At 46.3% G+C, this 72,089-nt stretch overlaps 1 protein-coding gene and 1 pseudogene across 1 annotated transcript; both read left to right on the top strand.

The window, feature by feature from the left end:
• Positions 1-55: 55 nt before the first annotated feature.
• Positions 56-24,155, top strand: LOC101943633 (cytochrome P450 2H2-like; annotated as a pseudogene).
• An 8,325-nt stretch (positions 24,156-32,480) lies between these two features.
• Positions 32,481-61,738, top strand: LOC101943356 (cytochrome P450 2H2-like). The gene is made up of 9 exons (XM_065553344.1): positions 32,481-32,839; positions 34,451-34,613; positions 44,128-44,277; positions 50,105-50,265; positions 55,471-55,647; positions 56,066-56,207; positions 58,013-58,200; positions 60,214-60,355; positions 60,971-61,738. The coding sequence occupies exons 1-9, from the start codon at positions 32,660-32,662 to the stop codon at positions 61,147-61,149; spliced, it is 1,482 nt and encodes a 493-aa protein (XP_065409416.1). The 5' UTR covers positions 32,481-32,659; the 3' UTR covers positions 61,150-61,738.
• The last annotated feature ends 10,351 nt before the right edge of the window (positions 61,739-72,089 follow it).

The following is a 72,089-nucleotide window of genomic DNA, read 5'->3' as shown; positions in this document are numbered from 1 at the left end:
TAAACAATCTTTGGCTTTTGTACGAGTTAAAGTTTTTGTACCAAGGTGCAAAGCTCTCCTTTCTTCTGCAAAATAAAGCAACCTTTTCCTTATCCCTGTCTGGCTGTTGTTGGCTCTCAGCTAGGCGGACCCAACATTTCGGTAACAGTTTCTGGCACCCCAGATGGGACCCTCCTAGCTCGAACATTGAACTCCGGACAGCTGTGGCGAACTAGGAACGGAGCCAACGGGGTGCTTTAGCCCCTTTTCCTCACTTCACCACAGCCCCTGGGGTTCGTGCTCCAATAAGGTAAGCCCTAATAGAATAAGAAAACACTATCTAACTCTGGTTCTGGTTCTGTTCTGGTTAACCGGTTAATAAATTTCTGTCTTGTACGCTTGGGTGTTAGGTGTGTGGGCGGAACAAAGCTTCTCATTCATAATTCCTCGGCGTGAAAGCCACAGCGTGCAAGAAAGCCCTAAGGTCGAATTAAAATTCTTCTGTCCTGTCCCCTGTAACAGTCGGGGTAAGCAAAAATTTCTGGATTAGACCGTAATTCCTTCCACCTTTCTGTCTAATTCTCAGTTTAAGTGTCAGAAGGGGAATGGGTGGGTCTCAAAAAAAAAAAAAAAACCCTCTAAGAATAGCCCTTTGAATTATATGTTAAGTAAATGGCCGTTACCCGGTGTTCAGAAAAGAATGTCAAAGAGACGCCTGTTGCAGCTTTGCACCCAGGATTGGCCAGCCCTGGGCACTAATTGGCCCAAATCCGAATCTTTTGACATTCCAACTTACTTAACTCCCTTGCGCCTGGTACTGAAAAACCAGGCACCGGGACAAATGGATTATTGGTTTTTGTGGGATCTGTGTTTTATAAGTCTAAAATGAATTGGTATTGTTTAAAGTTGCAAAAACCAAAAATACTTTTGCCATACACAGGAAACTAGTGTTGTTTAATATGGTATTTAGCCTTTAATCCTTAAGGTGACTTAATGCTTTAAAAAATTTAAAATGTTTTAAATAAAAACCAAAGGTTGTGGCTGCAGCAGGGTAGTCAAAGCCAAAAGAATAAAAAATTTAAATTTGTTTTTGGGTAACAAAATAGCAAATAAAAGATCTGGTAAAAAAAAAGAACAGTGCCTCTGGCTCTGTGGTCAAACTGTCTTACTAGGGGTGCATGAAAATTTTGTAAGCACAAAAGAAACAGTTACACCTTGTGTAAAAATTAATGTGGCTAGTGTTGTGAAAATTAAATTGTAAAAAGAATGTGCATTTTCCCCAGAACACATGCAATGTATATTGTAGTAGAGGTAAAAGAAATGCAAACCTACCAATATAGGTTGTGTTGTCTTTTTCAGATCACTGTGTGTTTGAAAGCAAAAGTTAGAAGTAAAAGGCAATCAAAAGTCTGGGAAAGTTAATTGTGTCCCTTCTTAAGTAAAAATCTTTAAGCTGTGAATAGCTTTGGATCTGGAAGCAAGCCAGAAAGCATCTGTATTAATGCAATTTTCTAACTAATAAGGTAGAAGCCACTAAAACCTGGGCTGCCTATGAAACAAATACAAGAAAATATGGGGTAATTCTTCTGTTTTGCCTAAAATCAACAAAAGTATGTCTATATAAAGGAAATATTTTAAGCAATGACTAACTGCCCAGAAAGGGTAGACCTCTGTTCTTTTGTCCTTCAGATCATCAGAGAAAACGGATGCCAGCTAAATAGCATTCAACGTACCATGCATTTACTGGCACAATAGGAATTATTTTTGTGTTCTATGTCCTGTCTTGTGGTGTTTGTCTTGTGGCCAGAATTGTTGTTAAAATTTGCATACCAACAGTCTTTGAAAGCAAGGACATGGAAGGTTAACCCACTCCCCATATTGCCCATGGGATCCTTCTGGCTACCTCAAATTTCTAGCCAAAGGGCTGGAAAGGGAGAAAAGCTATTCAACACCAAAGGTTGTACCAAGTGAACTCCTCAAAAGTGGATGTGCTTGTCCTGGTTTGTTGCTCCAAAGCTCTGTAATAAAGTTATTTTACTAAAAGAGTGTATATGGCATACATTAAATAATAAGACTAATGTACCGTATAATGGCAATGTGTATGTGCCTTAAATTATGTTTTAGCCTCCCAGGGCGGGTTGTGTGCCCTTATTGGGAATGAATGTTGTACTTATGTCCCGGAAAACTCACAGGACATTAACAAGCACGTCCTGTCGGCCAAACAGGCTTTCAAGCAGTGGAAGGCCCACAGTTTTCGATTCCCTTTGAAGTTGGTTGCCTGACCTAGGAGGACTGGGGGGTGGCCTTGTGCGTCTCCTCCTCACAGGTGTGGTACTGTGCCTGGTCATGCTCCTCCGTAAGCTTTGTGCCCCCCCACTCCTCAAAAATCCTGGCATACCCTCTCATTGAAAACCCCAGCTTCATAGCACTTAATCATATCTTGTCCACAGAATATGAGAAAACTCAGCCAAAGGCTTGTTGAGTATTCTCAAAGGAGGGAGTTGTTGACATCACTAGGCCTCACCCTAGGTAACTTGGGAGGGTGGAAGGCCACTAAGTGTCAATGAAGCCTTCCTGCACTAGGCCTAAGTGAACCAAACTCTATCCTTCCATGTTTAAACTCTAATCAACCTCAAAAGCCAGGTGCAATTGGAATATGTAAGCAACCAGTTATCTGTGTGCAACCCCCTGCTCAAGTGGTAATAACGAGGCCTGCATGTTTCTGGCTGAAGGGAAAAAGGACAAGATAACGGTTTAAAGAAGTTACTAACAAGCTAGGCTTATAGCTGCCAAGAATGATTTAACTGCTTAAATGTAATCGTTATTTGCTTATGTAAGCGGGGGAATGGTCCCGCTATTGTGGGGAACTTTCCTGGCTTCTGCACTACCCCGGTGAAGTGGCCTAGCGAAAGGATCTGAGTCCTCGCTCCCACTTCCTTTACCCAGAGGCCTCCCTGCCCTTGAGGACTCCCCTTCCACTCTCCTGTCTGGCAGAGTCCTCGTAAACCCCGACAAGGCTGGGCCCAGGATTCCTGGGGGGCTCGACCCCCAACCCTGCGGTGGTCACCCAGGACAGGGGCTAGGGTGTCCCCACTCCGGGGTACTCTCTCTGCACTGGGCACCTCCCTGACCCACTGATCATTTCATACAATTTAAAGCAAATACAAGTTGTTTAATTAACAATTAATTTTAAAAAAGAATAAGGAAAAATGGGAAAGGTTAAAGGAAAACACATCACCCCGCTCTGTGGCAGGGAACATCACAAACAGTGTCTCTGGAATGTCAGGGCAGGTCACAGTCTGTTCCTTGTAGGTTCCAGGCTCCTTCTCAGGCCCTGGCTGTGCTGCAGAGACGCTGCGGGTTGGACACTTGCTCTGGTGGTGGCCACACGCTCTCAGGCTCTAGGTGGCAGGACCCTTTTTCCCAGCGTCGCCCCCGCCCGGTTGGGGTTATGATCCCCCCTCCAAGTCTGGCCTGCAGAGCCTCTTGGCTGAGGTGTCTCCCTGTGCTGGGCCCACTGCCCAGGATCCCCCTCACTCTCCCCAGCTGCTCACCGCACCCAGCTCTGGACTGCTCCAGCCCCGACTCCAGCTCCAGTTTCAGCTCCAGTCCCAGCTCCACTCGGCCTCAGGGCGGCTGCTGCTGCTGCTGCTCTGCCTTCAGCTCCCTGGGCTGCTTCTCTGGCCTCTCTGGCTCTGGTTACTACAACTCTGCCCCCAGCACAGGTCTGCTCTGCAGGCTGCTTCTGTGACTCTGCTCCCAGCTCTGACCTGCTTCCTGGCTGCTTGTCTGGCCTCTCTGGCTCCGGTTGCCGCAGCTCTGCTCCCAGGGCAGCTCTGCTCTCTCTGGGCTGTGCTCTGGCTTTGGGGCTGCAGCTCTGCTTCCAGCCACTTAGCGCAGGCCCTTGCTCTCTCCTTAGCTCGGCCCCACTCTGTCTGACCCAGGCAATTCCAGCTCACACGGAGGACGGGTCCCCCTCTGGCCTCCTGACTCCCTGATTAGCCTGCCCGCCCTGTCAATCAGGCTGATCTGGAGCATTGGCCTCTCCCCATTGTTCCTGGGGACTGTCAGTCTCAGGCTCCTGATTTGCCATCGACCCTTCCCCTTTTAGTGCTGGGAGCTAGCCAACCAAAACACCCCCACTGAATGTTAGTAAGGGGGCAACAGTCCCCTTACATTCCCCCTTGCTAAAATACTGCCACATCCACAATATTCACACCGGTACATCCGGGCCCCATGGTAACAACATATACCCATATCATTGTATATCAACAACCCATTAGCAATTATCAAAAGAACATTTAACATATTTAAGATTCCACATCTACTTCTTAATACCATACATAACAATATTCATTAAAACACTACATAGAACCAATAACATAATTATCTTTAAGTCTAACAGGAAGTATGCCCTTATTAGCCCTCTGGGACCTTCTTAAGACTGGCGGTTCGTTACCCATATTTTCTATTTTCCTATCCTCGGGTAATACTGGGTCAGTTTGAAAGATCTGGCCATTCTTGTTAGGGTTTGGGTTTGCCCCACTCTGTCCCCCTCGGTATTCGGTTTGTGGGACTAGAACCATTTCCCAATTGGTTTCAGCCTCCTCAGGGCGTGCTAATCTACGCCTCGTATGGTCCCTGTCTGGACTAAGAGTACAATGTTTCAACTGGTCCCTATGTACTACTATCCCAGGACCTCCTCGTTCAGGCTGGTTAGCGTACACTGGCAGTTCGGGATTGTTGTGGGTGACCACAGTGGAGGGATTTGGTTTCCATTTGTCCTGTATTTTATTACATCTCCGGCGTCTACGGCTACGAACTGGTACACAGTCACCAGATCTGATGAGAGCCCCACTGGACTAAGTCCTTTTCCTACTTTGGGCTCTGTCTTTAGTTGTACTGAGAGCAACTTTCCAGGCTGTCTTCAGCCTGTCATGGTGACCTTTGACCTGGTCATCATAATTGGTCATCTCATTCTTAGAAAAGACTTCTTGATGCTTCTCTAGCAACGCCCTTATGTTAGCCACATGTGCAGGAATCAGCCCTTGACATGCCGCTTGAACTGGAACTGGCAGTCTCCCATCACATCTTTCTTGAAGAAAGGTAACTCATCCTCCCTTCTCCCTTGTCACCTGCAGCTCATTTCCTGGTACACAGCTGTGTTCGTCAAGGATGTTCCCTCTCCAAGGAGGAATAATGGTCTTCCGTTCTCTGCCCACTTTACCATTTCCCATATGCCTTGTGGGGCCCAGGGAAAGACTCTGCCTCTCCTCTCGAGCCAGTACTTTACTCAGCACAGCATTCTTCATAGAGTGCTCGTGACAGTTCATCCTCCTGGTCCCTTTTCCTGGTAAGAGTAGCTCCTTCAGCTCACTAATGATGCTCATCCCTAGAATCCCTGGGACTCCTTCTCCTATATGGCTCCCTTTTGAGGCTTTGTCTTTCAGGATGAAGATGCATTTTCCTGGCAATGTCTGGCCCATATACTCTATGTCTGCTTCAAGGCACCCCACCACTGGGATTGCCAATCCATTAACAGCTGTTAGACGTACAAACCGTGTGCTGTGCATGGTCAGGTCCTTGTCCTTCAGATATTTTTGAAAATGAGACTCAGTAATGGTGGTGACTTCTGAGCCAGTATTTAACAAACATCTGGTCTTCACCCCTGCTATACATACTTCAGCAGTTAGACAGTCTCCAAATGCTCGCTTACAGAAGTCGCTAGATATGCTGGCACTGCCCATGTTCCTCTCAACACTGTATGCAGAGGGATTTTCCACGAAGGACAGGCCTAGGAATCCTTCTGCCACTGCTTGGCCTTCTACTGTAGAGGGACCACTTGCTCCTGGTGCCCCATTGGTTTCGAGTGCCTGGGACTCTGTTCTCCTTCTCAGTGGACATTCTCGGCTAGTATGTCCTGGCCTTTCACAAGTGTAACAAATGTATCTTCCCAGCTCGTCCTTCAGTGGGGCTCTTCGGGATCCCGGTGCCCTTGGATACTTTGGCATACTAATGGGATTTTTTTCTTTCATCAACTCAGTCATCACTTTCAGCATCTCCCCCTGTTGGACCGCCAGTTTTTGGACAGCTTCACTTAAGCTTTCCAATGTTAGCGCTGTTTGGGGCAGGACCTTTTCCCCAGCAGCCGCATTCACTAGGCCCCCACTTCGTGTATGGGGATTAGGCTTGGCCGCCTCTGCCACAAGAACTTCCTCTTCTTCTGACCACATAATGGCAGCCTGCATGAGTTCATGGAACTTCTTACTGGGCTCTTCTTTAAACCTCCTTTTCATTTCACGTCGGAGGGAGTCATCACGGAGCCCCAGCACCAACTGTTCTTTCAGAACCATATCTGGGTCTGGAACTTGCTGAGGGTCTCGCTGCTCCACTTTGCTCATTCTCTCCTGGAGGTCATATGCGTATGCCCGGACAGTTTCACCAGGCTCCTGCTTTCTCTCAAAAAACTCCTTTAGTCGGGTTCCAATAGGTACCTTGTCGCCATACACTTTTAGGAGGAGTTCAAATATCTTTTCCACATCTTTCTTGTCTGCCACTGCCATGAACTTTACTGTGGCCTTGGCTTGGCGCTTGAGGTGCTCCTCTATGAAGTCCACATGATCTTCTTCAGGTACTCTTAGCACACGCAGAGCCGCCTTCACAGACTTGACCCACTCCTCTACTGTAATGTCTCCTGGTCTAGTCGGGAAGCCACCAAACTCCGTGACCTTCCGCTCCCGTGGGACATAAATAGTAGGGGATTTCTTAGCTTCTGCTGTTTGTTGGTCTATTACTGCCTTGGCCAGCGATAAGACTTCTCTCTGTTCAGTTCTAGCTTGCTGTAATGCCTCCGCTTGGTCTGATAATCTGCGCTGAAGTTCAGCAAACTGGGTTCGTAGTTCTTCAATTCCAGCCATGGTAGGGTGCTCAACTAGGCCCGGGCCATGCTACTAGAACTTAACCAGAAAACCAATGGGATGGACCCTGTGGATAGGATCCTGTTCGTGACACCAATTATGTAAGTGGGGGAATGGTCCCGCTATTGTGGGGAACTTTCCTGGCTTCTGCACTACCCCGGTGAAGTGGGCTAGCGAAAGGATCCGAGTCCTCGCTTCCACTTCCTTTACCCAGAGGCCTCCCTGCCCTTGAGGACTCCCCTTCCACTCTCCTGTCTGGCAGAGTCCTCGTAAACCCCGACAAGGCTGGGCCCAGGATTCCTGGGGGGCTCGACCCCCAACCCTGCGGTGGTCACCCAGGACAGGGGCTAGGGTGTCCCCACTCCGGGGTACTCTCTCTGCACTGGGCACCTCCCTGACCCACTGATCATTTCATACAATTTAAAGCAAATACAAGTTGTTTAATTAACAATTAATTTTAAAAAAGAATAAGGAAAAATGGGAAAGGTTAAAGGAAAACACATCACCCTGCTCTGTGGCAGGGAACATCACAAACAGTGTCTCTGGAATGTCAGGGCAGGTCACAGTCTGTTCCTTGTAGGTTCCAGGCTCCTTCTCAGGCCCTGGCTGTGCTGCAGAGACGCTGCGGGTTGGACACTTGCTCTGGTGGTGGCCACACGCTCTCAGGCTCTAGGTGGCAGGACCCTTTTTCCCAGCGTCACCTCTGCCCAGTCGGGGTTATGATCTCCCCTCCAAGTCTGGCCTGCAGAGCCTCTTGGCTGAGGCGTCTCCCTGTGCTGGGCCCACTGCCCAGGATCCCCCTCACTCTCCCCAGCTGCTCACCGCACCCAGCTCCAGACTGCTCCAGCCCCGGCTCCAGCTCCAGCCCCAGCTCCACTCGGCCTCAGCGCGGCTGCTGCTGCTGCTGCTCTGCCTTCAGCTCCCTGGGCTGCTTCTCTGGCCCCTCTGGCTCTGGTTACTGCAGCTCTGCCCCCAGGACAGGTCTGCTCTGCAGGCTGCTTCTGTGACTCTGCTCCCAGCTCTGACCTGCTTCCTGGCTGCTTGTCTGGCCTCTCTGGCTCCGGTTGCTGCAGCTCTGCTCCTAGGGCAGCTCTGCTCTCTCTGGGCTGTGCTCTGGCTTTGGGGCTGCAGCTCTGCTTCCAGCCACTTAGCGCAGGCCCTTGCTCTCTCCTTAGCTCGGCCCCACTCTGTCTGACCCAGGCAATTCCAGCTCACACGGAGGACGGGACCCCCTCTGGCCTCCTGACTCCCTGATTAGCCTGCCCGCCCTGTCAATCAGGCTGATCTGGAGCATTGGCCTCTCCCCATTGTTCCTGGGGACTGTCAGTCTCAGGCTCCTGATTTGCCATCGACCCTTCCCCTTTTAGTGCTGGGAGCTAGCAACCCAAACACCCCACTGAGTGTTAGTAAGGGGGCAACAGTCCCCTTACACTTAGTAACTATTACCAGGGACGGGAGGGGTAGAGGGAGGAATGGGGGGGAGTTGAGGCTTAACCGCAAAATGTATAAAAGAAGAAAAACTGTTCCTGTTACTGTGCTTGATCTGAGACGTGCCTGTCTCCTAGCACCGCTTTGGGATCCCAAATAAACTTTGTTTGCTTCTCCCCCTGGTGTGTTTATTGGCGCGACGCACACCGGGCAACGAACCCCGCTGTTGCTTTGCCTCGGGCACTCTGTGCTGGCAACAATTTCATGATAGTTTGAGCAGTTTTACAGAGATTCAGTTTACGATTAATTTTCATTCTCTGTCAGTGAGCACACGAGCAAATAGAGATGATATATTCAAAGGAGTCCCTTCCAAGTGTGATGACTCCGGTCACTTTTGTTAGTCCAGAGTTTATCTTGTTAACTCAGAGGAACTGACAGTTCCTATTGGCTAATTGCTTGCACCCACTTTTGCTGTATACAATATAAAAAGCGAGGATCCACTTTTCTTTTCTTTTATCCTGCCAGAATCCAGAATAATTGCTGCACTCTGCAATGGAACCTCTGGGAGCAACAACTGTTTTCCTGGTGATTTGTGTCTCTTCCCTTCTTTTCCTTTCGGCATGGAGAAAGATTTCTGGAAGTGGGAAGCTGTCTCCTGGGCCTGTTGCTTTTCCCATCATAGGGAACATGCTGCAGCTGAATATGAAGAACTTGCCCCAACATATAGATGAGGTAAGGGTGTTTTCTCGGTACCAGTTGTTGGGTTGTAGGTGGACATTAAGCAGAGCCTGGCTCAAGCCTAGCTGGTGGCAATTCCACCTCAGCTCAAATTTCTGACTTATTATTTCACTAAACAATCAATCTTGGAGGCTAGATGTAAACTGTTCAGGATAATATACTGCTCATATTAGAGGGGATCTTAATGGGTACAATGCAATGCAATGGGTACAAGTGATCACAGGGTGGGGACAGCGCTCTAGTGGGTTATGTAAGGAAATGGCAATCATGAGCCTTGGGGTCTGTACCTATCACTGCTACAGACTCCAGGTGTGCTTTTGGGCACCTCACTTAATCTCCCTCTGCCTTAATTTCCCCATCTGTAAAATTGCTCTAATGATATTTGCCTGCATCACAAAATGATGATAAGGCAGAAACTGCAGCTCAGTTTGCAGAAATGACGTTGTAGTGCTGCATGTTCTGGCATTTAGCCAGCTCTGCAAACACAACCTGGAATTGGACAGACAGGTTGGATTCTTTCCTTCTCGCAAATCATCACAAATAATGAGGGTTGTACAGGACAAATGTTGCCCCCAGTCACAGCTGTTCATCTTCATTCTCTTCTTATCATGCCCTGAGATACAGATGTGTTTGTTGATTTGCACAGGTGTAATCAATTGGAAATTGAACAGTAATTCTGCTGGTGATGTAAAAGGGGAAACAGAATCTCACTTTTCTCTGTCTTTGGCTCTGCAGGGTTGACAAGAGTAAAACGAAGGGAAACTCTGTCCTGTCATCATAAAATCAGCTGACATGACTGAATAAATACAGGCAGCATTTCTGTGGAGTTAGAAGTGTCATTTTTACATATCTCTCAAGATCACCATTGAAAGGCCCCATATTAATGTAGTCTGCTCCAATAATGAAATAATTCAATCTGTGTTTTACAGTTATCTTGGGAAGTCATAAACATATCTAGGGGAAAATGTTAAAAATGTATTAAGTTAAAGTGAAGCACTGAAAAGTCAGGAAGTCCCAGATCCTCCAAGATATGTCAGTGCCTAACTCTCATAGAAATCAATGGAGTTAGGCTCCTAAATACTGTACCTTGGAGGATCTGGGCTGAAATAGCCAAGTCTGGACAATGATCAGTACTAAAACTTAACTTACCTAGTATTAGCATGAGAACACTTTCATCAGTTTGTAATCTGATCTACACACATTCTTATTTGTAATCAAGTGGATCTAAGTTAAAACTTACTGGTCTTTTGTGTTAAACTTTTACAGCTCAGTGCAAAGTATGGCCCAATTTTCACAATATACTTAGGCTCAGAACGGGTTGTGGTGCTGTATGGACATGAGATTGTGAAGGAAGCTCTGATCGGTCTCGGGGACAAGTTCAGTGGAAGAGGAAGTATGCCGATATTTGAAAAATCCGCCAAGGGAAGAGGTACCTTTCAAGTAACTTCAGCATATAGAGGAGAACACAATTGCAAAGACAAAAGGGAAACAGCTGGAGTTTCATTCATACAGTAATAAAAATTGGATAAATAGTCTTGGTTTCAGGAAAGAGCCTCTTCCCTATTGTGCCACTCTTGCCCAGAATTTGACATTCATGTGTGTACCCCAGAACTTGACAGTCCAGCAGTCAGCCATTTTGTATGTTCAGCCACTGCCAGTTGAAAACCAAATATCACATAGCTAGGAATAATCTTAGGCCTTTGTGAGACAAGGTCAGACATCTGCATACTTGCAGTTTGTTAATCAGAATGGGAGGATGGGATAGAAAGTTATGGAGGAAAGTGAGTGAATAGCGACCTTGATTTTAGGTGCCCTGGACATATTGTTGTTATGGCTAGAAATACCAGAAATGTTTTGAGCTAATGAGTAGTTTGTTGAAATTAGAAGAACTGAGGACCCAGCAGATGTTTTTATGCTGACCCACTAGGAGTTACTATAGGTTATGTGCTTTGTTAGAGTTAGCTATAAAAGATTTGGTAAAAGTAAATACCTCAGATCAGTTCGTGGGAGCTTTTCTTTGGGAAAGGAGTTGACATCTAAACTCCCTATCAGCTGGATGGAAAGACGGCCCCTGGAAGTCTGGTTGATGATTACTCAAAATCATCTCAGATTGTGGGTAACTATATCTGGGATGTTCCAAACCTATTGCTTATGTCTGTGTGTGCTTAATATCTAATAAATCATAGATTTAGATAAGAGCATTCTTATATCCATAATTTATCAGATGGAATTGCTGTGTTCTCATTGATTTATTCCTGACACTGCCTGCAGTGAAACAGTTAAGTTTTGGGTTCTGAAAACCCTGGGTAACACCACTGGTTCACTGACATGAATGGTTACGAGCACGTTCCTACAGGTTTATGACAGGTAATGGCCAGGCCAATCTACTTTAGTAGTCCCAGAATACAGCCAGGAGAGCAGGGCTGGAGAGGCCAAGAGAGTCAGAACAAACCATGAATTTCTATCCTCTTCCTCTCCTGTCCTCACTAACTAGGTCTATCCCATAAGTAGTGAAGGATTATTTGTATTATTGTTTTACTTAGGTGTCTCAGTTTTTAAGATTCTTTAGTAGTGAGGAAGAAATAAATATGGAAGCGCCAAGAAGTCCTTTTATCTTATTTCTGCATGAAGTGAACCATCAGTATAGTTATTTGATTACACAGGGAAAAAACACTTGAAAGGAACGTTATTGAGGTTGTAAAGTCAAGCACTCAGAAGTTAGGAAATGCTAGAATTAAGATTCCCTATGCAACTGCACAGACATCTGACTTAATGGAGTAACTGAGAGCAGCAGTAGCTTGTCATCTTGCATGTGGACAGGCACCAGGATCAGTGAGGTGCTGGTGCATGCCTAGTGAAGACAGAACCTTTGGAGATTTTAGCTGCTAAATTCTAAAGTCTCTACTGAGCATGTGTGAAATGTGATTTTTTTTCAGAGGCTTGTAACTTGGGCACACTGTAGGAAACCACTGAAAATGAAGTGGCCTATAATGGCCAATTAAAACTTCTGCAGTGGTGGAATAATGGAGGGTTAGTAGTCAGCAGGGTGTGTGAGGGTATGTCTTCACTACCGGCCAGATCGGCGGGCAGCGATCGATCCAGCGGGGATCGATTTATCGTGTCTAGTCTAGCTGAAGTTGCGTAACTTAGATCGATTTCTCCCCCCACCCCCAGTGTAGACCAGGCCTAATAAATATTGTAAAACAGTGTTTCTTTGAGAGTGAACCTCTTTTGCAGTCTGTCCCACCTTGTTTTTAGCTTGCACGCGCTAATTAACTGTTGCAGACCTGAGTAAGAATTTGGTGCAGCTCAAAAGCTTGTCCCTTCCACCAACCTAAGTGGATCCAATAAAACATATTACCTCACCTACCTTGTCTCTGCCATATCCAGAGTCCAACATGGCAACAGCAATGCTGTGAACAGTAATTGCAATGTAGCGGTAATGTCGTCTCCCAAGTAGAAAATAGGCACAATATCGTTTAAGTTGAAGCTGAACCTTTGACTCACAAATGTTTGGGTATTTTTTCAAATAGGCAAACTGAGTCTGGCCCTCCCTCCTTTCATTCCTGTTCTCTTCCCATTTCCAGGTATTATTTTCAGCAATGGGGAGCAGTGGAAGCAGCTCCGTCGATTTGCCCTCACTAATCTGAGAAATTTTGGGATGGGGAAGAAAAGCATTGAGGAACGTATCCAGGAGGAAACTTGTTTTCTGATGGAAAGGCTCAGAAACACACACGGTGGGGATTGTTTCATGTCCGTTGGAAATTGAGGAGTCAAAGACTCTTGTCTTTCTGTTTTTCATTATATTAATTGTTTGGTCTTATAACTCAAGCCATTAACTGCACATATAACAACCTGTGTTAATGTAATGGGAAAGGATGTGCGAAACATTCCAGAGATGACCATTTCTGGCTGTTTCTTTCTCACATTTTCTCCCCTGTGATCTGTGATCCATGAGTAAATGGAAGATATTTGTTTAGAGTGTGTAGACACTAACACAGTGAGCCATATTAGAGTGGGTTAGTTCCAGTGTGCTGGGTTAAAAAGACACCTATGTCTACAGTTTGCTTCTTATTTTTTTTTCTCTGCTAGACGTCCAGGGCCAGCCCCAAGCAAGCAAAAAAAAGGCGTGATCGGGGGCAGTTCAGCGGCAGGTCCTTTGCTCCTAGAGGGAGTGAGGAACCTGCCACCCCCGAATTGCTGCAGGTGCCGCCCCTCTCCCTTGGCCGCCCCAAGCACCTGCTTGTTAAGCTGGTGCCTGGAGCCGGCCCTGTAGACGTCTGATGCATGTTTGGCACCTACCTTCTATAGCAGTGGTTCTCAACCCGTGGCGCGCGAGCCACATTCGGCCCAATTAGCACACAGCTGCAGCCCAGCTCAGCTGTCTGCTAAAGGTCGGCCTGTGTACCAGGTCCCCCGGGTTCCTGGCTGCCCAGCGGAGGGGTCCGGGTTGCCCCGTCAGCCAGCGCATTGGGGTCAGGGCTGCCGGCATGGGTTTTGGTGGTCTGGGGCTCCTGGCCAGCCCAGCAGGGTCAGGGGCAGCTGCCTGGCCCTGCAAGCTCTGGGGTCCGGGGAAGCCACACAGCGAGAGTCCGGGGTCAGGGCAACCGGCCAGTCCCACGGGGTCCGGGGCAGGCAGGCGGCTGGCCCCGCATGGCAGGGATCCGGGGTCGGGGTCAGGTCCGTGCTGCCGCTTCCCTGCCACCTGGCCCCTGCAGCCCAGATAACAAGTTGAGAACCACTGTTCTATAGTGATGGGCTCCATAGGAATGCAGTCTTAGGTTCTTTCAACCTCAATTTGATAACTAACAATTCTGCTTCTATTGTGCATTTCATGTTCCTCATGGTCTACCTTATTGCTTCTTGCCATGGGAGTTCCAGTCCAACTCTGTCTTATTATGTGATTCAAGTCTTTTGTCCATGTATGTTCTAGCCATCTCCATTTTTGTTCCAGAATTTCCTGTCTCATCAGTTTTTGTTTCATCTTCCTTTGTTTTTTTTCCCTACCCATCTGATATTGTGCATTTGTCTAAGGCAGCTGTTTATAAGAACTTGGAGTATAGATATAAAGTCTCAACACATTTCCAAGTTTCAGCACAATGTAGTAAGACTGACTTTACAATGGTGCTAAATATTTGAAGTTGGTTTGGGAAGGTAAGATTTGTATTTCTCCAGATCATATTTAGAGTTGCAAGGGCATGTCTGGCTTTTGCTAGTCTGGCTTTAATGTCTTTGTCTGTTTCACCTGTTGTACGTGGGATGCTGCCAAGATATGTGAAATATCAGAGCTCTTCTGTGTCAGTGCCAGTTACACTCCTAAATTATTATTTATATTCCAGTAACATCTAACAGTCCCAGCTGATGTTGGGGCTCATTTGCATATGGACTGTTGGAACAAATGGTTTGAGACAATTCCTGCCCCGAGCAGCGTACAACTTAAATAGACATGAATGAAAACAGTGGAAGAAATGAATGATTTTCCCTGATATTTTAGAGATGGGGAACTGAACCATAAGATCACCTGCCTCTTGCAATATTTAATGCAACATTAAGGGCCAAACTGATGTTGCCTCTGCCCATCTGGTGAATTGTAAGTGGGAGAGGAGAATGCACTGAGACCCTTCCCCACCCTGGTACCACATTAGTGCTGCTGCTGCTGCTACTTGTGCACCCTGAGCCAAGGGACAGCTATTGCTGTTCGGAATGAGTCAAAGAAAATCGAAGGGTGAGAGACACGAGCAGGAGTCTGGTGCATGAAGAAAATGCTGCTTCTGGATGTTCCCCATGAGCACTGTGGTCTCAGGTCAGAGGGGTGAACTCTTGCCCATAATTCCCAGGAATGTTGTGCTGGTCCCTCTGATGCTGCAGCCCGAGATTAGCTCTCAGTAACCAGCCCCGTGTGTTCCTTGTGCTTATGAGGAAGGAAGAACCTGAAACAGAAGCTAAGATGTCACTCGTGAGCCAGTGGGAAATTCAGCCTCTCTAGCTGCATTAGCTGAGCTGTGGGGCCTGCTTAGTGCACACCGAAGACAGAAAGCAGACCCATCCCCCCTGCTGTTGTGCTGGGAGCCCTTTATTCCTTCCCTAGCACAACAACTGTGTATTTACGCTGCACGGCCAGGGCTGGCAGTGCCAAGGGGAGATTGCTGTGCTCTAGGAGTTAGTGATGATTAGGGACCTACCAAATTCACGGCCATGAAAAACCCGTCATGGACCGTGAAATCTGGTCTCCCTCTGTGAAATCTGGTCTCCCCCCCCTGAAATCTGGCCTTTTATGTGCTTTTACTCTACAGATTTCACAGGGGAGGCCAGCGTTTCTCAAATTGGGGGCCCTGACCCAAAAGGGAGTTGCAGGGGGGTTGCAAGGTTATTTTAGGGGGGTCACCATATTGCCACCCTTACTTCTGCGCTGCCTTCTTAGCTGGGTGGCTGGAGAGCAGCGGTTGTTGGCCAGGAGTTCAGCTTTGAAAGCAGCTTCCCGCCAGCAGCAGCAAAATAGTAAGAGTGGCAGCACCATACCATGCCATCCTTACTTCTGCGCTGCTGCCTTCAGAGCTGGGCAGCTGGAGAGTAGCGGCTGCTGACTGAGGGCCCAGATCTACAGGCAGCAGTGCAGAAGTAAGGGTGGCAATACCATAAAATGATGGCCCCTGGTCAGACCAGAGTGTGCCAAGCAGCAGAGCAGAGTGAAAACTGATTGCCAGCAGAAAAAGTGGTGTTTGTTTAATTTAGCATATGAGAGGTAAAAGTGGGGATTGGGACAGCCCTAACCCACTCTCCCCAGGGAATATTGCTGTCAGCCCCACCTTGCTCTGGGGTGGGAGATCCACAACATCCCCGTGCTGCCAGTGACTCTGATGTTGACAGTGAAGACACTGAATTAAAACTGACTCTTCATAGTTTTGTTTTGCTCCAGGGCGGCCCTTTGACCCCACCATCTTCCTCACCCACGCACTCTCCAATGTCATCTGCTCCATCGTCTTTGGGGACCGGTTTGACTATGAAGATAAGAAGTTTGTTACTTTAATTAGTCTTGTACAGGAAAATGGCAAGCTCCAGCACGCTCCTTGGACAGCGGTATGTTCAGGGGTTTATTCTATTCTCCTCATTTGTACTGGGGGAGGGAACAGAGATTTCTTCCTTTAACTATTAATTTTCCTTAAACAAATGTTATTTCAGATTCCCATAATGGTCTTATTCTCTTCATTAGGCTGCAGCTACTACCAAACCCAGCCTCAAACTTGTTTCTAAGTCTTGTTTAAATTCCCACACAAAACACTTCTTTAGCCCAGAATTAAGTTTGCTTATGGATATTCACTATCAACATTATTGGTAAAAATCAAGGAAGTTGCCAGTTAAAATATTAACATCCACACCAATGACATGTCACATGCCTTATCACATAAGCAACATGATAGTGAATGTGAACATATTTCTCACCTCCAAAGCAAACTTCCTTTCACTTCCAGCTCACAGCCAGCCACCAGACACACCCCCATTCCTGAAAACCTCGCTAGTTGCACAATGAAGGGCCAAACTCTTTATTGGCATAACTCGGTCAAAATAAAGGGAGTTACACCACAAGAGAGAATTTGACCCTTTTACTGCCACCTCAGGAAGTCTAATGTATATTTTCCTTTTAAAGTCTATAATGGTTTATTGTTGCCTAAGAAAATTTGTGGTCAGAGCTAAGATTGGGCACTTGAGTGTGGTTCCCCTCCCCACCCCCCCAAGAAAAGGATGTGTGTACTGGGGGTGGTTTTATGTGGGGGAAAAATGGAGCATACCGTAGCTGATATAACTGAATGTCACTACTGTTTTTGTGAGGAATTTATGTATGTTCGATAGTCTTACTTAGTGGAGTTTGCAATGATCCGTTGAATCCATTTTCATAAGAAGGTGCCAAAGCAATATTGTATTGTTCTGCTGTACTTGACTCATTTGAGTGAACACTATGATTGTTGTGTCCAGATATATCAAGCTATGTTTTTCTTTCATCCTTTATAGCTGTACTCTTTTTTCCCAACTCTCATGGCTTACATCCCTGGGCCTCACCAGAGGATATTTGAAAATGCTCAGGAGTTCAGAAGATTTGTTCTGGAGAGAGTGAAGATGCACAAAGAGTCTCTGGATCCCAACTACCCTCAAGACTTTATCAATGCTTTCCTCGTCAAACTGGAACAGGTATGTGAGGGCAGCAGCCCTTCCGCTTTCCTGTGGAGTAGGTTATATGTATCATCGGGATTAATTTGTTAAGCAATAACATAGGACATGGCTCTGGAGAAGGCCCAAAGGGAAGACATGGTCTCTGACCAAGGAACATACATTATAATGGTCAAACTCTGCTCTCCTCCTTCATGTAAAAAATAAAATCAGCTTATTGCACAGAACAGGCCCATTGCACCACAGTAATACAGTTGTAATGTCAGGTGCTATGGGCCATTTTTGTGGGATTTTTATAATGATCAGAGGTGGGTCACCTGTTGGGTAGAAGAATATATAGCTGAATATATCCTACAGTTTTACTGTCAAGAATCAAAGATAATCACCAAATCTTTTTTCAGGAGCAAAAGAATGTCCAGTCAGAATTTAATGTGGAAAGTTTGGCACGAAGCACAATAGAGTTATTTGTGGGTGGAACAGGGACAACCAGCATCACTCTGAAATATGGACTCCTGATTCTTCTGAAATACCCAGAAATAGAAGGTAGAAGTCTCCCCTCCCTGAACACACAAAATGTTACGTCCTGGGGGGAAGTGAGGAATGCTAAATGGATATAGACATCTCCCCTTCAGTCACCAGAACGTGCCACACCTAGCCTGGCCTGGCCTGGCCTGGCAGTGACCTATGTTATTGTAACATGGTGGTGGTTCATTAGTTTATGTGAAGTGAGTTGAAGATGTATTGGGAGGGTTGGGGGGGTTTCCTACTCCAGTTCCCTGCAGGCAGGAGTTCTCATCCAAAAAGCACCATTACAATGGGCATTACTTGTCCCCATATTGACTGTCTGAGCAAAGGGTCCAAAGGCTAAATAGGCCGTTGTGATTGAATTCCTCTCTCAATCCAGATCAGTGAAGTTTTTGTAACACCAAATTGACCAGGTTTGTTATAATCCCAAATTGCAGACAGTGTGACACAATCGTGGGCAAATTTATGGGAATCCTCTTCTTTACCATTATAATTAAGCCTCATTAATCTGATGACAGAGAAAGTTCACGAAGAGATTGACCGTGTGATTGGCCAAAGTTGAAGCCCCTGCATGGCGGATCGAAGCCAGATGCCCTACACGGATGCTGTGGTCCATGAAATCCAGAGATTCATCGCTCTTGTCCCATTAGGTGTCCCACGTGCTGTGACTAGAGAAGTTCATCTCAAACAGTATGTTATTCCCAAGGTCAGTTCTCAATGTGTCTGTGAAGGGTCAAGTTCTTTTACCTTTTTCTCTTCTTAATTTTGAATTATTCGCAATAGAAATGCTTCAACTAGATTTTGTGTGGTGTTTTTTTGTTGCTGATTTATCAATAATATACCAATTGTTACTGAATCCCTCTAAGGCCTTGGCTACACTTACCCGCTAGTTCGACGGCTGGAAATCGAACTTCTGGGTTCGACTTATCGCGTCTAGTCTGGACGCGATAAGTCGAACCCGGAAGTGCTCGCCGTTGACTGCGGTACTCCAGCTCGGCGAGAGGAGTACCGCAGAGTCGACGGGGGAGCCTGCCTGCCGAGTGTGGACCAAGGTAAGTTCGAACTAAGGTACTTCGACTTCAGCTACGTTATTCACGTAGCTGAAGTTGCGTACCTTAGTTCAAATTAGGGGGGTAGTGTAGACCAAGCCTAAGCCTCTGCATGAAGCAGAACAGCAGTTTGCAGTCTGCAGACTGGGCTTTTATTCCAGGAAAGGGTTTCAGATTCTAGCTGTGGCATTTAGATATGGAATAGAAAATGCATTTAGCAATGGTAATCACTAAGATTTTGGTATCAAACTAGTATGCAGAAACATTCTCTTCTTTTGAGGCCGAAGGGCTTTTTTTCCTGGGGAAATTTCTTGGCACAGTTAGTTCACAAGCAGAACATCATAGCAAATTAAAATGACTGAATATGTTTAAAAAGTATTAGAGCCCTCCCAACCTTTGCTTATTTCTGGAACTGAATGCAAGCCAATCAATACAAATACAAAAGAAAACAAAAACTACACTTCGAGGTTACGGTATTTTTAATAGTGAGCCAAGCTTGCACAGTTAATTCTTGGTTTTTGTTTACTAAATAATGAAAAATAGACTTAGATTTATATTAAATAGACTAATAGATTCTTATGCTAGACAGGACCATTGTGATCATATTAAAATGCCTATTGTTTGCTTGAGTCCTTTTTACCAAGCAAGCTAGATTGCTCTGAATCAGTGACCTGTCCTCTTCAGTATTTGCCACTCCCCCAAGTTTTGTGTCATCTGCAAACTTTATCAGTGATGATTTTCTGTTTTCTTCTACGTCCTTGTTAAAAATGTTAAATAGCATAGGGCCAAGAACCAGTCACTGCAGGATCCCACTGAAAACAGACCCGCTCAATAACAATTTCCTATTTACAATTAAATTTTGAGATCTATCAGTTAGCCAATTTTTTAATCCACTTAATATGTGCCATATTAATTTTATATTCTGTTTTTTAATCAAAATATCATGTGATACCAAGTCATGCCTTACAGAAGCCTAAGTATGTCATCACTACGCCCCTTATCAACCACCCTTGTAATCGCATCAAAAAAGGATATCAAGTTAGTTTGACAGAATCTATTTTCCATAACCCCATGTTGATTTGCATTAATTACATTTTCCTCTTTTAGTTATTTATTAATCTAGTCCCATAATATCTACTTCATTATCTTGTCTGGGATCGATGTCAGGCTGATAAGCCAGTGATTAACCAGCTCATCCCATTGACCCTTTTTAAAAATTGGCACTGCATTAGCTTTCTTCCAGTCTTCTGGAACTTCCCCACTGCTCCAAGACTTATTGAAAATCAACATTAATGGTCCACCAAGTGCCTTGGCCATCTCTTTTAGAACTCTTGAATGTAAGTTACCTGGACCTGCTGATTTCAAAATATCTAACTTTAGTAGCTTCTGCTTAACATCCTCCAGAGATACTAGTGGACAGAGATACAAGGCCAGAAAGGATGATTGTGATCATCTAGTCTGACCTGTATAACATGGGCCATAGGATTTCCCAAAAATAATGTCTTTGATGTAGCTTCTCTCTCACTGGCAGGGGTATTTTGCTGGGTCTGATATGCTGAATAATAATACTTACCTCCTGTATCTCAAAGCACTTTACCAAGAGGAGGTAGTATCGCTATCCCCATCTTACAGAGGGGGGCAACAAGGGCTCTGACACCAAAAGTGACTTGCCCAAAGTCACTCAGTGTATCCTAGTAGTACAAAGGGTGAACTGCTGTTCAGTGGGTATAACTGTGCTCATGAAATTTTAATATTTCTGCTTCTGGTTGAAAGCATGAGGTTCAGGGGATGCAAGGAAATAAAGAAAAACAAAGATGGATCCCACAGTGCAGCTCAGTGAATTTTGGAGGCTTCTCTCTTTTGGATAGTATCCACTTTAACTCTTTTCTTCTGCATTTGCTAATTCAGGGGACAACAATATTCCCTGCACTGAAGTCAGTTCTATATGACAGCAGGGAATTTCCAAACCCAGAGCAATTTAACCCGGGACATTTCTTGGATGAAAATGGTGCCTTTAAGAAGAGTGACTACTTCGTGCCTTTTTCTGCAGGTAAAATAAGCCGTTTTTATTTCAGATCCTAGACTGTCTTCTGGCTTTGCCTTGAACTTCTTAGTGGCTCTCAGACTATTTAGTGCAGAGGGTTTTCAGGTGGCCTATGAAGCAGAGTCTCTCATGCTAGCAAAGCATCTATCAGTCTTTAAAGACTTTCTGTTCCTTGGTCTGAAATGAGTTTTTTTTCACTAACTACACACTCCTTTCTCTTCGCTCTGCCTGGCAACTTTGTGTCTTGCTTTGTGTGGTGTCTGTTGGGTATAAATTAATCCATGACCAAATGTGCAGATAACACTAAAATTGAAGGGAGTACCAAACATACAGTAAGACACAGCCAACTGCATAGTCATCTGGAGAGAGATCCTAGAAATGCAGAGTTGGAAGGGACCTTGACAGGTCATCAAGTCCAGCCCCCCTGTGCTGATGCAGGGACACGTAAATCTAGACCATCTGTGACAGATGTTTGTCCAGCCTGTTCTTAAAACCCTCCATTGATGGGGAGTCCACAACCTCCCTTGGACGCCTGTTCCATAGTTTGACTATCCATATCGTTAAAAAAGTTTTCCTAATGTCTAACCTAAATGTCCCTTGCTGCAGATTAAGCCCCTTACTTCTTGTCCTACCTTCAGTGGACATGGAGAACAGTTGATCCCTGTTCTTTTTCTAACAGCCCTTCACATATTTGAAAACTATTATCAGGTTCCCCCCTCAATCTGCTTTTATCAAGACTAAACATGCTCAGTTTTGTTAACCTTTCCTCGGAGGTCAGGTTTTCTAAATCTTTGATCATTTTTGTTGCTCTCTTCAGGACACTCTCTAATTTATCCACATCTTTCCTAAAGTGTGGTGCTCAGAACTGGACAGGGTACTCCAGCTGAGACCTCACCAGTGCTGATCAGAGTGGGATAATTGCCTCCGTTTCTTATATATGATACTCCTGTTAATAGACCCCAGAATGTTATTAGCCTTTTTTGCAGCTGCATCACACGGTTGACTTTTATATTCAATTTGTGAACCACCATAACTCCCTGGATGCTTTTCAGCAGTACTATTGCTTAGCCAGCTATTCCCCATTTTATAGTTGTGTATTATAAATGTCCATATATTATAAGCATACTCTCCAGTCCATTATCCAAGTTATTAATGAAAATATTGACTAGTACTGGACACAAGAAAAGCCCTTCCTGGACCCCATTATATACACCCTCGCAGTCTGAAAGCAAACCATTGATACCTACTCTCTGAGTACGTTTTTTTCAACCAGTTCTGAACCCACCTTATAGTAAGGTGACCTCATATTGACCACATTTCTCTAGTTCGCTAATGAGAATGTCATGTGGGTCTGTGTCAAAAGCCATATTAAAACCAAGATATATCACATGTACTGCTTCCTCTCTGTTCTCTAGGTCAGTAACCCTGTTAAAGAAGGAAATCTGGTTGGTTTGGCATGATTTGCTCTTGACAAATCCATGCTGGCTATTCCTCATAACCCTATTATCTTCTAGGTACTTACCAATTGATTGTTTAATAATTTGTTCCAGTATCTTTCCAGGCTGACTGGTTGACAATTCCCCAGGTCCTCTTTGTTCCCCTTGTTAAAGATAGATACTATGTTTTTCCATTCCAGTCTTCTGGGACCTCACCCATCCTCCATGAGTTCTTGAAGATAATTGCTAACAGTTCTGAGATTGTTTCAGCTAGTTCCTTAAGTTCATTGGCCTCTGCTGACTTGAATATGTCTAACTTATCTAAATATTCTTTAACCTGTTCTCCCCCTATTTTGGAGTGTGTTTCTTTCCCCTTGTTGTTAATATTAATTGTGTTGGGTATCTGATCACCTGTCACCTTTCCAGTGAAGACTGAAGCAGAAGGGGCATTAAATACCTCAGCCTTTTTGATGTCATCCAGGGACTACTTAACTTCTCTACTTGACTCCAAGTAACTGAGTCTCTCTGCCACGCTGTTAACAGTGCCTTTCAGCCTTCTTCCTCCATCCTGCTACTCAGGACACCTACACCTTTCTAATTGTTACTTCTCCCCTTCTACTCAATCACCATCATGTCACTCCCGCAGAAAACTAGGTAGCTCGTTTGGAATGTGGATAACCTATTCCTCAAACCCCACATCTTCGTGCCCCCCACATCTTCCCACCCTTCACTCCAAACTGCCTTTAAAATGGCAATATAAGGAACTCAATTCTTCAAATTATGTGTGAGTGGCTTCTTAAACCCCCCATACACTTTCATACCTTACTGAACTCTGAGAAACAGCCATTATCCTCCATGCACTTGTCCTGAATCACTCTGTGCATCTAACTTTAATCCTCACATTTTGCTTCCATAATAACCGTATTTAAAACGCAACAGAGTCCTGTGGCATACTACTGACGAAGTGAGTATTCACCCATGAAAACTTATGCTCCAATACGTCTGTTAGTCTATAAGATGCCACAGGACTCTTTGTCACTTTTTACAGATCCAGACTAACACGGCTATCCCTCTGATACTTTATACCATATTTAAAATGTGCTGCAAAGAAAGATCTCCAGCATCAACTCAAAATTCCTTTTTCATTGCAGGGAAACGGATTTGCGTGGGAGAGGGTCTGGCTCGGATGGAGTTCTTCTTGGTACTGACCATGATTTTGCAGAACTTTACCTTGAAACCTGTCGTTGACCCCAAAGACATTGATATAACTCCTGAGTCGAGCTTCATGTCAAATGCACCAAAATCATACCAGCTCTATGTTCTTCCTCGATAAAGACAATGAAAAATCACCTCAGTACCTTAGACCTGTGCATTAATCTGATTGTCTTTGATTATGAACTCATTAACACAGTGACAGAAATGAACTCATTGTCTTCAAAGAGAAAGATCAACTACTAGTTTTTTATGTAACTTCAATTTAACAAAATTATGTGTAGTATCAAAAATTAACCATACAATTGACTCAAAAGCCATGTAGAATAACTGTGTACTGTTCTCAGACAGGCTCAGGTGTGAACAGAAGCTGGGTATGTTTTCAGTTCATTTGTGGTGTAGCTGACAATTATGGAAACTTCTTTAGGCAGATGTAAGGCTTCTTTATTGACAAGGTGTTAGTAACTGTGTCCAGCCCTTGAGCTCTGACCAGCCAATGAGAATAAATTGGGATGATGTAATGCTTTTAGCTCAATGTCCTACTTTGATAGTCAGAGTTTCTGTGGCGTTGGACTGAACTAGAGTTCTCCCTCCCCTGCTCATTCATGCAATTTAAAATAAATGCACTGTTAATAAAGTTGCTCTTCATTAATTTTCCAACTCACCTCAACACTTCTATATATTTACATATTTATGTATTTTGTGATACATGTTCCAAGGCTGGGACCAAGCTGGGAGGTCCAGATTCATTAACCAAATAGTCACTGAACCAACAAGACATGATGCCAATTTAGATTTGGTATTGGGGGGATAGTGAGGACCTCATGGAACAATTGTTTGTAGGGGACAACCTTGGTTCTAGTGATCATGAGCTAATTCAGTTTAAACTAAAGGATGGAAAAACAAAAATTGATCTGCAACTAGGGCCCTGGATTTCAAAAGTGCTAACTTAAAAAACTTAAGAGAATTAGTTAGGGAAGTGGATTGGACTGAAGAACTCAAGGATTTGAATGTGGAGAAGGCAACGTTACAGAAACTATCTGAAGCCTGCAACCCAAGCAAGGAGAAAAAATTTGTAGGGAAGGGCTCCAGCACACGCTGGATGAGGAAGCATCTCAAACAGGTGATTCAGAGAAAGCAGAAACCTACAAGGAATGGAAGATAGGATGGATCAGCAAGGAAAGCTACCTATTGGAGGTCAGGAAGTGTAGGGATAAAGTGAGAACTGCCAAAAGCTAAGCAGAGTTGGACCTTGCAAAGGGAATTAAAACCACTAGTAAAAGTTTTTTTCAGCCACAATAATAATTAGAAAACAAGGAAAAAAGAAGTGGGACTGCTAAGCACTGAGGATGAGGTGAAGAATGAAGATAATCTAGCCAGGGCCGGATTAACGCAGGGGCTTTAGGGGCTGCAGCCCAGGGCCCCGGGCTAAGGGGGGCCTCAGCGCAGCAGGGCTCAGACAGGCTGTCTGCATGCCGTGGCCCAGCACTGCTCCTGGAAGCTGCTGGGGCTCTGCACGCTACCCCCGCTCCCAGCACCATCCACATAGCTCCAATTGGCCAGGAGCCAGCCAATGGGAGCTGTGGGGGTGGTGCTTTCGGGTGCAGACAGCACATGGAGACAAACTGTCCCTTTCCCCCAGGGGCGCACAGAGACGTGCCAGCAGCCGGTCGCTTCCGAGCACAACATGGGGCTATGGCAGGCAGGCAGCCTGCCTGAGCCCTGCTGTGCCACTGGCTAGGAGACACCTGTGGGAAGCGCCTCCCGGCCGGAGCCAACACCTCACACCCCCTCCTGCACCCCAACCCCCTTCCCGAGATCAGAATCTCCTCCTACACCAAACTCCCTCCCAGAGCCTGCACCCCTCATCCTCTCCTGCACCCCAACACTGTGCCCCAGCCTGGAGCCCCCTCCTGCATCCAAACTCCCTCCCTGAAAGAAACTAATATAATAGCTGTTCTATGGTAAGAAGTACGCTATTTTGAATTAACTTAACTATATTCTACATGTTTTAAGACTGAAATGTAACCACAGAATGGCTTTATGATAATTAAAAGGCAAGTTTAGTATAGCATTAATAGCCTTGATGCCATATTCTGATCATTTTGTTTTAAATTGGGAAAAAGACCTGTATTTAGGGGCACCACAAAAACTAATAGCCTCAGGCCCCCAGAAGAGTTAATCCAGCCCTGGGTCCAGGCACCTATACAATTATTTTGCCTCCGTTTTTAATAAGGGTAATGAAAAGTTTAGGGGTAGTGGCAGGGTAGCTAATGGGAATGAGGATATGGAACTAGAAATTACCACAATCGAGGTGGAAGTCAAACTCAAACAGCTTAATGGGACTAAATCAGGGGGCCCAGATAATTTCCATCCAAGAATATTAAAGGCACTGGCACATGAAATTGCAAGCCCAATAGCAAGGATTTTTAATGACTCTGTAAACTCGGGGGTCATACCCTAGGACTGGAGAATTGCTAATATAGTACCTATTTTTAAGAAACTGGAAAAAAATGATTTGGGAAACTACAGGCCCGTTACTTTGATCTCAATTGTACACAAGTTCTTGAAACAAATTTTGAAAGAGAAAGTTGTTAAGGACATAGAAGTAAATGGTAAGTGGGATAAAATACAACATGGTTTTACTGAAGGTAGATGCTGCCATGCAAACCTGATCTCTTCTTTTGAGAAGACAATTGATTTTTTAGACAAAGGAAATGCTGTAGATCTATTCTATCTAGATTTCAGTAAGGCGTTTGCTACAGTTCCACATGGGAAATTATTAGTTAAATTGGAGAAGATGGGGATTAATATGAGACGTGAAAGGTGGATAAGGAACTGGTTAAAAGGGAGACTACAAAGGGTCAAACCAAAAGGTGAACTGTCAGGCTGGAGTAGGGCAACCAGAGAGCAAATGTGAAAAATCAGGACTTGGGTGGTGGAGTAACAGATGCCTATATAAGACAAATCCCTGAATATTGGGACTGTCCCTATAAAACCGAGACATCTGGTCACCCTAGGTTGGAGGGAGGGTTACTAGTGGAGTTACTCAGGGATTGGTCCTGGGGCAAATCTTAGTCAAAATTTGTTTTAATGACCTTGTCTCAAAAAGTGGCAGTGCTCTAATAAAATTTGCGGATTACACAAAGTTGGGAGTTATTGCCAGTACAGAGGAGGACTGGAATATCATACAAGAAGATCTGGATGACTTTGAAAACTGAACTAATAGAAATGGGATGCAATTTAACAGTGCAAAATGCTAGGTCATGCATTTAGGGACTAACAACAAGAATTTTTGCTGTAAGTTGGTACTTATCAGTTGGAAGTGACAGAGGAGAAAGACCTGGCTGTATTAGTTGATCACAGGATGACTATGAGCCATCAATGTGATGTGGCTGTGAAAAAGGCTAATGCAGTCCTAGGACGCATCAGGCAAGGTATTGCCAGTAGAGACAGGGAAGTTTTAGTACTATTATACAAGGCACTGGTGAGACCTCACCTGGAATACTGTGTGTAGTTCTGGATTACCATGTTTAAGAAAGTTGAATTCAAACTAGAACAGGTGCAGAGAATGGCTACAAGGACAATCAGAGGAATGGAAAACCTACCTTATGAGAGGAGACTCAAAGAGCTTGGCCTGTTTAGCCTATCCAAACGAAGGCTGAGGGGAGATATAACTGCTGTCAATAAATACATCAGAGGTATAAATACCAGGGAGAGGAGGTATTTAAGTTAAGTACCACTGTGGACACAAGAACAAATAGGTATAAACTGGCCATCAACAAGTTTAGGCTTGAAATTAAACAAAGGTTTCTAACCATCAGAGGAGTAATATTCTGAAACAACTTTCCAAGGGGAGCAGTGGGGGCAAAAAAATCTAACTGGCTTCAAGACTGAGCTTGATAAGTTTATGGAAGGAATGGTGTGATGGGACTGCCTACATTGGCACGTAGCTGATTTGCGACTGCTAGCAGCAAATATCTCCAATGGCCAGTGATGGGACACTAGAAGGGGAGGGCTCTGAGTTACAACAGGGAATTCTTTCCCAGGTGCCAAAGCTGCTGTGCATTGACGTAGTTGTGCATAGGTCTCCCCTTCAAGTTGTCTCCCACTGATGTATATGCACCATTACGCTGACATAGTAATGCCACCTCCCCGACTGGCATTGAGCCATGGTTCATGTACATATGTCAATTCAGCACGAGTTGACCCTAACAGTCCTCCAGCAACTGTCCCACAATGCCCGACGCTGGCCGCTCTTGTCACAATTGTGAACTCCACTGCCCAGTGGTCATATAGACTGGAAGCCACCCTCTCCCCACACTTAAAACGTCCATGAATTTTTTAAAATGCCTTTTCCTGATTGTCCAACTGAGTGAGCACCCCAGCAGCTCTCCAGTGTTGTGTGCAACTTCCCAGCTGACCATGCTGGCTACACACCTGGAGTAGTGAGGAGATACTGGGCCTGTGAGGAGAAGAGGCTGGGCAGGCACAGCTCCGAACCAGCCTGACCCTTCACACCACTGTGGATACCTCAGAGGAGCCCAGGTCACGGGACCCTGCCTTGAACCGAGAGGTGTAGGAGGAGGAGGAGAATGGGGACAGACAACCGGGGAGGGGGGTCCAACTGTGCCACGAGCCAGGATCTGTTTTTGTCTCCACCATAGTCCAGCCAGTCCCAGCAGTCGAGCATGGACAAGCCCAAAGCAGGGGAAGGAACCTTGGGTGTGTAAATAAATTTCCCATGACAGTTATGACTCCCCCAATTTATCAGGACACAGCTATCAAATTTTCATTAATTGATTCATACTAGCAGAGGTAGACAAACAACAAATAGCAGTAGAGTTATCTGTGTTTCATTCCCCTATGCGGAGGTGGGAGGGAGGCAACGTGGAGCAGTTTCTTTACATACACAGGGATGTCCCTTGAATCTTCATGAGACATCTTGATGACACTTCCCTGGAGGTACTTTTCTAGGGATGCCAGCCTTATCTCTTCCTCCTGGTAGTACGCTTTCCCATGCTAGTTGGTGATAACTTCAGCTGGCAACATTGCAGTACACAGGCTAGCAGCACATGGGCCTGGGCAACATTGGGACACCACTAGCACCATTGTTACCCTCAGGAATGAGATATCAGGTAAACCCACCACCTCATGGAGAATGGTGCCAGTATTCAGTGCCATTGCCTATGCTCAATTTCCTACATCCCAGCAATTCCCTCCTCATTTCCCTCCCCACTGGCAGGCCATACTCCCCATGGATGGTGCTGTGAGTGGCACTGCGGTCAAACACTCCAAAGGAAAAGTGCCAACTAGTGTGTCTTGTTTAATGCTTTCAGGGAATAAGGGAAGGGGGGAACTCTGAATCTTAAGTTTTGCTTTCCCTTCCTACTATACTGGCAATTGTACATCTGTGTTTTATCTGCAGCTGGGGCCATTGTGGCCTTGAGGACTTCCCCCTCCACACCCATGGAATGACCAATCCAGATGAGGAGAAAAAAGAGGAAGTGGGAGAAGATGTTCTGTGAGATCCTGCAAGCCAGCGCTGTATCACACCTTGAATAGAGGGCATGGAGGATGAACGTTGCAGGAAGCCTAGAGAAGGAATGCATGGAGAGGAGAAAGGACCACCAGGAAAAGAAGAGGGAGATGCACCAGGACATAATGGGACTTCTCCGGCAGCAAACACAGATGCGTCAGACTCTTGTGGACTGCCAGGTCCAACAATCCCAGAATTGATTCCCATTGCAGTCAGTGGAGAACTGCAGCACAGCACCTCCCTAAATCCACCCCTCAAGCATTCCACATGGCCTCAGGGCCCACATGCCTACCCCTCACCACTCCACCCCAGGGGAAAGCATGGACAGCCACAGCTTCACATACACTGACCGGAGAGAGCTACGGATGATGTTATGTGTAGCTACAATGGACATGGATGTTCCTTTCTCTTGTTTATTTATTAAGGTTCCTAATTTTTTTTTTAATTAAAATGTATTTACTTTTAAGTTCTTCAGATTGTTCATTAGGTGCTTTTTTTTGTAACTGACTAAAACTCTTTAATTTTGAAAGTGATGCATCTTTTTTAGTTTACAACTCATGGCTTATAATGCCTGCTGGCAGTGAAAGTAGTGGTCTTGTACATTCACAACTGATAAGACCAGTGGCAAACGGTGTAGCAAAATGTACAGCAAGTATCCCAACATTGTTAGCTGCACTGGCAGTGATGTAGGCACAGATGTGCAGCAAGCACCACAAACTTCCTAACTGGCCCCCAAACTGCAGTGCCAGGTTGAGCACAGTGCACCACAGCACTTTACTCTGGTTTGCTGCTAAAGTGCCCTTTCAAAGCCTCCCTAAGCTGTGTAACTCTGCATTGAGCTCGTCTGATAGTTCTTGTGTCCGGCTGTTCAAACTCAGCAAACAGCTGCTCCACCTTCACCCCGAGGCAAGTTCTCCCCCTTTGCTTCAGAGATGTTATGCAGGACACAACAGGCAGCTATAACCATTGGGATATTTTTTGTGCTGAGATCCAACCCGATAAGTAAACAACACCAGCGCCCTTTCAATCTACCAAACACACATTCAGCTGTCATTCTGCAGCTGCTGAGCCTGTTGAGGCTCTCATGGAACCAGGGGAGTAAGAGGTAGACTGGATCCCCCAGGATCATTATTGCCATTTCAACATTGTCAATGGTAATCAGCTGGTCAGGACAGAATGTCCCTGCTTGTAGCTTTCTGAATAGTCCTGTGTTCTTAAAGATGTGAGCATCACTCATCTTCCCTGACTAGCCAACACAGATGTCAATGAAGCATCCCCAGTGATCCACCAGCACTTGCATAACCATGGAAAAGTAGCCCTTTCTGTTGATGCACTCTGTGGCAAGGTGCTCTGGGGCCAAAATAGGGATATGTGTGCTGTCTATTGCTCCACTGCAGTTCAATAGCTGCAAAGCCATCCACTATGTCCTGCACATTGGTGAGAATCACAGTCCTGCATAGCAGGACACAATTAATGGTCCTGCACTCTTGCATGACAACTGCCCCCACAGTGTATTTTCCCACTCCAAAATGACTTCCCAGTGACTGGTAGCAATTCAGTGTTGCAAGTTTCGACAGCGTGCTTACCACTCGCTTCTCCACTGTGTAAGGCTCTCAGTTTGGTGTCCCTGTGTTGGATTGCTGGGGCGAGCTCGACATACAGATCCAGGAATGTGGCCTTGCACATCCGAAAGCTCTGCAGCCACTGCTTGTCATCCCAAACCTGCATTGCCATGCAATCCCACCAGCTAGTGTTCGCTGCTTGGGCCCAAAAGTGGTGCACCACCGTCTGCAGCTGCTCCATGAACAGCAACAATCATCGTGAATTAGTTCTCCCTATGTCTCACCGCAAACTGACTCCCTGAAAATCGTCATGTTCCCCATAGTACTTCACGCAGCTCTTCAAATACCGGAGGATTGTGTGTCCTGTGCTTGCAACGCTCATGACAATCGTGCAGAACTGTGTAGGCTCCATGCTTCTGTCAGCGATGGCGGACAGCAACCAGTCCCACATGGGGTTTGTGGGAAATTGAAACTAGGCATGAAAATTATAGGGATAAGGATGATATTACGGGATGGAGATCACTGCATTATGGGACGTTATCGCCTTGCGCCCAGTCATCTGTATATGACTTGTTTATGCCCCACCATGCATTGCCAAAACTACCCAAACAACAGTGCGCTGAACAGTGGCAGGTTGCTTAGTGGGAGACCTCCATATAGCTCATCACCCTGTGCATTGGCACAAGCACTCTTGGCTAGTACTCACGGTGCTGACACAGGAAGCCCAGTATGCACACGCATAATCAACGTACTAACTCCCGCAGCTGTACACCAATGTAACTCACATTGGCAAAACTTTGTAGTGGAGACATGGCCACGGTCTACACAAGCCAGTGCTAACATGAGGCATACTGCCTCTCTCAGGGTACACATGCACTGCTTTGCTTTGATCACACCCATGTGGGGCTTGCACGCCCCCCTCCATTCACTTCATATCACAATCACAGCTCTGGCCAGCTGCTCCAACTAACTCTTCCACCATTCCATACAGTTAGCCCCACCTCAGTGAATGCAGCTGGAGTGAATACAGATGATTCCCAGCCCCAGGGAGGCAGTTACCATTGTGTGGGTGATACCTTAAGTCTAAATTGCCTGGTTTTCACAAATTTGCATTTAAAATACCTTAACCCTTCAGTGCCTGGTTTTTGAGAAGTTTAAGTTTCCCTGAACTCAGTGTTCTAGAAGGACATAATTGTTCTCCAGTTCTTTTCCCCACTATCCAGCCCGCACAGGTTCATAGACCGACTCTTGAGCTGAAGAAAGTATGCCATTTATTTGCTGTTTCAGTGAGTGATCAGTCCAGGAAATAGGGCATAGCAGAGGGTTAAATGCAAGTGCACCCCCATTTTCAGGTGCGTGCCTTACATACATTGTTACAAAGCTATTCATTATATATTTGTAACCACTTTCTTGCCTAACACTATGATTAGTTTGCTAACTCTGTTTTTTTCCTGATCAAACTGCTGATGTGGGTGGTCACCAGATCAGGTTGCTAGCTCAGCTTTTCACCTGGCTGTTCTCTTTACTTGCAAGACAAGTTGGTATCTTTTCACATGTTCCAACTTCTAAAATATACATGCTACATATTACATAGCCTACAACAATATACTTTGGGACACCCTTAACTATGTGTTAACCAAGTTTTTTGTCAGTATAAGTATGTAATATTTCAGCTAACAGCATGCCTCCATGCAATATTTATCAAAACTGGAGAAGTCCACGGAAGTCTGGACCGCTTTAGAGAGATTCCCTTTATGATTAACTTTTATCCTCTCTGGACAAATACATGGGGAACAAAGGCTGGAGGGGCAAACACACATGATATACAAATAAAGGTTCAAGGGAGATCATTCCTAGTTTGATATTAGGTCACTTTTGCTGGACAATGACTAATCTAGTTAATCAAGCGGAACTGAGAGAGGCTATAGGCTTGCATGCTCTGCATGCTCTCTTCCACCGCACAATATTGGCTTGCACACTCTGTTCCACCGCACAATATATAAAGTGTGGATTCTGAAATACCAGTAAACTCCCTGCTAGAACCCAGAATAATTGCTACACTCTGTAATGGAGCCTCTGGGAGCAACAACTATTTTCCTGGCAGTGTGCATCTCTTGCCTTCTTTTCCTTTCAGCATGGAAAAAGATGTCTGGAAGTGGGAATCTGCCACCTGGCCCTGTTGCTTTTCCCATCATAGGAAATGCACTGCAGCTGTATAAGAAGAACTTGCCCCAATCAATGCGTGAGGTAAAAGTATTTGTTTCTCATCTATTGTTTGGTTGTAGGTGGGGTTAAGCAGAGCGTAGCTCAAGCAGAACTCTGTGAAATGTCTGGCATTTACACAGTGACAATCCCATGTCACTCAACTCCTCATAGTTCAGTCTTAATTCCTCCCCCACCCCTGCAAAAAAAAATCAATCTTGAATGCTAGATATAAACTGTTCATGTTAACGTATGCCTTTTAGTATAGGTGTCTCAGTCACAGGTAATCCAGAATATACCTGCCCAGCTTCACTGCAAGCTGTATAGACAATCACACTGTGGGGGGAGTGGTCTAGTGGGTTCTGTCGAGAAATGGCAGTCAGACCTGGTTTTTATTCCTACCTCTGCAACAGACTCTGGCTACATCTACACTTGGAGCTTGGGGTCTGATTCCCAGCTCACATGGGCAGACTTATGCCATCAAGCTAATGTGCTAAAAATAGTAATAGCTGCAGAAGCGTGGGCTAGCCACTCTAAGCATAAACCTACTTGTACCCCTGGGGTATGTACTCGGGGCAGCTAGCCCATGCCACGCTCTCTGCTACTGTGGCTATGCCACTGTTCTTAGTGGGCTAGCCCAATGAGAGCTGGCATGAGTAGGTCTGCTCGAGTTGGGAATCAAACCCGTAGCCCCAAGTGCAGATGTAGCCCATGGGTGCATCCAAGTAAGTCACCTAAGCGCTCAATTTCCCCATCTGTAAAATTGCTGTAATGATATTTGCCTGCTTCAGAAGGGGATGGTAAGGTGTCAACTGCAGGTCAGCTATGAAAAAATGGCTTTGTTCTGCCCATGCTATTGTTTCACTATAATTGTCATCTCAAATACCATCATCTCACATGCGAATGGCAATCCACAGCCTGGGATCTGACTGCCAAGTTGGTTTCTTTCCTTCTTGCTCACCATCGCAAATAATAAAAGTTAAACAGGAGAAACTCTGCCCCCAGTTACATCTGTTCAACCTCATTCTCATTGAATCCTACCGTAAAGAGTTACAGAAATGTAACCCCATTGTGGTTGATTTGCACAGGTGTAATGGATTGGAAATTAGGCAGTAAGTCTATTGGTAATGTAAAAGGGGAAACAGAATTTTACTCCACTCTCTCTCTGGCTCTGCAGGGCTGACAGGAATAAGGAAAAACTGTCTTGTCATTATAAAGTCAGCAGATGTTGCTATGAATAAATGGAGGCAGGAGTTCTGTGGCATTAGAAGTGTCATTTGTACACAGTCATTTTTCAGAGTAGAACTGAATTGTCATTAGTTAAATAATGCAAATTGCTAGAGCTCACAAATGAAAGGACCTGCATTAATTCCAACTGCTAGCAGGATGAGATAATTATATAACACAGATAGAATGATTCTTCTTTCACACTCACTCTATCTCTCTAGGATAAACACAGTGTTAACAGAACATTAAGATTAGAAACTGAAGCAAAAGTCAGGCAATTTCCAAGTCAGAATAGTAAACTCTGACTAGTATTATCTTAGCCGCATATGAGCTTTTTTATTAATTTGTAATTTGATCTGATCACATTCTTATTCTTAATTAAGTGGATTTATGTTAAAACGTGCTGGTTTTGTGTGTTGATTTTGACAGCTCAGTGCAAAGTACGGCCCGATTTTCACAATATATTTGGGCTCAGAGCGGGTTGTGGTGCTGTATGGACATGAAGTTGTGAAGGAAGCGCTGATTGATCAAGGGGACGAGTTCAGTGACAGAGGACGTATGCCAGTATTTGAAAGGTTGCCTGACAAAAGAGGTAAATTTCCAGTAACATCAGCATATAGAGCTGATGTTCTCTGTATGTGGGGAACAGAACTGAGACGACACAAGGGGAATGGTGGTAACATCTCACTACAGGTGAGTGAGAGGCAGTGACTAGGCCATCGCATAATAGAAGGGCCAGAATACAGCCAGGAGACCAGAGCTGGAGAGGTCAAGAAGGTCATGAATTCCTATCCTCTTTTTCCCCTGCTCAGTGGTGTAACAAGGCCCAGAGGGCCCTTGTCCATGAATAGATTAGGTGGCCCCTTTTTCAAATCACAGGCCATAGCCCCCAACCTTCCTCCCTCCCCCACAACATCCCAGCCTACAACTCACCTCATCACCCCCAAAATCCACTATTTCCCCCCACACCTCTCACATCTCACCTCACTTGCCCTCAATCCCTCACCCTGTAGATCACTGATGCTTCCCACTCACCCTATAACACCTCAACAACTGGCCCTCCAGCCCTTCACCTACTGCCCCTGAGACCTTCCTGGCCACTCACTGGTGCCCCCGCAGTTCAGCGCTCCACTGCCATCCCAGGCTAGGGCTGCTCCGCCCAATCCTGGCTGCCCAGTGGTGCCCATCTCCCACCCCACACTCACATGGCCTGAGTCCAACTGGAGTGATGAATGGGATTGTGACTTGGCGCACAGGGTTGCATCACCACTCAGGTTTCGGCTGGCTACTCCTCTGTCATGACAAAGGGCAGCCAGTCCAAACCTGAGTGCTCAGTTGCAGTGCCACTCAGAGCTGGTCCGGCTGCTCCTCCGTCCGACCCCATGCTCCAGGTGATGTGCTGGAGCACTGCTCCATCTGGTTGAGCCCCAATAAACTTCTGGGCATTGGCAACTGCACCACTTGTGCCATTGTAGCCATGCCACTGCCTGTCCTCACTAGACTAGGTATGTCCCAGGAGGGGTGGAGGATTATTTTTATTATTGTTTCACTTTGTTGCCTGAGCTTTAGATTATGTATTAGTTATATAGATTACTTAAGAATTCCCAGTTATCACTTTGAGGGTTGCCAGGTTCTTGCCCCCAAGATCAGGCCCAGAATTAGTAAAATTATTAAAATCATAGAATCATAGAATATCAGGGTTGGAAGGAACCTCAGGAGGTCATCTAGTCCAACCCAATGCTCAAAGCAGGACCAATCCCCAACTAAATCATCCCAGCCAGGGCTTTGTCAAGCCTGACCTTAAAAACCTCTAAGGAAGGAGATTCCACCACCTCCCTAGATAACCCATTCCAGTGCTTCACCACCCTCCTAGTGAAAAAGTTTTTCATATTATCCAACCTAAACCTCCCTCACTGCAACTTGAGACCATTACTTCTTGTTCTGTCATCTGGTACCACTAAGAACAGTCTAATCCATCCTCTTTGGAACCTCCTTTCAGGTAGTTAGACTCATAGACTTTAAGGTCAGAAGGGATCATTATGATCATCTAGTCTGACCTCCCACATGATGCGGGCCACAAAAGCTGACCCACCCACTCCTGGAATAATTCTCTCCCTTGACTCAGCTGTTGAAGTCCCCAAATCATGATTTAAAGACTTCAAGTCGCAGAGAATCCTCCAGCAAGCGACCTATGCCCCATGCTGCGGAGGAAGGCGAAAAATCTCCAGGGCCTCTGCCAATCTACCCTGAAGGAAAATTCCTTCCCGACCCCAAATATGGCGATCAGCTGAACCCCAAGCATACAGGCAAGATTCTCTAGCCAGACCCTCCGGAAAAAGTTCTCTAGTAACTTTTAATATCCCATCGTTGACCATTGTTACTAATTACCAGCGATGGCATGTTATTGACCTATTGACTAAAATCATTTTATCCCATCAAACCATCCCCTCCATAAACTTATCAAGCTTAATCTTAAAGCCAGAGAGGTCTTTCGCCCCCACTGTTTCCCTTGGAAGGCTGTTCCAAAACTTCACCCCTCCGATGGTTAGAAACCTTCGTCTAATTTCAAGCCTAAACTTCCCGACGGCCAGTTTATATCCATTTGTTCTCATGTCCACATTAGTACTGAGCTGAAATAATTCCTCTCCTTCCCTGGTATTTATCCCTCTGATATATTTAAAGAGAGCAATCATATCCCCCCTCAGCCTTCTTTTGGTTAAGGTAAACAAACCGAGCTCCTCGAGTCTCCTTTCATACGACAGATTTTCCATTCCTCGGATCATCCTAGTGGCCCTTCTCTGTACCCGTTCCAGTTTGAATTCATCCTTTTTAAACATGGGAGACCAGAACTGCACACAGTACTCCAAATGAGGTCTCACCAGTGCCTTGTATAACGGAACCAGCACCTCCTTATCCCCACTAGAAATACCTCGCCTAATGCATCCCAAGACCGCATTAGCTTTTTTCACGGCCATGTCACATTGCCGACTCATAGTCATCCTGCGATCAAGCAGGACTCCGAGGTCCTTCTCCTCTTCCGTTACTTCCAACTGATACGTCCCCAGCTTATAACTAAAATTCTTGTTAGTCATCCCTAAATGAATAACCTTACACTTCTCACTATTAAATTTCATCCTATTACTATTACTCCAGTTTATAAGGTCATCCAAATCTCCCTGCAGGATATCCCGATCCTTCTCCGAATTGGCAATACCTCCCAACTTTGTGTCATCCGCAAACTTTATCAGCCCACTCCTACATTTGGTTCCGAGGTCAGTAATAAATAGATTAAATAAAATCGGACCCAAAACCGAACCTTGAGGAACTCCACTGGTAACCTCCCTCCAACCTGACAGTTCACCTTTCAGTACGACCTGCTGCAGTCTCCCCTTTAACCAGTTCTTTATCCACCTCTGGATTTTCATATCAATCCCCATCTTTTCCAATTTAACCAATAATTCCTCATGCAGTACCGTATCAAACGCTTTACTGAAATTGAGGTATATTAGATCCACCGCATTTCCTTTATCTAAAAAATCTGTTACTTTCTCAAAGAAGGAGATCAGGTTGGTTTGGCATGATCTACCTTTCGTAAAACCGTATTGTAATTTGTCCCAATTGGCATTGACCTCAAGGTACTTAACTACTTTCTCCTTCAAAATTTTTTCCAAGACCTTGCATATTACAGATGTTAAACTAACAGGCCTGTAGTTACCCGGGTCACTTTTTTTCCCCTTCTTGAAAATAGGAACCACATTAGCTATTCTCCAGTCAAACGGTACCACCCCCGAGTTTACAGATTCATTAAAAATTATCACTAACGGGCTTGCAATTTCTCGCGCCAGTTCCTTTAATATTCTTGGATGAAGATCATCCGGTCCACCCGATTTAGTCCCGTTAAACTGTTCGAGTTTGGCTTCTCCCTCGGATACGGTAATGTTAACCCCCCCCTCCTTTATTCCCATCCATCACGCTGCCACTATTCCTAAGCCTTCATTAGCACCTATCAGGTAGCTGAAAGCAGCTATCAAATCCCCGCTCATTCTTCTGTTCTGCAGACTAAACAATCCCAGTTCCCTCAGCTTCTCCTCATAAGTCATGTGCTCCAGCCCCCTAATCATTTTTGTTGCCCTCCGCTGGACTCTTTCCAATTTTTCCACATCCTTCTTGTAGTGTGGGGCCCAAAACTGGACACAGTACTCCAGATGAGACCTCACCAATGTCGAATAGAGGGGAATGATCACGTCCCTCAATCTGCTGGCAATGCCCCTACTTATACAGCCCAAAATGTCGTTAGTCTTCTTGGCACCAAGGGCACACTGCTGACTCATATCCAGTTTCTCATCCACTGTAACCCCTAGGTCCTTTTCTGCAGAACTGCTGCCTAGCCATTCGGTCCCTAGTCTGATGCAGTGCATGGGATTCTTCCGTCCTAAGTGCAGAACTCTGCACTTGTCCTTGTTGAACCTCATCAGGTTTCTTTTGGCCCAATCCTCTAATTTGTCTAGGTCCCTCTGTATTCTGTCCCTACCCTCCAGCGTATCTACCACTCCTTCCAGTTTAGTGTCATCGGCATACTTGCTGAGCGTGCAATCCACACCATCCTCCAGATTATACAGTTGGGAACCCTGATGTGCACAGTTGCAACACTCACACTATAGGAACTCTTTTATATTTACAAACATCATTTATTAATACATTTAGTCCTGTCACAAACACCCCAACTCAGTAAGGTAGATAGAGATACTATGGAATGTACATCTGCACATCCATATACTCACACCATCCCTTGTAGAATAACCTGAAATGCTAGCCATCATCTTCCTCATCACCGTCACCTCCCTCATCATCACCAGTGACCATCATTCTGGCACCTCCCAAGGACTACATCTCTCTCTCCTACTGCCCTAGGTTGGGATGCCACTTTTATAGTATGTTACGCTGATGTTGCTATGTTTGATGCATATTCAGTAGGGGATTTCTTCCCTTTTCCTTATTTGTATTTCCTCACCTTACTAATGTTGGAGTGTCTTTTTCCTATAGATTGGTACATCAATGATCTCAACTTATTATCATATACGTCCATTCATTACCATAGCCTTTTGTTGTTAGGTATCACATTTGTTATTTTTGTCCTAACTGGTTATTTTGGTTCTTTCCAAGTTCCAAGTTGTGGTGTACCTGCTAAGTTTAAAAGGGTCTGAACATAGGAAAGCCCCTGTGCCAACCTGCTTTAATGCATCCTCTATGTTAAAGGTCACAGCCCTACATGGACCTTATGCTTTAGCTCATCACCATCTATCTAGGTAAAGGTCCCAAACATATGTATGCTAACTTTGCCTTACCTCAACATACAGGGTGTGGCCTGCAGGCCCCTTGTGTTACAGCCAAAATATACTCTAATATAAACCTGTTATAATAAAACAAATAATCAAACCCATAAGAAAATGAGAAATGTATAAGAAAAGATATATAGGCAAGCAAGCAGGCTCTTAGATGTATCTCGTGTACCTGTTATGTACGTCAGTTCATTGCCAGGACACTTCTGTGGTTGAATTATTTACCTGTGGTCAGAACTTCCCTTTAAACTCTATTTTCAACTCCCCAAATACTTCGGGTTTTCTGTTGGGCCGTTTATCTGTTCAAAATTCATAGGCCTCAAGCTTTATATTCACTTGCTGAAGCTGATATCGTACAGGATACAGGCCTGCAGGTTTCTTGCATTACTGCTGAATATAATGCAAAGCAGAATATAACGAAGGCAAACTAGTCCACTGGGGTACAACTTGGAGCTCTCAGTTTTTTGAGATTCTTTAGCAGTGAGGGAACAATAACTGGGGGAACACCAAGATGGCCTCTTTCGGAAAGTGGTTTGTTTCATTCATGCATTACAGTTACCCGCTCGTGTAGTTACTTTATTACACATTAAAAACTATATTAAAAGAAAGCAGCCTGCAAAGTCAAGTCCTCGAACGTAAGGAAATGCAGAATTAAGGCGACCTGTGTGACTTTAAATCTGCTGTGTTGTGGCAGAATTATTAACTTCCTCATGGGCTTTTTTTATCCAGTTCATCACCTGAGCGATTCACAAATATTTATTAATTTATCTTCACAGCACCGCTGGGAGGTGAGGGGGTATTATCATCCCAATTTTACAGCTTGGGAACTGAGGCAGAAAGATTACGGTAAAACCACTAATTTTGGGTCTCCCGTTTGAGATGCCCAGGAACAGATTTTTTCAGAGGACTCAGATTTATGTATGTTCAAAGCACAGCTCCCATTGACTTGAGTTGCTGTGGGGGTGCTCAGCACTCCAGGGGCTCAAGTTGGGCACCCAGAAAATGAAGAACACAAGGATAGTGACTACCTGAAAAAAATTTGGTTGAAGGGATTTGTCTAGTTGCATCACATAGGAATGCAGTGGCTGGTAGAAGGGTAGAATCCAGTTCTCCGGGGCAGCATTCTACTGCAAGTTCATGAGACCATCCTTTCTCTTCCTGCAGTTCTCTTCCTCATTCACGGCACTTCTCCCAGGTTCTGCAACAAATAAGGCCAGGTTGCAGAGACAACAGCCTCCTTCACTACAGTACTCCGATTCATTGACAAATCAGGTTCATCCTCTGCACTGAATGAGGCTGGGCACCCTGTAGAAAAAATAATGTGTGGCTCATAGAATTAATGACTGCATCATAAAGGCACAAGATAGGGTTGCCCCCACAATCTTAATTCTGGCATTTCCTAACCTTTGAGTGCTTGTCTTTGCAATGTTAATGTTGTTTTAAAATATTTTTGTGTGTGTAATTTCCTAGCATTTTAAAAAAGCAAAAATTCCATCATCTGGCCTCATATTGACACCCGCATGGTTCGTCACCAAGGTTGGAATCGTTAGATCCCTGGCACAGACCTCTGCCACTTGAACTAATGGAGTAACTGATAGCAATAGTAGGTTGTCCTTTTCTGTATGGAACAGTGGTAGATAGAGATGAGATATAGACTTTGCCAGTAGGTTTCACAGATATTTGTTGACAGCAGACAAGCGGTGAGTCTCAGGAATGTCGGGTTCCGTTCCAGTCTCTAAGGGGAGTGTTCTCTAGTAGTTACAGACCCTTCTGCTTGTTCCTCCCAAGCTTGACCACTTTTGCCCTGTCCCCTCCAATCTATATCCCTGCCCCAGTCCTTTCTTGTCCCACCCCTGGCTCCTCTTCCCAGTCCCATTCTCCTTGCCTTCCTTACTCAGATTTCTCATCCCAGCCCCAGTCTCCTTGCCCAGATAATCCTATTTCTCCCCTCTGGGCTCCCTGTCCAAGGCCCAGTCTCCTCCCTGCCCTCATTCTAACTCTGTCTCTTTCTCCCTACCCCTAGAGCCCATCTCCTTGCCCAGTCAGTCCCAATTTTCCCCTCTGGCTTCTCGTCATTCCCATCCATCCAGGTTCCTTCTCCTAGTCTCCCCCTTTGCTGGCTCTTGTCCCAGTTTCTTTGCCAAGCCAGTCCCAGTTCTCCCCCTGCACCCTGCCTCCTTCTCAGATAGGTTGCCCATCTCCCCTTTTCCCCCTCACACTGATTCATGGTCCCAGTTTCCTTGCACAGCACCTGCTCATCCCCCAGTTCCTCATCTGATCTGAGTGAGTTCTCCTTCCATCCCTGCCAACTGGGTCCCAATCCCTCCTGTTTTCGTGGCCATTTCCCAGTCCCAGTCACTCCTCCCAGCTCCCTGTCCCAGTCTCCTGGCCCAATCAGACCCAGGCTCCTCTCCCTTCGCTGGCTCTTAGTTCCAGTCTCCTTTACCCCCGCCCCACTCCCAGCTGCAATTAGAGGGACAGTCTGGCTTTCCCCTCTAGTCCTGGAATAGAGCATGCTTAGGTGCTCTGTGAACATGGTGCATGCATAGAATGGTCAACACTAGGAGCTGAGAAGACAGAATGTTATGTTATTTTAGCCACTAAACCAGGAGTGGACAAACTTTTTGGTCCGAGGGCCACATCTGGGTGGGGAAATTGTATGCAGGGCCATGAATGTAGGGCTGGGGCAGAGGGTTGGGGTGCAGGAGAGGGTGCAGAGAGTGGGAGGGGGCTCAAGGTAGAGGGTTAGAGGGCTCAGGGCGGGGGGTTGGGGTGAGGGGTGCAGGAGAGGTTTGGGGTGTGGGCTGTAGCCCGGCACAGCTTACCTTGAGTGGCTCCGGGGTGGCAGCAGCATGCAGCGGGGCTAAGGTAGTCTCCCTGCCTGCCTTGGCCCCGCCCCGCTCCCAGAAGTGGCCAGCATGTCCGGCAGTGGCTCCTGGGGGTGGGGTGGGGCAGGCGGCTTTGCCGCACACTGCCCTCGCCTATGGGTACCACCCCCAAAGCTCCCATTGGCCACAGTTCCCCATTCCCAGCCAATGGGAGCTGCAGGGGGCGGTGCCTGCAGGTGAGGGCAGCACATGGAGCCCTCTGCCACCCCCTCTCTCAGGGGCTGCCGGGACATGGTGCCGGCCACTTCCGGGAGCAGCGTGGGGCCTGGGCAGGCAGGGAGCCTGCCTTAGCCCTGCTGTGCCACAGGGTTGGCAATCCCACAGGCCAGATTGAAAGCCTTGACAGGCCGGATCTGGCCTGCAGGCCCTAGTTTGACCTCCCCTGCACTAAACCCTAAGGTCTCTACTGAATATGTGCAAACCTTAATGTTCTTTTAACATAGTTTTTGGTGTGTAATTCCCTAGGTTTTTAAAATAGCAAACTGAAAAACCAGAAATTCCATCATGTGGCATCATATTGACACCTACATGGGTCACCAGCAGGGCTGGAACCTTTAGATCCACTGCAAAGACCTTTGCCACTTGAGCTAATGGAGTAACCGATAACAGTAGTAGGTTGTCATCTTTATATGTGGCCCAGCATTAGGAGCTGAGTGGTGCTGGTGTATGTCCAGTGATGACAATATCTTTGGAGACTTTAGTCACTAAACTCTAAGTCTCCACTGACAATATGTGAAATGCGATATTTCAAGGGCTTATAACTTAGTGACATTTGGGTAGATTTTCATGGGGATGGCAAAGTCACACATTGACACATAGGCCAGCCCCTAGCCAAATTTCAAATCCCAGCTCTGACAAATGGGAGTGCTAGAGTTTCTCAAAGAAAAGGTCCCAGCATTTTTTAACATGGGCGGAACAACATATTTTCCCCTAACCTTGTTCATGGAAATGGCTGAATACTTTGGCTGAAATATTCAAAAAACGTTCAACATGAGGGACACGGAAAAAATTTAGCCCAAATGGTTAAAATTTGGCAAACTAATGTGTTTCCCAGTTTACTTCTAATTTGTAGTTTGTGCCAGTACATATACTTTGCTCTAATTACTGTGACTGGAAGAATTCTCATTACTGTGATGGGCCACGCTCTGTTAGAGAACAAACTACAGGTATTGGACATGTTAATTGTGACAGGGTGCTGGCTAAGAAACTCCAATCAAGAAAGGGGAATTGGAACTGACTGAGTAAGCCCAGGCCTAGCTGGCCTCATTAGCTAGGGGCGACATAAAGGCTGGCAGGAAGGAAGCCAAGGGGAGAAGGAAAGGGGAGGAGCCAGAGAATAGAGGGAGTGGGAACTCATCGCTGCTGTCTGCAAGACTGAAGCTGTTTGTAGCTACAAGGTGGTGGGAAAGTAAACTGTAAATAAAGAGCACCTGTGATTACACCAACACAGAGGTCTCTAGCTGGTTTGTGGGCCCAGCAGGAGCAGAAGCTAGAGGGGCCCAGCTGCACCTTGTTACAGTAATGAATTGAATTATTTTTCTTCCTCATAATTGCTCTGAAACTGCAATGAGTTTAATGTGTAGGATATTGTGGTAAATAAACATATCAAACAGATAAAGTACGCTGTGATGACTGTGTAACACAGTCTCCCAAGCAGAACACAGATACAAATAAAATTTGAGTTCAAGGTCATAAACTCAAAAGATTATGAACAGGATTATATGACAGGGTTGACTGCTATAGCAGGGGACTGGACTCAGTGACCCGGAAGGTCCCTTCCAATCTTATGTTCCTATGAAACTTTGAATAAACAATGTTTGGGTGGGTTTGAAAGTCTGGCCCCTCCTTCCTTTCTTTCCCTTTCTCTTCCCTTTTTCAGGTATTTCTATGGCCAGTGCGGTGCCGTGGAAGGAGCTACGCCGATTTACCCTCACCACTTTGAGGGATTTTGGGATGGGGAAGAAGAGCACTGAAGAGCGAATCCTGGAGGAAGCCCATTTCCTGGTGGAAAGACTCAAAAACACTCACGGTGAGGACCAACTTTATGTCTGTTGGAAATTAGAACTGAAGAGTCAGTTAAAGTCTTTCTGCTTTTCATGATATTAACTGTTTGGTTCAAACATCTTCTAACTAAAGCCTTTAGCTGCACATATAAATAACTGTGTTAATATAATATAAAAGTATGTGGGCAAAGGTCTAAAGATGACTTTTTCTGGCTGTTGTTCCCTACCCCTGATCTATGGCCAGTGAGCAAATGGAAAATGTTTGTCTAGAGTTGGCAGAAGCTAAGACAGTGAACCAGGTAAGAGTGGATCCATTTATCTTCAGTCTGCTGCGTTAATGAGACACCCAGGCCTAGAGTTGCTTATTCTCATTTTCATCTCTGCTACACGTCTGATACAAATTTGGCACCTACATTCTATAATGATGGGCTCCCACAGGAATGATTGGAAACCACTGTGTAAATGGACAGTGCTTTATACGTGACCCACTAATTATTACTATTTATATTCCAGTAGTGAGTACAGATCCCAAGATTGGGGCTTTATTGTGTGTATGCTATACAAACAGATAGGAAGGACTGTTCTGTACTGCAAGCAGCATACATTTGAAATAGACATGAAAAATAAAAAGTGGAGGAAGGAAGTGTGATGGATCTGCTAAGCAGGGGACTATATGGGTGCCATCCTGGCAGACATGCAGGAAACATCTTGCCTGGTGTATTTTGATGGCATCATCACTGAGAGGTCATTTGAGCAGCACCCGCAGAACTTGGGAGCTGTGCTGGAGTGGCTACTCCAAGCCAACTTAAAGGTGAATTCAGCAAAATGCAATTTTTTTCTGTGACAAAGTAAATTACCTGGGGCATATGATCTCAAGGGATGTTGATGGTGAAGCCATCCAGTCCTGGTCAGTGCCGAGTGCTGTCACTGAAGAGCAGCGTTTCATTGGCCTGATTTCATACTACTGGAGAGTCATTATTTGTTTTGCCACAATTGCACAGCCACTGCTCAAGCTGGCAGAGACGAGGTGGATGTTTGAGTGGACTAGCCCTGCCAAGATGCCTTTCTGGAACTAAAGTGGAGGCTCATGTCTGTAACAATACGGGCCTACTGAGATCCCCAGCACCATCCATTCTAGATACAGATGCCAGTGAAGCTGGTATTGGTGCTGTCTTGACTCAACCATATGGAGACAAAGAAAGAGTAGTTGCATATGTCAGCAGGATGCTGAACAAAGCAGAGCAGACCTATTCCGTGGCTAATGCAGAGTTGCTGGCAGTGGTGACCTTCACAAAATATGTTTGCCACTTCCTGCTGTGGAAAGGATTCCAAGGGCTTTATAATTTCCATGATGCCCAAGGACAATTGCACTGGTGGCTGGAACAGCTGGCTCAGTTCCAATACCAGATAAGACACCATCCAGGCTAACAGTACACGAATGTTGATGCTCTGTCCAGGAGACTGAGCCTGGACAGTGCTTGCAAGGAGGGTGGTTGTGAGAGGCAGGTGCCACTGAGATAAGAACAAAAGCCAAAAGCAAGCTCACACCCAACCAACCAACCAACCAAGCAAAGGGGACCACCTGCGAGAGGAGGGTGCTGCCCCGAAAAAAGATTGTGATCGCAGGCATATTGGCCAGAGAAAAGGGGGCACTCATGAGAGGCGGGTGCTGACCCTGTTACAGGGACATTTGGGGATGGAGAAGCTTAGCCAAAGGGTTTGAAGTTGATGCTACTGGCCTGGATGGTGCAGGTCGCTTAGGGACCATGGACGTCTTGTTATACCTGTAGGGCCCATAAGACAGATCATCCTACACCCAGAGCACCCATGGTTACCACCCAGACAAGCCACCCTCTGGAAATGGTAGCTATGGTTATTCTGGGAGAGTCAGTCAGTACACCCTTGTGAGAGAAGGCTACTTCTCTGAGTGGGCAGAGGCTCATCCACGGCCTGATCGAGAAGCGCAAATGGTTGCTAACCTCACTCCTTGCATTCCAATGGCAAAATTTTTGAATCATGCTTATTCTAAGGGGTGTGTGACGTCCTTCAGATAAATAAGACCTGTACTACACCTTACCACCCACAGTCAGACAGGCTGTTGGTGTCAGGAATCAGGGGCTGCCGCAGAGTCCGTCTCTGGGCAACCTAACGAGGGCAGCTGGCCTGTGATAGGCTACCTGATTAGCTACACCACCTGACTGGTGGGAAGAGACAGCGGACCAGCTCTTAAGCCCAGCTGCAGCAGCAGTGTGGCGGCTGCTCAAAGCATTTGCCCATGGTTGTGATAGCTCCTGCTCCTGCCTTGCCTCATTCCAAGTAACCTGGCTCTGATCTTTGGCTCCAATTCTTGACTTTTGACTTTGGCTCTGGCACCTGACTTCTGGGTCTGACCCTGGGCTCCTACTCTCCTAATCCTGGCTACCAACTCCTGCTCTGAGCAGAAGGCATGACCAGCCACACCCAGGTCTCTGCCAGGTGGAGCATCTGAACTGTATGTTCGCAGCTATGTTGTAGATGCCAGTCAACAGAACTGGGACAGTTTTCTTCCCTAGGTCATGATGGCCTACAGGACTAATGTGCAGTCGTCCCCGGGGTACACACCATATAATATGTTTGGGCATGTGACCACCTTCCTAGCAGAATTGCTGGACAGGGTAGCCATGACAGATGAGTATACTAATCCCACAGGGTACCTAGCACTTGACAGGCTTCCTCAGTACTGCTGTCCAAGCAATAAAGCCTCACCAGGGCCACCTAGAGAGAAGGAGCCCTAAGATTTAAGGGGGACTGCCCAGATGTACCAGGAGGGTGAACTGGTTTGGGTCCACAGAAGGAAAAGGAGTTTGAGTGCTAAGTTGCAGCAAAAATACAGGGGCCTCGTACAGGGTGGTCAGTCAGGCGTCAGAGGTATTTTGTGCACAATCCACTCCCTCAATGGAAACAGTCCTACATTACAACAGGCTAAAATCTACTTTGGTCCTTACCCAGCTGAACATATGATCAACTTGTCACAGCAGGGCCGAGGCAATGACTGAGAAAGCCACAGTCAGCTGAGAGGTTGACTCCCAGAGCACCGGAGAGGACCAGGCCGGGGCGAACACTAGCATGTGTCTCATTGAGTAGCAGCAAACCATCATATGGCATAGCCAGGTGTGGCCTTATCAGAAGGAACCAAAATGGACGACAAAGAGAATCATCAACAGTGGGAGGTGAACCTATAGCAGAGATGGTAGAACCAGTACCGGGGAGGGAATTCTGTAGTCTGGGCTGAGGTGAGCCAATGAGTGAGCAAAACACAAAGGACCCAGCGATACAGGAGAATCTGAGGCCACAGGAAGAGCACAGAGCCCCCTACTGGCACCAAGACTTCCAAATGGACTAGCACTATGTGTAAGGATGCATCCTTCCGCAGAGAGGAGGGCAGTATGATGAGTCTGCTAAGCAGGGAACTAGAAGTCCCATTGGCCACCTCCCTACTGCACTTGACACTTCCCTTTCCCCTGGTCAGGTACGGGGAGAGATCCTGAACCAGGAAGTAGCTAGACTATGTTGGAAAGCAGAAGCCACATGGCAAGCAAGGAGCTGTGGAGAGGTTGTATGCAGAGAGGAACCTCCAGAAACTGTAGACAGAGTCCCATGTGGAACAAGCTGCCAGACATTACAGTTGGGGGCAGGTCACTGGTAGGGTTGCCAGGCGTCTGGTTTTCAACCGGAACACCCAGTCGAAAAGGGATCCATTAAAAGTCATTAAAAGCCATTAAAAGTAGGAGCCGGCACTAGGGGTGAGGGCAGCGTGCAGAGCCTCTCTGGCTACACATGCACCTAGGGGCCACAAGGACCTGGTGGCTGCTTCCTGGGAGCCACGGTAAGTGCCGCCAGGACCCCACACTCCGAACCCCCTCCCACATCCCTGCCCCAGCCCTGAGCCCCCTCCTGTACCCCAAACCCCTCATCCCAGAGCCCACACCCCTAGCCAGAGCCCTCACCCACCCTGCATCTCAAACCTCTCGGCCCAAGCCCAGAGCCCACAATCCCAGCCAGAGCCCTCACCCCCCTCCCACACTCCAACCCAGGGTGGGGAAGAGTGAGCGACAGAGTTGGGGGTTGGAGCCAGCACGGGGTCGGACTCGGGGCAGGGGTGTTCAGTTTTGTGTGATTAGAAAGTTGGCAACCCTAGTCGATGGGGGAGCAGCAGCAGCTGGGCAGAGAGCCATGCAGAGGAACCCCAATGAGAGACACTAATGGAGCTTGGCCTGGAAACCTGAAAGCTCCTATTTGCTTGAACAGAGACTGTGCTGGAGAGGGTGCACCAGGCACAAGCCCTGAAGGACTGTGACTCTCACCTGGACTGCCCCAGGGCGAAACAGCAACCACTAGGCCTCACTGGGAACTGTAACTGTTTAAGCCTCTGTACCTAGGGTATCTGTACCCTTTGTTGCCAGCCCTGACCCCATTCCCTTTCCCTGAGCCGTGTGACTGAGTGGCTATTGAGCCCCATTAGGGCTAGTGCCTACAAGACCTAAAGCGCTTGCCTCCGAATCAAGTACACCTGGGGCACTATTGGTACGTTGGGGCTTTGGTGTAGTCCAGCTCCGAGGAGCCCAAATAATTACAGGATTGTTTCCCTTATTTAAGTAATAGAAAGCTGAGAGACAGAGAGATGAAGTGACTTGCTTGTGGTCACATCTGGGATGTCTGCCGTGGAGCTGGGAATTGTTCCTAGATTTCCTGAGACCCAGGCCACTGCCTTAACCACAGACCATCCTGCCCCTTGCAATATTTAATGCAACACTAAGGGCTACACTGAAGTTGGCTCTGCCCATCTGGTGAATTGTGAGTGGGAGAGGAGAATGCACTGAGACCCTTCCCCACCCCGGTACCACATTAGTGCTGCTGCTGCTGCTACTTGTGCACCCTGAGCCAAGGGACAGATATTGCTGTTCGGAATGAGTCAAAGAAAATCGACGGGTGAGAGACATGAGCAGGAGTCTGGTGCATGAAGAAAATGCTGCTTCTGGATGTTCCCCATGAGCACTGTGGTGTCAGGTCAGAGAAGTGAACTCTTGCCGATAATTCCCAGGAATGTTGTGCTGGTCCCTCTGATGCTGCAGCCCCAGGTCAGCTCTCAGTGATCAGCCCCGTGTGTTCCTTGTGCTTATGAGGAAGGGAGAACCTGAAACGGAAGCTAAGATGTCACTCGTGAGCCAGTGGGAAATTCAGCCTCTCCAGCTGCGTTAGCTGAGCTGTGGGGCCTGCTTAGTGCACACCGAAGGCCTGCTTAGCGCACTCTGAAGGCAGAAAGCAGACCCATCCCCCCTGCTGTTGTGCTGGGAGCCTTTACTCCTTCCCTAGCACAACAACAGTATATTTATGCTGCACGGCCAGGGCTTGCAGTGCCAAGGGGAGATTGCTGCGCTCTGGGAGTTAGTGATGATGCTACAACAACACGTGCAATGGCTCAGGCAGAGCCCTCTGAGCAGGATCCTGTTGTGAAAGGGTTGGGATCCTTTCTGTGAAATGGGCCCCAAGTCAGACAGGCAGGTGTCACTCAGAGAGGCACTGATGGCCCCTGGTCAGACCAGAGTGTGCCAGGCAGAGAGCAGCAGAGCAGATAGAGTGAAAACTGATTGCCAAGAAGAAAAGTTGCAAGTGTTTAATTTAGCGTGTGAGAGGTAAGAGTGGGGATTGGGGCAGCCCTAACCCACCCTCCCCAGGGCATATTGCTGTCAGCCCCACCTTGAGTCTTGCCCTGTGGTTGGAGATACATAACATGCCCATGCTGCCCATGACTCTGATGCTGACAATGAAGACACTGAATTAAAACTGACTCTTATTACTTTTGTTTTGCTCCAGGGCGGCCCTTTGACCCCACCCTCTTCCTCAACCATTCTGTCTCCAATGTCATCTGCTCCATCGTCTTTGGGGACCGGTTTGACTATGAAGATAAGAAGTTTGTGACTTTAATAAATCTCATAGAGGAAAGTAATAAGCTCCAGTGCTCTCCCTGGACAGCGGTATGTTCAGGGATTTATTCTATTCTTCTCCTTTGTACTGGGGGAGGGGACAGAGATTTCTTTCTTTAACTATTAATTTTCCATAAACAAGTGTTATTTCAGATTCCCATAATGCTTTCCTTTTTGTTAGGCTGCAGCTACTACCAAACCCAGCTTCAAACTTGTTTCTAAGGGTATGTCTACACTACGGGATTAATCCGAATTTATATAATTCGAATGTTGGAAACAGATTGTATAAAGTCAAATGTATGCGGCCACACTAAGCACATTAATTCGGCGGTGTGCGTCCATGTACCGGGGCTAGCGTCGATTTCCGGAGCATTGCACTGTGGGTAGTTATCCCATAGCTATCCCATAGTTCCCACAGTCTCCCCCGCCCATTGAAATTCTGGGTTGAGATCCCAGTGCCTGATGGGGCAAAAAACATTGTCGCAGGTGGTTCTGGGTACAGCCTCACCCCTCCCTTCATGAAAGCAATGGCAGACAACCATTTCGCGCCTTTTTTTCTGGGTGAACACTGCAGACTCCATACCACGGCAAGCATGGAGCCCACTCAGCTCAAGACAGCAGTCATGAACATTGTAAACACCTCGCGCGTTCTCGTGCAGTTTATGCTGAGCCAGGACCAGAAAAATGAGGAGAGGAGGAGGCGGCGATGGCAGCGCAGCGACAAGAGTGATGAGGACATGGACATGGACACAGAATTCTCTCAAACCGCGGGCCCCGGTGCTTTGGAGATCATGTTGTTAATGGGGCAGGTTCTAGCCTTGGAACGCCAATTCTGGACCTGGGAAACAAGCACAGACTGGTGGGACCGCATAGTGTTGCAGGTGTGGGACGATTCCCAGTGGCTGCGAAACTTTCGCATGTGTAAGGGCACTTTCATGGAACTTTGTGACTTGCTTTCCCCTGCCCTGAAGTGCCAGAATACCAAGATGAGAGCAGCCCTCACAGTTGAGAAGCGAGTGGCAATCGCCCTGTGGAAGCTTGCAATGCCAGACAGCTACCGGTCAGTCGGGAATCAATTTGGAGTGGGCAAATCTACTGTGGGGGCTGCTGTGATCCAAGTAGCCCAAGCAATCACTGAGCTGCTGCTACGAAAGGTAGTGACTCTGGGAAATGTGCAGGTCATAGTGGATGGCTTTGCTGCAATGGGATTCCCTAACTGTGGTGGGGCGATAGATGGAACCCATATCCCTATCTTGGCACCGGAGCACCAGGGTACCCAGTACATAAACCGCAAGGGGTACTTTTCAATGGTGCTGCAAGCACTTGTGGATCACAAGGGACGTTTCACTAACATCAACGTGGGATGGCCGGGAAGGGTTCATGACCCTCGCGTCTTCAGGAACACTAATCTGTTTAAATGGCTGCAGCAAGGGACTTACTTCCCGGACCAGAAAATAACTGTTGGGGATGTTGAAATGCCAATAGTTATTCTTGGGGACCCAGCCTACCCCTTAATGCCATGGCTCATGAAGCCATACACAGGCAGCCTTGACAGGAGTCAGGAGCTATTCAACTACAGGCTGAGCAAGTGCAGAATGGTGGTAGAATGTGCATTTGGCCGTTTAAAAGGTCGCTGGGGATCGTTACTGACTCGCTCAGACCTCAGCCAAACCAATATCCCCATTGTTATTGCTGCTTACTGTGTGCTCCACAATCTCTGTGAAAGTAAGGGGGAGATCTTTATGGCAGGGTAGAAGGCTGAGGCAAATCGCCTGGCTGCTGATTACGTGAAGCCAGACACCATGGCGATTAGAAGAGCACACCAGGAAGCGCTGCGCATCAGAGAAGTTTTGAAAACCAGTTTCATGACTGGCCAGGCTACAGTGTGAAATTTGTTTGTTTCTCCTTCATGAAAACCCGTCCCCTTTATTGACTCATTCTCTGTAAGGAACTCACCCTCCCCCTTCCCCCAGCTTGCTTTCAAAGGAAATAAAGTCACTATCATTTAAAAACCATTTATTCTTTATTAATTGATTATAAAAAGAGGGAGAGAACCCGGGTGGGGTTTGGGAGGAGGATCGGTGGGAAGGAAAAGGCCATTAAAAAAAGGTTAAAAAAATGACAGCCTTTTGCTTGGGCTGTCCACTGGGGTGGAATGGGAAGGTGTACGGAGCCTCCCCCCCCCCGCGTTCTTACACGTCTGGGTGAGGAGGCTATGGAACATGGTGAGGGGGGAGGGGGTTATACAGGGGCTGTAGCGGCACTCTGTTATCCTGCTGCCATTCCTGAAGCTCCACCAGACGCCAGAGCATGTCTGTTTGCTCACGCAGCAGCCCCAGCGTTGCATCCTTGCCTCCTCTGATCTTCCTGCCGCCACCTCTCATCTCGAGCGTCTCTCCTCTCCCCACATTGGTCCCTCCTGTCCTCACGTTGGTCCCTCATGTCTTCATGTTGGTCCCTCCTGTCCTCACGTTCACTGGCTTCTTTTCTATACTTTGAAACCATGTCCTTCCACTCATTCAGATGAGCTCTTTTACTGCGGGTCGATTCCATGATTTCCGCGAACATCTCGTCTCGTGTCTTCTTTTTCTGACGCCTTATCTGAGATAGCCTTCGGGACAGAGGAGGGAGGCTTGAAAAATTTGCAGCTGCTGGAGGGAGGGAAAAAAGGAGAGAATTTTTTAAAAAGATACATTTTGCAGAACAATGCTTATACTCTTTCACGGTGACCAACACTATTCACATTACATAGCACATGTGATTTCTGTGCAAGGTCGCATTTTGCCTCTTAATATTGTGTGCCTGTGGCTTTGCTGCTAGAGATCACAGACGCAGGTCTGGGCAACAGAATTCGGCTTGCATGCAGCCATGGTAAACCATTGTCTTTCGGCTTCTGCGCCCTTCTTTCCCACATACCAAGCAAAGCCTGTTGAGTGCTGCGGTTTTCCTGTTAACCTTCAGCAGCAGAAAACAAACTAACCCCACCCCCCATCCAATTCTCTGGATGATCGCTTTATCCCTCCCCCCACCACGTGGCTGATATCAGGGAAGATCCCTGCTAGCCAAACGCGAAAAGCTCAAGGCCAATTCCCTCCCCCCCCGCGCTTGGATAACTGCAGGGAAGGATTTCTTTTCAGCCACAGACAAACAGCCCAGTAGGAACGGCCACCTCTGTCCCCCTAATTAAATTCCCGTATTTCAACCAGGTTACCATGAGCTATATCACTCTCCTGAGGATTACACAGCGAGATAAAGAACGGATGTTGCTTGAATGCCAGCAAACACCGGGACCATACGCTGCCAGGTTTTGTCATGCAATGATACCAGATTACTTGCTGCAATCATGGCGTGGTCAAGTGTCCTACCATGGAGGACGGAATAAGGCTGCACTGCCCAAAAACCTTGTGGCAAGGCTTTTGGAGTACCTCCAGGAGAGCTTCATAGAGATGTCCCTGGAGGATTTCCGCTCCATCCCCAGACATGTTAACAGACTTTTCCAGTAGCTGTACTGGCTGCAAATGCATCCCAAGGCCTCAGGGCAAAGTAATCATTAAAAAACGCTTGCTTTTAAAACAAGTTTTATATTTTAAAAGGTAAACTCACCTGAGGTCCCTTCCATGGGGTCATGGTCTTGGATACTGGCTTGGGAGGGTTGGAAGGATACTTCAGTCAGGCTGAGAAAAAGATCCTGGCTGTTGGGGAGAACGGAGTGCTGTGTGCTCTCCGCAAGCTCGTCCTCCTCCTCCTCCTCCTCTTCCCCGTCCGCAGAATCCTCAGGTGTAACTGATGAGATTACCCCCGCCTCGGAATCTATGGTCAGAGGTGGGGTAGTGGTGGCGGCCCCCCCAGAACTGCATGCAGCTCGGCGTAGAAGCGGCATGTCCACGGCTCTGACCCGGAGCGACCGTTTGCCTCCTTTGTTTTTTGATAGACTTGTCTGAGCTCCTTGACTTTGATCTGAGTCCCTATTGTGGCCTCTCTCCATCATTCCCTTGGAGATTTTTTCAAAAGTTTTGGCATTTCGTCTTTTCGAACGAAGTTCTGCTAGCACTGAATCCTCTCCCCATATAGCGATCAGATCCAGTACCTCCCGTACGGTCCATGCTGGTGCTCTTTTTCGATTATCGGCCTGCATGGTTACCTGTGCTGATGAGCTATCTGTGGTCACCTGTGCTTTCCGCGCTGGGCAAACAGGAAATAAAATTCAAATGTTCGCGGGGCTTTTCCTGTCTACCTGGCCAGTGCATCCGAGTTCAGATTGCTGTCCAGAGCGGTCACAATGGTGCACTGTGGGATAGCTCCCGGAGGCCAATGCCATCGAATTGCGGCCACACTAACCCTAATTCGAAATGACAATATCGATTTTGGCGCTACTCCGCTCGTTGGGGTGGAGTACAGAAATGGATTTTAAGAGCCCTTTATTTCAAGATAAATGGCTTAGTTGTGTGGACGGGTGCAGGGTTAATTCGATTTAACGCTGCTAAATCCGAATTAAAGTCATAGTGTAGACCAGGCCTAAGTATTGTTTAAATTCCCACACAAAAACACGTCATTAGCTCAGAATTAAATTTGCTTATGGATATTCACTGTCAACATTTTCGGTAAAGGAAGTTGCCAGTTAAAATGTTAACATCCATACCAATCACGTCACATGCCTTATTACATAAGCAACATGATAGTGAATGTGAACATATTTCTCACCTCCAAAATAAACTCCTTTTCACTTCCAGCTCACAGCCACTTACCTCCATGCCCCCTTCCTGAAAACCTCACTAAATGTACCAAATGAAGGGCCAAACTGTCTGCTGGCATAACTCATTCGAAATCAATGGAGTTACATTGGCAGAGAATGTGGGTCTCTTAAATTCGACATCAGCACGACTAAAGTAAATTTCCCTTTGAAAATCTATAATGTGCTTTCACTTGGCAAGAAAATCTGTGTTCAGAGTTAAGATAGAGCACTTCAGTGTGATTTTTCAAGAACAAGATGTGTCTATTGAAGATGGTTTTATTTTGAAAATAATGGAGAGTCTTTTAGCTAATGTAACTGAATGTCACTGAACTTTGTGTGTCGAATATATATGCATTGGGTAATGTGAGTTGGTAAAGTTTTCAAAGTTCTTTAGAATCCATTTAGAAAATAAGATGTCACAGAAGAGTCTGTGCTGCTGTAGTTAAGTCATTTGAGTAAATACTATGAAGGAAGCTTCTCTGCCCAGGAAAACCAAGATGTGGGTTTTTTTTCAATCTTTACAGCTGTACAATTTTTTCCCGACTCTCATGCATTACATCCCTGGGCCTCACCAGAGAATCTTTAAACACTTTGAGGAGTTGAGAAAGTTTGTTCTGGAGAGAGTGGAGATGCACAGAGAGTCCCTGGAGCCCAGCTGCCCTCGAGACTTCATCGATGCTTTCCTCATCAAAATAAAACAGGTAGGTGATAGCCGCAGCCCTTCCCCTTTATTGGGGAGTGGGTTATACATATCAGTGCTATTTATTTATTAAGGAACAACAGAGTACGTGGCTTTTCAGAAGCCCCTAAAGGGAGACAAGGAAATTATAATATAAAGGGGGAAGCCCTATTCACCTCATTCATGTAAAACCACCTTAGTGAACAGAAATGGCCCAAAGCACTGCAATAATGCTGCTGTAATCTCCAGTACTATGGCCCATTTCTGTAGGATTTGTATAACGATGCCAGGTGGGTCACATTTTGGGTAGAAGATGAGACTTCTTTGGCTTCTGACAATAGATCCGACGCTTTTACAATCAATTATCAACCATCTCTACCAAGTTTCAGAGTAGCAGCCGTGTTAGTCTGTGTCCGCATCTCTACCAAATCTTTCTGCAGGAGCAACACAACAGCCAGTCAGAATTTACCACTGAGAACATGTTAAGAAGAACATTAGGCTTATTCTTTGCTGGAACAGGGACAACCAGTGCCACCTTGAAACATGGACTCCTGCTTCTTATGAAATACCCAGAAATAGAAGGTAACAGTCTCACTCACACACACACACACACACACACACACACACACACACACACACACACACACACACACACACACACAATGTCAAGTCTTGGGGAGATGTGAGGAGTGCCTGGCTCTCTAGATCAGTAAATGTAGGCAGAGCCTCCCCCATTAAATCACCAGATACCATCTGGCCTGGGTTGGCAGTGACCCACGTGACTGCCATGTGGTGGATGTTCTTTGGTTCATGTGAAGTGAGTTGAAGATGTGTGGGGGACTTTCTTACTCCACTCCCCTGCAGGCAGAAGTTCTCATCCAAAAAGCACCAGTACAATGGGCATTACTTGTCCCTATATTGGCCATCTGAGCAGAGGATCCAAAGGCTGAATTCCTCTCTCAAATCCAGATCAGCGTTCAGGTTCTCTGATAAGGGAAGTGTATGTGTATGTCTACACTACAATTAAACATCTGTGGCTGGCCCGGGTCAGCTGGGTCTGGCTCATAGGTCTTGGGCTACGGGGCTGTTTAACTGCAGTATAGATGTTTTGGCTTGGGGATCCTCCCTCTTCCTGGGGTCCCTGAGCCTTGGCTCCAGCCTGAGCCCTAACGTCTAAACAGCCCCGTAGCCTGAGTCCTGCGAGCCTGAGTCAGCTGACATGGCCAGCCACGGGTGTTTAATTGCAGTGTTTGTAAAAGAGAAGCCTGCACTGCCACTAACCAGGCTGTGTCTGTTCTGTGGGTAACAGATGCTTTCACATTCCGGGGCTGTCAAACGGGCCCCTTTCCCCTGAATGAAGGCAAAGGCAAAATGTTTTGCCCTTGGATTTAATGGGCTTGTAGAGGACAGGATCATGTAAGGGCTTAAATCAAAGCTCTGCCAGTGCTAAAAAAACAGCTATATCCAGTGCTAATTCCAACTTCATATTAGCAGGGCCGTCCCTAGCTATTTTGGTGCCCTATGGAGCCCCAACGCGGGGGGGGAGAGGGGGGAGCTGTGTGGGGCCCCGCCACAGGCCTCCACGGGAGGGAGGGGGTTAGCTCCAGGCCTCCATGGGGGAAGGGGGAGAGGGGTGCTGGCCACTTCCTGCAGGAAGTAGAGTGACCTGGCCCCAGCCTGCTCCGCTCCCCTGGTTCCCAGGCTTGGAGGGAGGGGGGAACTGCCCCCCAGCACTCACCGGCGGCACGGCTGGGAGCCAGGGGAGCAGAGCAGGCTGGGGCAGGGTCACTCCACTTACCGGTAGGGTGACCAGACAGCAAATGTGAAAAATCGGGACAGGAGGTGGGGGGTAATAGGAGCCTATTATAAGAAAAAGACCCAAAAATCAGGATTGTCCCTATAAAATCGGGACATCTGGTCACCCTACTTACCGGTGAGTGCAGGCCCGACCACTTCTGGAGTCCTCAGAGGAGTGTGGGCGGGGCTGGGGCAGGAAGAGGTGGGGCGGAGCAGAGGCGGGGGCCCTGGGGAAGAGCCGGAGCAGGACGGCCCTGCATATTAGCAAATGGCCTTGCAGGGGGAGATGCTTTGGGACTCTCTTGCTTAGTAGATATTTAGATGCACTGGTGATAATTTTACATTGTGCTCTAGTTAGTAATAGAACCAGGTATGAACAATATCACTGCCCAGTAATTACATTGTTGGCCCTTTGTCATAGATACGAAGTACAGTAGTTTCTGTAACACAAAATTTCACCTGTTTTGTTATATTCCCAATGTCCATCTGCTGAGACTTGTGTTTTGGGGGCAGAGCAACAGACTGTTGGGCAAATCTATGGGAATCCTGTTCTTTAGTCTTGGTGTTAAACCTCATTAATTTGATGACAGAGAAGGTTCACGAAGAGATTGACCGTGTGATTGGCCGAAGCCGAAGCCCCTGCATGGCGGACCGAAGCCAGATGCCCTATACAGATGCTGTGGTCCATGAGACCCAGAGATTCGTCTCTCTTGCCCCTCTTGGTGTCCCACGTGCTGTGACTAGAGACACTCGTTTCAGACAATACATTATCCCCAAGGTCAGTTCTCGGGGAAAGGGCCAGTTCTTCATTCACAACAGAAATAGTTTGGCCAGTTTTTATGTGGTCGGAGTTTTAAATAATTGCCAGGAATGTACCAATTATATTGAAACTTTCTAAGCCCCTGTATGCAGACTTTCATAGTCTGCAGGTTAGGGTTTCCATCCAGAAGAGGGTTTGAGAGCCTAGTTGCGAAGCAGTAAGATACGGAATAGAGAACAACTTTAGCAACGATGTGCAGCTAAGATTTTGGTATCACACCAATGCGTGCAATCATTGCCCTCTTTTTTGAGGCCAAAGGGGGGTGTTTCTGGGGAAACTTCTTGACACTGTTCGGTCAAATCAAAACAAAATAGCGCATGCAAATGAGTAATGAATGAATAAGTTTAAAAAGTATCAGAGCTCCCCACACCTTTGCCCATTTCTGGAATTGAATGCAAACCAGTACAGATAAATACACAACACAAAACAAACCACGCTTCAAGGCTGAGGTTTCTGTAAAATTGAGTCGGGCTCTTACTGTTAGTCGGATGATGCCAGTTACTGAACTCAGTTCAGCCAGCAAGCCAAAAAAAAATCAGAAAAAATATTCATTTAGCTTCTGAAAATCTTTGCAATTTGTCAGCAAGTTGGAAAAATCTGGTCTACTTCAGAAATCTTGGTGTGGGTTTTATCACCCTTCTTTAACGCTTTAGCCCAGTGGATAGGGCACTTTCCTGGGATGTGGGTGACCTAGATTTGTACCTCCACTCTGGAGCCGGGACTTGAACTCAGATTTTCCCAGTGAATATCCTAAGTACCAGGCTATAGACTATGCTGGGGTGAGTCCTCAATCTCTCTTGCTGAAGCTATTCTGTTTTGTATCAATACTTAAATATTCAGTGAAGCAGAGACTCAAGCACAGTTCTTCCCCCTCCCAGCTGAGTGCCCTAATCACCGGCATTTAGGTTATTCTGTTCTCAAGTCCTCCTGGTCAAGCAGTTCCACTTTGTATTTTCATTAGGCCAAAAACCTGGGAGTTAAGAAATGTGGATTGAAATCTTCCCTCTGCTTGATTCAGAGGAGGGATTTGAATCCACATCTCCTGCCTCCCAGGTGAGTGCCTTTCTCACCAGGCTATAGAGTCATTCTCGCTGGCTCAGTGGATATTTAAATGTTAATAAAAAGTGGAACAGCTTCCTAAGGACAGATTGAAAGGAGCCTATCCTGGAATATCTGAGAGCTTGGAGGTTAGAATTCTCATTTTGGATGGGGGGGGGGGAAGAGCTGAGTTCAAATTGCTGCTCCAAATTGGGGATTCAAACTTGCATCTCTCACATCCCAAGTACCTTAGCCTCTGGACTAAAAGTTATAGGAAGACACACACCCCGACTCATATATGTTTTCTGAACTTTTTCCCAGACAAAACTAATTGGGTCAAATTTGCAAATAGTTTCAGATCAGCTGAAACTGCATTTCTGGTGGATAAACTGTATTTGTCTGATAAATTTTACCCAGTTCTAATCTCCACCAAACTCTGAACCTGTTGAGGTGTTAAAATGCACCAGAACTCTCCATACTCGGGGCGGGGTTGCTGACTGAGTTTCACTGTAAAATTGCATGGGGCTTTTAGCTTAATTATGAATTATGGGGAAACTGTTGGTGTGATCAATACAGTATCTTGACCAGGAAACCTCAAATGCTTCAGAGCATCAGCTCAGAGGTGCAAGTGAAATTTCTAGATCTTAGCCAAACTCTCCCCAAACTTTTTGATGTTGAATTCAGGATAATGATCAGATAGGAACAACCTCTCTGAAGAGATTTCAGGATTTCCCTGTGGATGGGACTTCAGTGGGATTAGCTCTTCTCATGGAATTTTAATATTTCTACTTCTGGTTGAAAACATGAAGTTCAGGAGCTGCAAGGAAATAAAGAAAAATCAAGATGGGTCCCACTGTCCAGCTCTGAATTTTGAAGGTTTCTCTGGTTTGGATAGTATCCACTTTAACTCTGTTTATATGTTTACTAATTTAGGGCACCACTATATTCCCTGTACTGCAGTCAGTCCTATATGACAGCAAGGAATTTCCAAAGCCAGAGCAATTTAACCCAGGGCATTTCTTGGATGAAAATGGTGCCTTCAAGAAGAGTGACTTCTTCATGCCTTTTTCTATAGGTAAAGTTATCCATGTTTATTTCAGATCTCAGACTGTCTTCTAGCTTTGCCTTGATGACTCTACTGGCTCACACTGTCTGCAGAGGGTTTTCAGGTGGTCCATGAAGAAGAGTCTCTCACTCTAGTAAAACATCTATCAGTCTTTAAACCATGTTACTTCCTGCTAGCTGTCTGAAGTGACTTTTCAGACGCACTACACATACTCCTCTCTTTGCTCTGCTTGGCAACTTCATGCTTTTCTGGTGTCTGTCTGCTGTAAATGAATGCATGATCAATTATTCCTTCATCCACCTACTCATGATCCTGCCCACACCTCCTTACTTGTTACACAATAACCACCACATTACTTGCCCCTTAACACTTATTAGCTAACTTGGGAAGTGCATAAACTATTCCTCAAATCCCACATCTTCCCAACCTGGATTTAAAAAAGATCGCTTTATATATGGAACTCAAACCTTATAACAATCTTTGAATGGCTTCTTAAGCCCCAAATGCTTTCCTACCATCTTGAACTCGGAGTGACTTCCATTATCCTCCGTCCATAGAAACAGCATGTAAAATGCTGCAAAGAAAGATCTCCAGCATCTCTTCAATATTCCTTTTTCATTGCAGGGAAACGGAGTTGCCTGGGAGAAGCTCTGGCTCGGATGGAGCTATTTTTGCTACTGACAACGATTTTGCAGAACTTTACCTTGAAGCCTCTCATTGACCCCAAGGATATTGATATAACTCCGATGACATTAACCTCAAATGCCCCAATGTCCTACCAGCTCATTGTTATTCCTCGGTAAATACCTTGAAAAGTGACCTCCATTTCCTGAGGTGATTAATTTGATTGTCTGTGATCTTGAACTCCTTAATACAGTGACAGAAATTAACTAATTGCCAGGAAATGCACAGACAAATTAGTCAACTTTTTAAGTAACTAGGATTTAACAAAATTAAGTGTTATACCATAAAATAACTACATAATTGACTCTAATGGCATGTACAATAATCCTGCAGTGTTCTCAAATGGGCTCAGGTGTAAATCTATTCTCAACATAAGCTGTTTTTAGTTCATTTGTGGTGTAGTTGACACCCATGAAAGCTTCTTTAACAGCTGTAAAGGCTGCTCTGTTCACAAGGAGCTAGTAACAATGTCCAGCATTTTGGGTTTGTTCAGTCAATGCTAGTGAATTATGACGATGACATTCTGCTTCAGTGGGGAGAGTTTCTGTGGCAGGGGACTGAACTGGCGTTTGCACTCCCCACTTTACCCAAGCAGGTTCAGATAAATTCAGTAGGATTAATCTTTTACTCTTCATACAGATTCTTTCTATAATTTTTGTAACTCAACTCTGGCGTCTTAAATCTATAAAATAAAATTCCAGGAATGTCCGTCTGTGCGTCACTCTGAAACCTAACATGTCTGCTGAGTCAGTGGGAAGGGAGGGAAGTGACAACAAGCGTGGTTGAGCTCCTTTTGTTCAGAGTATCACCCGGTGGAAAAATCATTAGGTTTTGTGGTTTGTTACCATCCAGTTTTTAAATTCTCAGCCATTTTGAATTTATGAATTACTCCCACAGGTACAGTAGGGCATGTATTTAGGCCCTGCCCAGACTCCTAGACCATTGTAATATTCAGGGAAACTCAACCAGTCACCACCTTTTTTCTACAGCTAACTTGCATGCAACAAATTCATTGGCTGTATGAGGAACACTGCATAGAGGGTGGATTACTTGGGCCAGCTGACAAACCTGTAGGCCCAGCTGCCCCCTGTGCAAATCCACACAGCTCTCCCAGCACAACACAACCACACACAAATCAACACAGCAACACAACCAACATACACAATAACCCCAAACATCACATCCAAGCCGAGAATGTCTGTAGAGTCAGTGTGAAGTGAAGGAAACAGCTACAAGCATGGCTGAGAGCTCTTGATGTTTAGAGTATCTCTCCTTTCAGTCATCATTTGGATGTGCTGCCTGTTACAGTGCAGTTTTTAAGTTCTCAGACATTTTTGGCTTTTTTGCACACATGACATTAGGAATTATTCCTGTGCGACAGCACAGACTTTCAACTGCTAGTATTTATTTAGTGTCACTATTTAACCCAGTTTTACGACATTTAGAACTCAAATGGTGCTCAAATGGAGAGAGATAAGTAGCATAGTAAGCAATTGGAAGATACCAGTAAGATTAAAAGAGAAGGTCTATAAAACTGGTTCATCGACGTTTACTGTATGGCAGTGAGTGTTGGGCCACAAAGAAGAAACATGAGCAAATGATCCATTCCCCAGAAATGTAAATGTTGAGCTGGATGAGTGGTCTAAGTGAGAAAGACCACCCGAGGAATGTGTATGTTAGAGACATGCTCAAAGTAACATCCATGAATGAAAAAATGAGGGAGTTCAGGCTCAGATTGGTTGGTCCTGACAACTACATGGGTAAGAGAGACCAAGAGATCAAGATGGAAGGGAAAAGAGAGGAAGCTGATCCAAGAAGAAGTAATGGGATGTCCTAAAGGAAGGCATGTTAGCATGTGGTGTGATAGAGGATATGGCACTGAACAGAGCACTTTGGAGGGAGATGACTCATAAAGTGGACCCTTCTGACAGGATTAATGCAGGGAAAAAACCTTACTTACATTACACACAGAGGGTATGGGAAGATGGAAAGGTGGATGATGAGCATGATGTGTTACCCTGCATTTAAAGACTCTTACACCATGGAGCCTTGTACATACATCACCCTTAGGAGATAGGTTAGAACCTCCCTTCCTACTAGCTTCTCTGTCCTCTCCCATCACTTCTCCTTCCACAACTGTCGGCTTCATGCCTTCTAGTCTGTCCCTGGAGGAACATTCCCTGCACCCTCATTCATCAAGTGCCCTCTCTCTCCCGCTTCCAATCTCTTATTGTTGCCCCTTCCTTTGAGGAATCCCTTCTCTTTGCTTTTCCTCATCAGTCATCCCCCACCCCTGCACAGCTGCCAGGATTTATGCAGCTCCATGCGTGGCACAGATTTCTCTCACAGGATCCCTTCAAACAGTGGGAGGCAGGACCTGACTCCTTGTTTCCCTCAGAAGGATGTGTGTGTGGCGGGGAAGGAGCGTCTTGTGGGGAGCGAAATGTAACTGCAGATGTGGTGTCTGGGCAGGAGGGGGGCTGAGGATTATTGGACCTCTGTGGTATTTGGGGTGGGCATGGCTACGGGTTCAGAGGAATGCTGGGAGGCTGCTCGGAACTGGGCCTGGGTGTTTTGCCAATCAAAGCAAAAAAATTTTTTCAGCGCTCCCCTCGGAGCTGGGGTAACCAGATAGCATAGGTATGGGGGGGTAATAGGGTCCTTTAGAAGACAAAGCCCCTAATATCCGTACAGTCCTGATGAAATCAGGATGTCTGGTCACCCTACTCAGAGCAGCTGTGGTGGGGGAAAAAAAACCCAGCTGAGCAGCACAGAGGTATGGTGCCACCACCTCCCCAGAAATTGGTGCCCAGGGCAACCACTTTGTTCACCTGCCCTAAAACTGGCTCAGGAAAGCTTGGAGATGAGTGGGGTTTGGTGGAGTTTCCCTCATTGTTCTGCTTCCCGTTAGCCTCCCCCAATCAATCCCTATAGCCTGGGCCTGCCCCCTCCAGCACTTCAACCCTTGAAGTTCAGTCCCTGGCCCAAGCCCAACCCCACATTTCAACTTCTGCTTTCCCAAGAGCCCCCATTAACCCCTCGTTCTCTCCCCAAGAGCCCCCACTCAACAGCTCATCCCCCTTAGCTTGTGCCTGCTCCTCCCAGTACAGGGGGCGCTGACACCGACACCCCCGCCTTGTGTAAACTGACCTCTGAGTAGGTTTCATTTTATAGTTAGAAATACATCCAAGGGGTACCCTATCCCCAAACCACTGACCAAGATTTAGCAATGGTCCATCACAGAGGTGGTATAATTTACTCAGCAGGCGAGAACTGGGAGAAGGGGGTTACACTGTGATAAAATGTTGTTTAATGGTAGGCAAGATAGTAGAACTGGTTGTAAAAAAGAATAATATAACAGGGATTCTATTTAAATTGGAACAAAGAGAACTGGATTCCACCTACCTAGAATAACATTTTAACCCTTCTGCCAGGTGGAGCCAGCAGCAACCAGGGCCAAGTTCAATATCTAGAGCAGTGGTTCCCACACTTTAACAACCTGTGGACCCCTTTCATTAAAATGTCAAGTCTCGCGAACCCCCTCCAAAAATGAATGTTTCCAGGGATTTTCTCATTTACCTGAGTATAAATTATAAAAGCAGTGATCTTGGAAATATAAAATTTGTTTTTATGGCATGCTTATTACACACTATTATTAATTATTATTTATCATTACAGTATTTTTATTACATTATGAAAATGGCGACACTCTTCCAAGATCTCACTTTCGTAGCTTGTATCACTTTGAATAAGCCTGTTATAAAACAAGACTCCTATGTTTCATCAAGGAGTTTCAGATGTGAAACAGCATGAAGGTATTTAAGAAGCCAACTCAGAGAGTTCCTCCTACACAAGCATTCAGGTCTTGAGCAGTCCAGGCAAACAACACACATTACAACAAAGCTTAAACTTGTTCTTCATAATAATTTTAAAAACAATACTATTTAATTTTAAAAATAGCAAAAAATATCCACCTCCCTTTCCATTTCTTATAAGGAGTCTTGCAGTTTAAATCTCCTCAGTGTGATAGATAGACTTGCTTTGATCTGTTTAGCTCTTGGAAGTCCAGGGGCTCCGGGCTGCTGGCTCCGTGCTGCCCAGGGTTCCTAGGGACAGCTCTGTCCGCCATTAGGGAATTTTTTTCCCAAGAACCCCCTGTAAGATTTTGCAAACCCCCAGGGGTTCACGAACCCCAGTTTGGGAACCACTGATCTAGAGGTTCCTTTTCAACAATAAAACACAAAACTGGCTCAAGCCCCCACCCAGTAACTTGGGAAAATTACACACCACCCCTGGGTGCCTCTGAGAGGCAATACTTCCCCACTTGTAAGCACAGAGTCTGGGTGTAGAAAAGAAATGAAAGGAGAGAAGTCACCCAACATTAATTAGGGAAAGTGCCACAAGCAGGATTCATAAACATAAAACTGTGAGCAGGACACTCACCCCAGAGTGTGTGGGGCAGTGCCTTCCGCCTCATGTTCTTGAATCCTACAACCAAAAGTTCCTTTACTGTACCCATTTCTGCTCCCTCACCAGACCCCACACACAGTGGGTCATCCTTGGTCAGTGAGGACCCAGGGTTCAGAGGTGCATCTGTGTGAGTTCATAGAATCATAGAATATCAGGGTTGGAAGGGACCTCAAGAGGTCATCTAGTCCAACCCCCTGCTCAAAGCAGGACCAGTTCCCAACAAAATCATCCCAGCCAGGGCTTTGTCAAGCCTGACCTTAAAAACCTCCAAGAAAGGAGACTCCACCACCTCCCTAGTGTTTCACCACCACGCATTCCAGTGTTTCACCACCCTCCTAGGGAAATAGTTTTTCCTAATATCCAACCTGGACCTCCCCCACTGCAACTTGAGACCATTGCTCCTTGTTCTGTCATCTGCCACCACTGAGAACAGCCGAGCTCCATCCTCTTTGGAACCCCCCTTCAGGTAGTTGAAGGCTGCTATCAAATCCCTCCTCATTCTTCTCTTCTGGAGACTAAACAATCCCAGTTCCCTCAGCCTCGCCTCATAAGTCATGTGCTCCAGACCCCTAATCATTTTTGTTGCCCTCCGTTGGACTCTTTCCAATTTCTCCACAACCTTCTTGTAGTGTGGGGCCCAAAACTGGACACAGTATTCCAGGTGAGGCCTCACCAATGTCGAATAAAGGGGAACGATCACGTTCCTCGATCTGCTGGCAATGCCCCTACTTATACAGCCCAAAATGCCGTTAGCTTTCTTGGCAACAAGAGCACACCATTGACTCATATCCAGCTTCTCGTCCACTGTGACCCCTAGGTCCTTTTCTGCAGAACTGCTACCTAGCCATTCGGTTCCTAGTCTGTAGCAGTGCATGGGATTCTTCCATCCTAAGTGCAGGACTCTGCACTTGTCCTTGTTGAACCTCATCAGGTTTTCTTTGGCCCAATCCTCTAATTTGTCTAGGTCCCGCTGTATCCGATCCCTGCCCTCTAGTGTATCTACCACGCCTCCTAGTTTAGTGTCATCTGCAAACTTGCTGAGAGTGCAGTCCACACCATCCTCCAGATCATTAATAAAGATATTAAACAAAACCGGCCCCAGGACCGACCCTTGGGGCACTCCGCTTGAAACCGGCTGCCAACTAGACATGGAGCCATTGATCACTACCCGTTGAGCCCGACGATCTAGCCAGCTTTCTATCCACCTTATAGTCCATTCATCCAGCCCATACTTCTTTAACTTGGCGGCAAGAATACTGTGTGAGACCATATCAAAACCTTTGCTAAAGTCAAGGAATAACACATCCACTGCTTTCCCCTCATCCACAGAGCCAGTTATCTCATCATAGAAGACAATTAGGTTAGTCAGGCACGACTTCCCCTTCGTGAATCCATGCTGACTGTTCCTGATCACTTTCCTCTCCTCTAAATGTTTCATAATTGATTCCTTGAGGACCTGCTCCATGATTTTTCCAGGGCCTGAGGTGAGGCTGACTGGCCTGTAGTTCCCCGGATCCTCCTCCTTCCCTTTTTTAAAGATGAGCACTACATTAGCCTTTTTCCAGTCATCTGGGACCTCCCCCGATCGCCATGAGTTTTCAAAAATAATGGCTAATGGCTCTGCAATCTCACCTGCCAACTCCTTTAGCACCCTCAGATGCAGCGCATCCGGCCCCATGGACTTGTGCACGTCCAGTTTTTCTAAATAGTCCCGAACCACTTCTTTCTCCACAGAGGGCTGGTCACCTTCTGCCCATACTGTGCTGCCCAGTGCAGCAATCTGGGAGCTGACCTTGTTCGTGAAGACAGAGGCAAAAAAATCATTGAGTACATTAGCTTTTTCCACATCCTCGGTCACTAGGTTGCCTCCCTCATTCAGTAAGGGGCCCACACTTTCCTTGATTTTCTTCTTGTTGCTAACATACCTGAAGAAACCCTTCTTGTTACTCTTAACATTTCTTGCTAACTGCAAATCCATGTGTGATTTGACCTTCCTGATTTCACTCCTGCATGCCTGAGCAATATTTTTATACTCCTCCCTGGTCATTTGTCCAATCTTCCACTTCTTGTAAGCTTCTTTTTTGCATTTAAGATCAGCAAGGATTTCACTGTTTAGTCAAGCTGGTTGCCTGCCATATTTACTATTCTTTCTACACATCGGGATGGTTTGTTCCTGCAACCGCAATAAGGATTCTTTAAAATACAGCCAGCTCTCCTGGACCCCTTTGCCCTTCATGTTATTCTCCCAGGGGATCCTGCCCATCTGTTCCCAGAGGGAGTCAAAGTCTGCTTTTCTGAAGTCCAGGGTCCGTATTCTGCTGCTCTCCTTTCTTCCTTGTGTCAGGATCCTGAACTCGACCATCTCATGGTCACTGCCTCCCAGGTTCCCATCCACTTTTGTTTCCCCTACTAATTCTTCCCTGTTTGTGAGCAGCAGGTCAAGAAAAGCTCTGCCCCTAGTTGGTTCCTCCAGCACTTGCACCAGGAAATTGTCCCCTACACTTTCCAAAAACTTCCTGGATTGTCTGTGCACCGCTGTATTGCTCTCCCAGCAGATATCAGGGTGATTAAAGTCTCCCATGAGAACCAGGGCCTGCTATCTAGCAACTTCTGCTAGTTGCCAGAAGAAAGCCTCGTCCACTTCATCCCCCTGGTCTCGTGGTCTATAGCAGACTCCAACCATGACATCACTCTTGTTGCTCACACTTCTCAACTTTATCCAGAGACTCTCAGGTTTTTCTGCAGTTTCATACCCGAGCTCTGAGCAGTCATACTCCTCTCTTACATACAACGCAACTCCCCCACCTTTTCTGCCCTGCCTGTCCTTCCTGAACAGTTTATATCCATCCATGACAGTACTCCAGTCATGTGAGTTATCCCACCAAGTCTCTGTTATTCCAATCGCATCATAGTTCCCTGACTGTGCCAGGACTTCCAGTTCTCCCTGCTTGTTTCCCAGGCTTCTTGCATTTGTGTATAGGCACTTAAGATAACTCATCGATCGTCCCTCTTTCTCAGCATGAGACAGGAGTCCTCCCCTCTTGCGCTCTCCTGCTTGTGCTTCCTCCCAGGATCCCATTTCCCCACTTACCTCAGGGCTTTGGTCTCCTTCCCCCGCTGAACCTAGTTTAAAGCCCTCCTCACTAGGTTAGCCAGCCTGCTGGCGAAGATGCTCTTCCCTCTCTTCGTTAGGTGGAGCCTGTCTCTGCCTAGCACTCCTCCTTCTTGGAACACCATCCCATGGTCGAAGAATCCAAAGCCTTCTCTCCGACACCACCTGCGTAGCCATTCGTTGACTTCCACGATTCTTCGGTCTCTACCCAGGCCTTTTCCTTGCACAGGGAGGATGGACGAGAACACTACTTGTGCCTCAAACTCCTTTTTCCTTCTTCCCAGAGCCACGTAGTCAGCAGTGATCCGCTCAAGGTCATTCTTGGCAGTATCATTGGTGCCCACGTGGAGAAGCAGGAAGAGGTAGCGATCCGAGGGCTTGATGAGTCTCTGCAGTCTCTCCGTCACATCGTGTATCCTAGCTTTTGGCAAACAGCAGACCTCTCAGTTTTCCCAGTCGGGGCGGCAGATAGATGACTCAGTCCCCCTGAGGAGGGAGTCCCCGACCACCACCACCCTCCTCCTCCTCTTGGGAGTGGTGATCGTGGAACCCCCATCCCTAGGACAGTGCATCTTTAGCCTTTCAATCGGTGGAGTCTCCTTCTGCTCCCTTCCCTCAGATGGGTCATTTAGTTCAGCTCCCACCCAGGGAAGAAGGCACCTTGCTTGCCCTGCCATCTGAGTGCTTGCCCTAGCTGGCTGCTCGTGCTGGCTGCCAGTTTGTTGCTCCACTGGCCAGGCTCCCACCAGCTCACTGCTCCCGCTGGCTGCCTGCTACTCCCAGTGACCTGTCAGTCACCTTCTTCTATGCTGTAACCTCTGCTGGTCAGTCTATTCATGATTTTTAGCTCTTTGTAGACTGGGCAGAAACATAGTCCCACCACAACTGATTTCAGCTCTGATTGAGCATTTAAAATAACAAAGAGGCTCCTAATGAAGCCTATTTAGCTCTGTCTTTGAACAGTGGAGAGGAACAGATTAATCCAGACTAAGAACCCTTGGGGAGAGTCCACATTCCCTGGCTGGGACACCTGTCCTCCACCCCTTTTACTCGAGCCCCTGGCTTAATGAGGTCCTTTCAGCTGAGGGTGACCCACTCATTTAGGACAGGTTAAGCAGAATTCTGCTCCCCTTTATTCATACAATAATGACAACAACATTGGTAACAGCATTTCACCACCCTTGCATTCAGTACCAAAGTAATTTGTAACTCAACACCAGCCAAAGTTGATTACTTTGTGCAACACCACTCTATCTACTGGATATCTAAGCCGAGGAGGTGTGTTCATGTAAATACAGTTTGCTCCTGAAGTCTCTCCCCCTTCCAGCTCGCTGTCAGGGAAGAATTCATTCAGACCCTGCTTACACATTAAATATATGAAGAATATATATACTAAAAAAAAAAAAGTTTCAAACACACACACTATAACTTACTACTAACTATACTTAACTAAATATAACACTCTAAATAAAAAAACATGTCTCTATCTATCTCTGTATGCACAGGCTAAGTGGAGTATTTTGCATTTATCCTTATTGAATTTCATCATGTTTACTTCAGACCGTTTCGCCAGTTTGTCCAGGTCATTTTGAATTATAATCCTATCCTCCAAACCACTCGCAACCCCTCCCAGCTTGGTATCATCCGCAAACTTTGTGTAGTCTCTATGCCATTATCTAAATCATTGATGAAGATATTGATCAGAACTGGACCCTGAACTGATCCCTGACCACACTGGATATGTCCTTCCAGCTTGATTATGAACCACTGATAAGTAAGGCTCAGATTTTGTCATGGAAGACCATGACCTGTCTGTAATTTTTACTAAAAAAAAACCTTGACAATATGGGGAGGGAGAAGGGTCCAGCCTAGCTGCTGTGGGGTCCACCTGCACTCCCCCGCTACCCACTGTGACAGGGCTGCTGCAGGGGGTCCCCCTACTGCCTGCCATGGCGGGGCTGCTGGGGGGGGGGGTGTCGCTAGCTGTGGCTGGGTTACTGCGGGGGGATTCCCCTGCCCTCCCACACCACCTGCCATGGCTGGGCTGTTGGTGGGGGGCTCCTGCCACATGCCATGGCTGGGCTGCTGTGGGAGGGTCCCTTTGTCCTCAGCTACCATGGCTGGGCTGCTGCGGGGGGGTTCCCCTGCCCTCCCCTGCTGCCTGCCGCAGCGGGGCTGCTGGGGGGGACTAATGCCACCTGCCATGACTGGGCTGCTGGAGCGGGATCCCCTCACTGCCCAGTGAGATTGAGACTTGTCTACACTACAAAATTTCGCTGGCATAGCTATGTTGGCCAGACATGTGAAAAAAATCACATGCCCTAGTCGGCACAGTGATGCTGGCAAAACTTCCAGTGCAGATGCAACTATGCTGGTTTAGATAATCTCATGCAGTGTAAATACAACTATGGTGGCAGACCTTCGGTCAGCATACGCTGTGTCTCCATCAGGAACTCTGCTAGTATAGCTATGCCCACATAGGCTCCGTAGTGTAGACATTCAGATTGTAAATTCTTCTTGGCCAGGTGCTTCTCTTTGTTATATGATTGTACAGCACCTAGCACAATGGGGCCCTGACCCATGAAAGGTGCCTAGCGTGATGGTGCTGCCTGTGATGGAGCCAGCTGAGGTCACTCAATTAGGGTGAACTGCAAACAAAACTGGGCAGACAAACCCCAAACGCTGGTGGATATTCCAATACTTAGATTTACCAAGCCAGCACAAAACAGCTTCTGTATTACCTTACAGGTTACTCAGAAGTCCAAATAACACAGTTCCCTTAAAGTACCCAGCCTCAGGCTTCCATCCAGACACACATGTCAGATATGATGATGATTACTGAAAATCGTATCTCATCATATAAAAGAAAAGATTCTCCTGATCCCAAAGGACCAAGCCCCAGACCCAGGTCAAATGATAACTTAGATCTTACCCAAAATACACGCTATAGCCAATTCTTATTAACTAAGCTAAAATGTATTAAAAAAGAAAAGAGAGAGACTGTTGGTTAAAAGATCAATATACATACAGACTTGAATTCAATTCTTGAGGTTCAGACACATAGCAGAGATGAGCTTGTAGTTGCCAAAAGTCCTTTAGATATAGTCCATGAGTTATAGTCCAATGTCCATATTCAGGTTGACTCCAGTCAGTGACTGGGGATCTCAATCCTTAAGGTTTCCCCCTCTTGAAACCCAAAGCAGATCTGAGATGAAGAAGAATTGTGTCCCAGGGTTCTTATACATTTCCAGCAGCCTTTTGGCCTGAGAAAACAATAGGCTTAACTCTCCTTCTCCCAAACATCCTGGCAATTAGCATAGGGTAATTTATCCATTAAACAGTTCAGATACAGGTTACCACAACCTTCAAAGAGACATATAGACAATAATACTATTTCACTCAAGTGTCTTCCTAAATGTTAATATTCCTTTTTTGATCTTTGAATCAAAGCTATAGCAATAGCCAAGTCTTGTTTGC

This window comes from Chrysemys picta, chromosome 7 (genome assembly GCF_011386835.1).
Source record: "Chrysemys picta bellii isolate R12L10 chromosome 7, ASM1138683v2, whole genome shotgun sequence".
Classification (NCBI taxonomy): domain Eukaryota; kingdom Metazoa; phylum Chordata; order Testudines; family Emydidae; genus Chrysemys; species Chrysemys picta.
This window is presented reverse-complemented; position numbering and strand designations above follow the sequence as displayed.

Bases quoted from the DNA above. Each gene is read 5' to 3' on its own strand.
- LOC101943356 (XM_065553344.1), top strand. From the start codon at position 32,660: ATGGAGCCTCTGGGAGCAACAACTATTTTCCTGGCAGTGTGCATCTCT. The intron at 58,201-60,213 runs GTCAGTTCTCGG...TTACTAATTTAG, and splicing joins GACAATACATTATCCCCAAG to GGCACCACTATATTCCCTGT. The intron at 60,356-60,970 runs GTAAAGTTATCC...TTTTCATTGCAG, and splicing joins CTTCATGCCTTTTTCTATAG to GGAAACGGAGTTGCCTGGGA.